The 72,089-nt window shown below is 41.1% G+C and overlaps 1 protein-coding gene across 1 annotated transcript; it reads left to right on the forward strand.

Annotated features, from left to right (window-relative positions):
* The first annotated feature begins 12,593 nt into the window (after positions 1-12,593).
* Positions 12,594-38,796, forward strand: Serpinb5 (serpin family B member 5). The gene is made up of 7 exons (XM_027417867.2): positions 12,594-12,709; positions 21,006-21,180; positions 23,237-23,374; positions 25,916-26,033; positions 28,142-28,284; positions 35,434-35,601; positions 36,921-38,796. The coding sequence occupies exons 2-7, from the start codon at positions 21,010-21,012 to the stop codon at positions 37,311-37,313; spliced, it is 1,131 nt and encodes a 376-aa protein (XP_027273668.1). The 5' UTR covers positions 12,594-12,709; positions 21,006-21,009; the 3' UTR covers positions 37,314-38,796.
* The last annotated feature ends 33,293 nt before the right edge of the window (positions 38,797-72,089 follow it).

Genomic DNA, 72,089 nt, shown 5'->3' on the forward strand with positions numbered 1-72,089 from the left:
GAAAAAGCATTGGAGGGTCCAGTCAAGAATCTGTTGGCCTATTGCTTTTAGGCCTTGGTGAGTTAATACAACATGGCATAGAAGTCAAGGAGAGGAATGGACCTGTTGATGGGATAGCCCCAGTGAGAGACTTCCCACTAGGCCTCACTTCTTTAAGTCACACCACTTCCCCACAGTGCCAAGCTTGGAGCCAAGCCTACAACACAAGCTGTTGGGGGCCACTGAGGGTCCAGATTATCAGGGGCTGTGAGAATTCCTGCCTCATAAGAGGAGCACATGGGAGAGTTGATTGAGAGGGGCTCCATGGCTTCACTTTGGATGAATGACAGCAAGTCCCTGAGATGGGTGGAACTTGATGCTCCCTCCAGCATCAGTGTGGTTTGGCCTTGTATTGAGTCTACAAAATTTCCTTAGAAAACAGACAGAGAATTTCAAGGGGACTTCTCTCTCTCTCTCTCTCTCTCTCTCTCTCTCTCTCTCTCTCTCTCTCCCTCCCTCCCTCCCTCCCTCTCTCTCTCTCTCTCTCTCTCTCTCTCTCTTTCTCTCTCTCCCTCACACTCTCCTCTCTTTCTTTGTTTTTTTTTTTATTTTTGAGACAATGTCTTTCTATTAGGTAACATTCACTGTCCTGGAACTCACTATATATACTAGGCTGGCCTCACAGATATACCTACCTGTCTTCTGAGCGCTGGGATTTAAGCCATCCAAGGGAACTATTTTTGATTGTTTCATTCTTGAGCAGTTAGGACTCCAGATAAAATCCCACCTTCTCTACTGCAGAAAGAGGATGTAGGGATTACATAGTTTTACTGAGTTCCGGGTGTGCGCTCAGATTCCTCCACTCACCTGAGTTCTGAGTGTGAGCTTAATTACTCTGCTCAGCTGAGTTCTGAGTGTGGAGTCCTCCTCTCAGCTGCTATTTAATTTCTAATATCACTTTTCTTTTGGTGTTGAGGATAGAACCTAGAGCCTTGAACACAGAGCAAATGATCTGCCACTGAGTTGCACCCCAACCTCTAATATCACTTTTCTTTTTTGTAAAATGGCTCCATAATTATAACTGAATGGTTACTGAGAGATTTGAGAAAGCTAATACATTTTTATATTACAGCTTTGGGCAAAAGGGCAGGTACATAGTAACAACTTACAGATTGCAGAGGCCCATAATTATGATAAGTTACTATAATGACAGTGATAATAATATTCATCATTTGAATATTATTATAATATGAAATATTAAATATGGTATTCTCCTTCAATTTTTTCTTTTTTATATATGTAACACAATTCTTTGTTGATTCTTTGGGAATTTCACATCATGCACCCCAATCCTGCTTACCTCCTAGTCCCTCTATATCTGCCCCTCATACCTGCAACATCGCTCCACAAAACAGACCCCCCAAATAATGAAGAACAAACAAAAACCCACCTTGATCTTCTTTCCCATTTCTCTAACACCTCTTCATTCATCCTAGTGGTGTTGGGAGCTGCCATGTGTCACACAGTATACCCTTTTGTCCAATCAGCCCCACCCACAAATGTTCATTATAATGAGTCATTGGTTTGGTTCAAGGCCTCTGGCCTCTGGCCTCTGGCACACCATCAACACTGGATCCTCACTGAAACTCCTCTTGGATATCCTTCTGTTGCCCAAGCCATAGGGTTCCTGTGGCCGTGTTTTGTAGGAGCAGTCTCTTCATGTTCTCCAGCATGTCTCAGAAAGGGTAGATGTTAGGGTGGAAAACCCAAGACTCACAATGCAGGTCTGGGTGATAGCTGAGCTGTTCAGTCCAGGCCACTGGGATTGCCCACCTCAAGTGAGGACATGGCCAGATATCCCAGGACCAGTGAAGGGTGGGGCCAACTCAGCATGGCCCTCAGATTTTAGCACACATGGTTCTTACGGCCCCTTGTGGTGACACAGACCCCAGCTGCAGTGGGATCACAGAACCAGCCATGGCACTGGGCAGCAGGCCTGGGCATCATCATGGCTCCATGTGGCAGTGCAGGCCACTAAGACTGGCATGGCCCTGGTGGTGGCATGACCCTGGGATGGCCACAGGTTGTAGCCTGACCGAAGGCATCTGTGTGACATTTGGTTGCAACATGGACCATGGACATCAACACAGACCCAGCTGTAGTAGGACCACAGACCCTGACATGGTCCTTGGCCACAATCTGAGCCCAGATATCACCATGGCCCCAGGTGGCAGCACAAGCCACTCAAATCAGTATGGCCCCAGCAGTATTGTGGCCCTCGGACACCACTGTGGCCCAGGTGCTGACCTCTCCTTAACTGGACTTTGTAAGTATGCACATATTTTCTTTTATTCTCACTTATTTTGTTTATAAGACACTATGACCTAAAGGAAGAAAGTGAAACCGTCACATAAATGTGTGTGTGTGTGTGTGTGTGTGTGTGTGTGTGTGTGTGTGTGTGTGTGTGTGGATGTGTACGGTTGTGTGCATTTGTGATATAGTCAATCAAATCCACTCACTTTGTTTTAGGTGAAAGTAATTGACCTTTTCCTCTCTATTCCTTCTAAAGAAGTGAGACGAGTCTCTCTGAGGCTCATAACTCCACTACAGCTTTAGCGAGAGGAACTATAGCATCTGTCTGTTGCACTTTTACTCAGAGTGGGTTCTAAGCACTTTTTATGTTCCTCATTCTTGCCCTGTGAGGAGTTGCTAATGTAACTCCCTGTTTCACAGATGTAGGAGATGAGGCAAAGTGAGTTCGTTTATTGAGCACAGAGTAAATAAGATATTGGGAACCACGAAGTCTCATGCCATAATTAACAAAAATCATGGGTAACCTGGGGCAATGCTGAGCACTCTGGTGGCCCCTGTCTCTAAATGTGAAAGTCTGTAAACAACCGATTTTATGTCACTTGGACTAATCGTGATTCCTGGGCTTGACACAAGACCTCTGCAATTGCAGTCTCTGGGAGTTTGTGTCTAGGACTAACAGTTTGTGTGTGCTTCTTCTGTCTCCCACCCTCCCCCATCTTCCCTTGTGATCCAGATGCTAGGGCATGGTGAGGAGCTGGTAAACAAGCATTCCCACTTAGCTGGAGCAAAAAGCTTTGATTTCCTTACTCTAATTCTTTCTGACTTTTGCTTCAGAATAGTAAAATAGAGGCTGGGGAATGGATCAGTGGGCAAGTGTTTGCTGAGCAAGCACAAGGGCCTGAGTTTAAATCCCAAGTACCCATGTAAAAAAGCCAGGCATAACACCATATGCAGATACAGGCAGATCTCAGAATAGCTGGCCAGCCCACCCAGCCAAAAGGGAAGTTCTAGGTTGAGCCAGAGACCTCTTTCAGGGGTATATGCAGAGAGGGTAGAGCAGGACACCCAGTGTCCTCTTTTGGCTTCCATGGGTGGGTTCCCATGTGCATACTCACACACAACTAAAATAGCACTTTCTCTTTGGGCACCTACTTCCTTTCATAAAATCATTGCCTCCACCATGCCATTGCTACACAATTTACTGGTTCTAATCTAGGCTAAGCACCACAAACCTGAAAACCCCAAAACTGAAACTTTTTGAGTGTTGACATAAATGGAAATGGGGCAAAGTTAAAAGGCATGCACTAAAATATTACATAAAATCACCTTCAGGCTGGGTCTTTAAGTAGTGCACAAAATATGTAAATGGAGTTCTTAATTGGTCTAGATAATAAAAATCCAAAGTCAGATATAGAGGAACATGCTAAGAGATCAGAGAGAAGAAAGAACAACCCACCACCACACCTTACCTCCTTAGCATCTCAGAAGACAAGAGAGCAAGTTCCTGTTTCTCCCTGCTTATATACTGTTTCTGCCCAGCTATCTCACTTCCTGTGTGTTGTACAGACCTCCAGACCTCTACGGTTAGCCAGTGGCAAGCTCCATTCTCTGACCTTCAGACAGGCTTTATTTCTATAAGCAAGATACCACCACAAAATATATGAATTATGTGTTTAAGCTTGGGTCCCAGTCCCAAGATATCTATTCTTTATACAGGAATAAAAAATTAGGGGGAAAACATGAAATACAAAAGACGTTGGTTCCAAGAATTTTGGATAAAGGATACTCAGTCTGTCCTAGGAATCCCTTCCTGTGGCCCTTTAGAGGTCAAGAAGTTTAATAACTTTATTTAAAGTTTACTGTGTGAGTTCTAGGAAAGGAAGTATGGATACGCATGTGTTGATAAGCTTTTCATTCCTGTGACTACACACTTGAAACAATGTAAGAATTAATTTTAATTCTTTGAGAGTTTTGTGCAATGTGTTTATGTTCACTCTCTGCCCCAGCTCTTCCTAGATCTCCCCTCTCTTCCCTACCCACCCGACTTTGTATCCTTAAACAAAACAACAACAAAAACCCACAAACAAAAATAAAACAAACAAAAAACATCAATACCAATTTGTGCTGCCCAAATATTATTGGGTGTATGATTTCCCACCCAAGTGTGGTTAGTTCTTGGAGAAAACATTCTTTCCTTTCTTTGGTAGCTAACGGTTGCCTCTAGCTCCATAGCTAGGGGTGAGATTTTGTACTCAAGACCCATCTTCATGCTGAGATTTGGTCTGGCTTGGACTTGCAAAGGCCTTGCGAATGCTTTTGAAACCAATGTGAATTCATATGTGCAACTGCCCTGCTGTGTCCAGAACATTTCCTTATATTCATTCACTGTCTCTGTCTCTTACATCCTTTCTATCTCCTCTTCATCATGATCTTTGAACTTGAGAAAGGTATGTGATATAGATGTCTCATTTATGACTGGACATTCTACCATGTGTAATTCTCTGCACCTTGGCCAGCTTTGAGCCTTTGTGTTCATGACCATCTATTGCAAATAGAGTCTTCTCAGATTGGGGGATGCATGCATTGATCTATGGGTGTAATGATAGGTCATTGATTAATGGTCTGTCCATTTAGCAGAATAACAGTAAAAGGTTCTCCCCTAGGGCTTATGACCTGTCTAGCCGCAAGTTCTTGGCTTGGTAATGGTGTCAGGTATGTGTTTCCTTGTGTAGAATGGGACTTGAATCCTATCAGAAAATGGTTGTAAGTCCCATGACATTTGTGCCACTATTGTTTCAGTGGGTATGCTTTGCCAGGCAAGTCATTATTGTATCGTGAAGGTTTCATAGCCAGCTATAATTGATTACTTTTCTCCTCAAATAGTTTGCACACCACCACTAGCACCATGAAAGTGAACCAGTCAGTGCGAAGCTTGCAGGTCAGTATCAACTTGATTTTACCATGTTGTATGACTCATGTATGTGGTGTCTTCAACCATAGGGGCTTAGCATCAACTCCTGGAGGGTAAAAAAGAGCAAAGAGAAGTGACAGTCATCTGTGATGTTTGGGAGTCTTTGGCACCTCTCTGGCCAGTGACTCCAAAATGAGTAACCCATTCTTGGCACTGGGCTTTTTGGTTAGCCTCTGGTGTCTAGCAGGGACACAGTTGTCCCCACTGTAACTTCATTTTAACTTTATGAGATATATATATTATATATATATATATATAATATATATAATATATATGTCTTGAACTCACAGAGATCCATCTGTCTCTGCCTCCCGAGTGCTGGGACTAAGGGCGTATGCCACCAACACCCGGCTCTTTATTTATTCTTTTAAAATGTTATATTATGTGCATGAATGCTTTGGTGTATACATGTCTGCGTGCCATGTGCATGCCTGGTACCCCTGGAGGCTAGGAGATATTGGATCCTTTGAAGCTGGAGTTACACATGCTTGTGAGCTGTCACGTTGGAGCTAGGAATCAAACCCAGGTCCTCTGGAAGATCAGTTTACTTAATCACTTGAACCATCTCTCCCACCAACAAAGATATATTTTTTGTCTTATGATTTCAGTATAGAATCATTTCACCCTATTGCTGTGGCCTATGGTGAGGTAGAACATCAGAGAAGGTGTGGAGAGAGTGAGAGTGAGAGAGAGAGAAAAGAGGAGGAGAGGGAAAAGAAGAGACATAAACTTTTAGTGCATGCCCCAGCACTCCATTGCCTCCAACCAGTTCCTGCCATCTCTCAGGAGTCTATTCAGCTGTGACTCTATCAGGAGATTCCTCCCCTTCAGGAGGAAGCAACATCAGAGCTGTGATGATCCTACCCCTTTCCTAGGCTCCATCTTTCAATAACTTATGAATCATTCTGAGGACACTATATAGCCAGGCCCTAAGAACACATTAACTATGGACCCTTCCCTTCATGTGGTTTGCAGTTCAGGAAGGGACTGAACTCAAATGCAAATAATATATGCACATGAATTACAGAGTAGAAGTATAGAACAGGGCTCAGCAAAGCGTCTGGCCTCAGTTCTCTAAATGGGAAGCAACTGTAGTTAGAGCAAGTGAAAAGAGCCCCCCTGGGATGGAAGAGATTGAGGCTACTGGACAGGAGGGAGAGCCCGGGTTTAGAGTTCTTACCTAAAAAGTCCCTCATAGAGACATGTATGAGATAAGTAGATTCACACATTCTGTTGATACAAATTCCTTTGTTGCCCTCCTAAAAATTCTCTTCTTTCCCAGCTGTTGAGGTCAGAGTTCTGAGATCTGTGAATTTCTATACTTTACATCTCATGGAACTGATCCTGTCATCACATGGTTATGAGTGGTCTTTAAAGTGTCTTTCTTTCAATCTATTCAGAAATAGACACCTTAAATCTAAGATCAATGACCAGAGAATTGAATAACATAGAACATTGTATTTGTTAGGAGCATGCCTGGTTTTAATATGTTTCTACCACTCACTACCTTGTGACATGGAAGAAGTTACTCAGGCACACTGCATACTTGTATTGTTTTCCTTTTCATCTAGATGGTTTTGTAAAAATAAACCTTATAAGCCTGGAGTGAGGGCTCACACCCTTAATCCCAGCACTTGGGAGGCACAGGGAGGTTAGCCTGGGCTACATAATGACTTCTAGGACATCCAGGGCTACATAGAGAGACTCTGTTTAAAAAAACAAAACAAAACAAAACAAAAACAAAACAAACCTTATGTAAGAAGCTCTCACAAGGCATGTATAAAAGGCCTTATTAATACATTCTCAAACAGGGCACTGGGCGAGGCCCTTTCATCACATAGAAGCAGCTTTTATATTGAACTTGATGATTTAATATTTCTTCTACTAGGAAAAACCTACAGCTTGTTAATAGAAACAGCATGGAACAGATTCTCACAATGGAGTAGATACATTGCGCAGCAAGGAGATCACTGCTCACAATGGAGTATAGCTTCATTATTCAAAGATCTAAGGCTTAGCCTGACAGAGCAGCATATGTTGGTAATCCCAGCAGCCAGTAGGTAGAGCCAGTAGATAATCAGGAGTTCAAAACCAACGTCCATTACACAGAAGATCACAGCCAGCCTGGATTTTATGAGATCTGTCTCAAAAAGTGTAACAATATAAGACAAAAGTAAAACCCAACTAGGAAGGTATGTATGTAGGTCTACAATTATATATGTATATACATTATAGATATTTTTCTGTCTTAGTCATAAACTTCAGGACAATTAATCTTTCCTTTTCTTGTTTGGCTCGGTTTCTTCACATGAGCAAAAGAGATAATAGTCCTCAATGAGTAGGTGTGAGACTTGTGGACTTCCCATGAACTGTTGGAAAAGTGCAAGATTAACATTATTCTTCTCTTTCCTGCTGGGGAAAGGTCATAGGAGTCAATGGGAATCATATTTCCCAGTGAAGCACAAACATCTGATGGTTTATAGATGTCTCAGGAGAATGCTCAAGAATGTATTACTGAAACTTGGAAAAGAGAGGAGAGGGGAGGGGAAGAAAGAGAAGAAGAAGAAGAGGAGAGGAGAGGAGAGGAGAGAGAGAGAGAGAGAGAGAGAGAGAGAGAGAGAGAGAGAGAGAGAGAGAGAGGAGAGATTACACTGAGGAGCGTGTCATAACAAAGCTCCTTTGAGTTGCTGCTGGGAGTGGCTGGGTGTGTCTAGTCATCCCTCAGCCAGAATGCTGCGTAATCCAGTCATAATGTTTGTAATGTTTAAACCCAAAGGCAAGAAAAACCACCAATAAAACAGTCACCTAGGTTATTAAATATTTGGTCCACAGACTACTTCTGTCGAACTAAAGGAAATTGTCATTTGATAAAAGTGCATTATGAAGTGCATTATAATTCATTCTTCAAGCTGTAGTTCTTCCCTTCACCCCAAAGCCCACACACTGTTTTGATGTGCATGGTCTATAAAATGGATTTTGTGTTTTACAACAAAGAGACCATAATGAGTTGTTTGGGGTGTTATAGAGCAAAGAAATTTTTCTACAAATTATATCCTTTCCCACCAAACTTTCCTTAAAGAAATGGAACATGGTTAGAGGAATAAGATGAAGTGGCCTTAAGAATATATAAAGAGGACTGACAAAGGTTGCTGTGTTTAAGGGAATACCTGATTTCAAAGTTATTGGTTGGCTTCCTCATTGTTTGAATTAGTTGCATCTATGCAAAATTCCCTCCCACAAAGAGGTCATTTCCCATTCATTCATCTCACATCTACTATGCCAGAGACCATTCATAGTTTTGGGAACAGTGAACCCTGCTTAGGTTTTAGTTGCAGGGGCAAATGACACTACACTTACTTTATCATATAGTGTAGTGTTATGCAGTATGGTATATGGAAATCATATAGTATAGTGTTGTGTAGTATGGCATGGTATATGGAAATCATATAGTATAGTGTTGTGTTCTATGGTAGGATATATGGAAAACTGTCAAAGTCGATTTTTGTTTTATTTGTTGTGTTTCCTACAGGTTCAAATTTTATTAAGAGCAAAGAATACAGAAAGTGTTCACAAATTGGATTTCTATGAGGTTGTATAGCAAGGGGTTGACCACTATAACAAGAACTGAATTACAACACTTTAATAAAATTGGTGTGCATCCCATAGTGTTGGGTTTCCTAAAGACAGTCTTCCAAGAATATATGTATTGGGGCCATCTTCACCTCTTACCACCTCTTCTTCCGATACGCTGCTAGTTTCTGAGTTTCTGCTCTATCTTCTGTTTTCATGTAAGTGGTTTTATGCTGATATTGAAATAATTTCTCTGTAACCCTAAAATCAGGCATTAGGGAAATGTCTGGAGATCTACAAAGATGACACCAGCTAACAATCTAAGCAACAAAGGAGAGGCTACCTTAAATGCACTCCCCTGACAATGAGATTGATGACTGACTTATATGCCACCTGATAGCCCTCATCCAGAAGCTGGTGGAAGTAGAAGCAGACACCCACAACTACTCACTGAACTGAACTGGAATCCAGTTGCAGAGAAGGACGAGTGATGAGTGAAGGGGTCCAGACCAGGCTGGTGTAACCCACAGAAACAGCTGACCTGAACATTGGGGAGCTCTTGGTCCCCAGAATGATAGCTGGGATACCAGCATGGGACTGATCCAGACCCCAGGAACATGGGTTTCAGTGAGGAAACCTCGGAAATCTATGGAACCTCCTGTAGTAGTTCAGTACTTATCCCTAGCATAGGTGTAGACTTTGGGAGCCCATTCCACATAGAGGGACACTCCCTGAGCCAAGACACATGGAGGTGGGCCTAGGCCCTATCCCAAAAGACACGATAGACTCTGATGACACCCTATGGAAGGCCTCACCCTCCAGGGGGAGCAGAAAGGATATGTGATAAGTAGGGTTTTAGTTGGGGGGGGTTGTACGGGAGGACAGGGGGGAGAGGGAACTGGGATTGACATGTAAAACAATCTTGTTTCTAATTTAAATAAAAAAAGAAAAACATATAGGACATGTTTTAACAGTCCAATACCCCTAACTGCCCATGCTAACACACCTGACAACATTGTCATTTCCAGAATTTCCCTCCAGGCTGTGTATTTTCACACTACAATAATGATCATAGCTGTCAGACTTGGCATTGGAAGCCAAGCTACAGTATCCTTGAGACCCATATATAGATCATCTTGGTGTCTCGATGTTCCGGGATTTGATCAGATCTGACACACTCAACAGAGGCTTAGTTTTGATTTACTGTATTTTATTTATTTATTTATTTTTCTCTTATATAATACATCCTGACCACAGTTTCCCACCACTCCTCCCAGTCCCCCACCCCCCAACATCCCCTCTTCCCCAGATCCGCTGCTCCTCTGTTTCCTTTCAGAAAAGAGCAGGTGTCCAAAGGATATCAACCAAACTCAACATAATAAGATGCAATAAGACTATATATCAAGGCTGGATGAGGCAATCCAGCAGAGGAAATAAGGTCTCATGAAGAGGCAAAAGATTAGAGGTACCCCCACTCCCACAGTTATGAGTCCCACAAAAACCCCAAGCTAAAGAATCACAGCATGTACGCAGAGGACCTGGTGCAGACCCATGCAGTCTCACAACCCAAAACAGAGGTGTATTTAATCAACCAAACACTCCTATCAAGAGGGCCCAGTTGGAAGACAGGGGACAGAGTAGGAACTGACATGCCAACAGCAGAAATTCTCTCCAGACGTTCTTTCCTACAGTTAATCTGTTGTGTTTTTCTACAGACTAGTTTGGAAATGTGTGAGTTTAGACATATGAGATACTGTAGAATTCCATTCTTTACAACCTCTCTCTTTTCTTGTGTCTTTTAATGTGGAATATAATAATATTTAAATTTATGGCCACTACAGAGAAAAATATTTCAGGGAAATTTCTTTCTGAATCAAATAGAATCAAAATTTTAATTTCCCTACCAATAAAGGGAATCACTTTTTCCTCAGTCAGTAATTGTGCTTGTCAGAATATTACTCTGAACATTGGCTTCAAATAGAAGGCACAAGCACTTGGGTACATTGTCCAGAGACACTTGGACAAGTGAGTGCTCTTGTCATGGAAAGCTCTATTTAACCATTTGCTGCCGTACCTGTCTGATATGTCTTCTGCAGTTCTAACTATTCATGTCTCATCAGAGGCCTGCCTGGTCCTGTGATGTCCAAGGACCCTGCTTCGATGCCCCTCCAACACTCTAAGTTAGGCTAAGAGAGTTGTACTCATCTGTGAACTACATTTATGCATGTAGTCCCATGCCAATCTTATTGTGTCTGTTAGTATGCACCATCAGGTCCTTTAATTCATTCATGTCTTCTCTTCCTATGTGTTATTTGTAAGCCCTTCAGGGAGAGGGAACACAATACATCCCTAAGAACATGGCACCTCTAACTTTCAAGCCATCAGACCCATACTGTACTTGGATTCCTCGGGAGTTGCTCAACTTCCATCTCTGGAAATGATTCTTTCCAGTATGGGCAAAGAGTTAACAAGCATGTAGCAGAGGGAATTAAAACATGAAAAGGGAGAGTCAACCAAGCACTAAGATTTAAGAAGATTTCTTGAGACCTTTGGATCACAGTAACAAGCAGGGAGCAGTCCAGTGCTGAACAAATAGTCGTGGTGAATTAGATGTTAATACCCTGTTCCAGCCTCTTGGTCACTGTGGTTATTCTCTGAATTTTTCTGAGGAGCAGTCAAAGTGGTAATAACAGTCTCCATATGTATGTGCATGTATATTTCACTTTACAACTGAAGAATCTGGGGCTAAAGAGAAGAAACATTTTGTTTAGGATTTCCCCCAAAGTCAGTGGTAGGCATAGTTAGGCAGACTTGAGGACTCTGCCTTCAAGCCTACATTTTCCCCTCTACAGCTAGATACCCTGATATTTTATTAGGTGCATTGCCCATATCCTCTCCTTATGATCTTGTTTTCCATGCTCCACTGATGCCTGGAATGGTCTTTTCACTGTTGAACTCATTTTCGTTTATGAGTTTGATTCTGGCTAAGAACAGGACTCAGGACAAGGGGAGGAGAAGCCATCAAGTCAGTTTTGTTCAGTCAGTCAACAATCTCTCATTGACTGCTGGTGGTAATTCCTGGGATGCTAAGGAGTGATGTTAAGAAATGAGCGAGGCTGGCCCTTATCTTTCAAATCCTAGTAGTCGGTATGGCGGATGCTGAAGGTTATGATGAAAAAGGTTATGATGAAACAAACTAGCATATAACAACAGGAGTATAGGCTATGGCTCCTGAAAAGCAGCTGCCTCACTCTTGGGTGCTTCTCGGGAAGCAGTGTAGGAAAAGAACAGATCCCAAGGGTCAAGGAGCTCCAGGAGATCTGGGATTCTCAAATCAGGCTTCCCCTTACCGTTTCAGAGCAAAGCTGTGTCCTCTGTTGGGACGTGCTCCCTCTGCAATTCTCTCACTTTATTTCTCCTAAACAATTTTGATAGTGCATGTTTTGCCTGTAATGTTGTGCATGTTATCAGAACGCAATGGCACTCTGCACTGAAAAGATGGAGGTCAGAGTTTCCTCCCGTTCACCTTCTGTGGCTGGCTTTGCAGGTAGGGTTGCCTTTATTTTACTCTAACACGCATGTGCTTAGCTCAGGGCAGGATCCGCCGACAGACTCTTCCTGCCCGTGCTTGTCACAGGCCATCCGAAGCTGTGCAGACGGCAGTAGCAAGTTCGGCCTGAATCACATCTTCCAATTTTGCCCAGGCTGCCAAGAGTTATGAGTAAGAGAGCAGCTGTGGGCGGGGCCAGGGTGGGAGGCGCGGGCGTGGCCACAGGTGAGCCAGCTCCCTAGGCCTGGAGCACAGCTTTCACTGCCCCTGAGCGTCTGCCTGCCTTTCTCTTTGCAGAGCTTTTCCCAGAATACCAGCAGCTCAAGGTAAGCAAAGTGGGGTCACAGGGCTGGTGAGTTCCCTCTTGACAACAAGTCATGGAATAGTTAGGGGACTGACTCCACATGATGAAGAAAGTGGATGGGATTTATCAAGGGTAGCCCGGCTTCAGTGTGATGGGCCACAGTCCCAGCTCCTAAGGCCTTTGTGAGGCCAGAGTGGCTCCGGGAAAACTATCACCATGCCACGGAGCCAACTACACTCAGAATATGAAGAAGGCAAAGGACACAGGACTCGAGGTTTGGGTGATGGTGATGTGGAGAGAGCTGTGATTTCGGGAACACTGAGATTGTTTTCTGTCCTACCATAGAATGCAGGACGGATTTGCGACTGATCTGAAAGGGTGTGGTGCTTACAGCCTTGGTGCTTGCCAGCCAGGGCTGACCTTCCTGGTGGGGATTGTGGGGTTGACATGTAGACTGCTCTTTTTGTCATTTTACACATTAGATCAGAGTTTCTTGTCTGATGCCTGTGTTTTAGACAGAAATCATGTATTTTAACACAAATTCCTAACCTTCTGAGATGTGTTGACTTATTGTCCCTTCCGAATGAGTATTATTATGTAATAATAATAATAATAACAACAGCATAAAACTGTTATGTCTTCACTGAAACATTTCATATTGAAGCTCCATTTAATACAAAGGTTGTTTCATTTGCCTAAACTGGATCTCAGAACTGGGAGACCTTGATCAATTTTTGCTCAACCACTCAGGTTGGAGAAAGGCTCAATGGTAATGTGGTATCTAAAGTCACAGGGATTGAAGGTAGGGTGGCTTAAATGGAAGAAGGCTTTAGACTGACAGCCAGGCATGTCTTCATGACACAATTTCTACTAATTTTCTTTATCTCTTCCATCTTAAGAGGATCTTTAACAAAATCGTGTTACAGACATCAGCCACCTTCAAGTAAGTCAAGTGCTGATAAGTTCCTGGATGGGCGGGGAGAAGGAAATTCAACAGAATGGGACTCTAGAAAGTGAGTCAGCATCTTTGTACTGTGCTTCCTAACGCTCCACGGGTGCCACTTCAGTCCCTCCGGGTTTGGGGATGACTTTGGAGCATGCAATCTCAGCAGTTTGGGCTACCCAGGTGTGGCCCGTCTGGCATAGTTTGGAAGCAATGTCATAGGGTCAGCAGTTATGCTCAGGATTCAAGGAGCCAGGTGAAGCCGTGCTGGGTGAGACTCTATGAGCAAGGTGGGCTCCTCCAAGTTGGAAGTGACAGATTGGCCTCATTATTAATGCCTGCATTGTGCTTTCCTGACAGATCCATTTACCCAGTCACTTCATTTACTTCTCATAGTATTGTCACAGAAGGAAGCTGGAGATTTTCATGTTTTTATACTTTGGAGACTGAGGCAGGAGAATAGCCAAGCTAAAGGCCCACGTGGGTGAGAGACGGACTTTAAGGCTAGCCTGGGCAATAAAGGAAAAACTCATTTTAAAACAAAAGGTTAAAAAAGTAGACTGGGGTCATAGCTCAGTGGTAGAGCATTTGCCTAATAAGCATAAGGCTCTAGGTTCAATCTTCATTTCAACAATGAATAAATAAATAAATAAATAAACCAACAAATACCTAAGAGAGATTTTTCATCATGTCCAGTCTATAAAATGAGGTAAATTAGGCTATAGGATAGTCATAGTACTCTGGTGCTGAAAATTTCATTTTTTGTTTCTTGAGACACGATCTCTCGGTGTAGCCCCCTAAGATACCCTAGCACATCTATGTAGGGCAGGCTGGCTCTCATGGCAATCTTCCTGGCTCAGCCTTCTTGGTATTAATATTGCAGTATGAACTATCAGGCCTGGCAAACGTTTAGGTTTTAAGAAATGAAGAAAAACCATGCACATAGTCCTGTGCATGTGAGTGTGTGTGTGTGTGTGTGTGTGTGTGTGTGAGTGTGTATATGTGAGAGTATGTATGAGTGTGTGTGTGTGTGACAGTGTGTGAGTGTGGGTGTGGATGTGAGTGTGTGTGCATGAATATGTGTGAGTGTGTGTGTGCATGTGTGAAAATGTGTGTGAGTTTGTGTGTGTGAGTGTGTAGGTGTGTGTTTGCTTATGTGTGAGAGTGTGTGTGTGTGTGTGTGTGTGTGTGTGCGCGTGTGTGTTAGTGTGTGTGACTGCGTAGGCATGTGTGAGTATGTGTGTGTGTGGATGTGAATGTATGTGTATGAATATGTGTGAGTGTGTATATGTGTGTGAGTTTGTGAAGGTGTGTGTTTGAGTATGTGTGAGAGTGTGTGTGAGTGTGTGTATGGTGTGTGAGTGTATATGAGTATGTGTGAGAGTGTGTGAGTGTGTATGAGTGTGTGTGATAGTGTGGGTATGTGTGTGATTATGTGGGTGTGTGTATGAGTGTGTGTGTGAGTTCACATGTCTATGTATCAAATGAGTGTGGCAGAAACACTGTAGATAGGATGGATCTATATCATTTAACTGTGAGCATACAGGACAACAGACATAAACAGGCAAAGAGGGGTGTATAATCACCTTCCCCAGGGAACTTTGAGAACACTTGAGGACCAATGGCTTGGATGCTTTACACACTTTGGAAATCTTTACATAAGGGGCATCACTACTCCAGAGAAGTGAGCTCTCCTCCCTCATCCCAGTGCATGCGGCTCCATTCATTTATTTTATTTTAATTCATTTCCTCCCCTTCCTCCCTCCAGCCCCTCCCAGTAACCTTCCCTTAAATCCCTGAACTTCCCCACTGAGTTGACAGCCTCTATTTCTTTGATTGTATTTGTTACACAAACACACTACATAGATTTGTGTGTATGTGTGTATTTGTGTGCATATGTTTGTGTGTGTATTTGTGTGTGTGTGTTGTGTGTGCATATTTGTGTGTGTATATGTGTGTATTTGTGTGCATATGTTTATGTGTGTATTTGTGTGTGTATGTTTATGTGTGTGTATATATGCATTTAATGTATTTATTAGTAGAACCTGCTGAATCTGGTTTTGTTGTTTTGTGTGTATGGTTTCAGTGCTGACCACTCTGCATTGGACAGCCAATAAGAGGCTCACCCCTGGGAGGGACTAATTCTCCTTCTCCCAGCAATCAGTAGGTTGCCTACAGTTCTTTGTCTAGGTGTTGGACCCCTCAAACTTTTCCCCTTTCCATGTTGATGTGTCCATTGATATTGTCATTGTTCTTGTCCTATTTATGCAGCCATTTCTAAGAAAGACTGTTTCACAACAGACTTCCTGGTACTTTGGATCTTATAATCTTTCCATCTCTACTTCCAAACGTTCCCTGAGTCATGGATGCAGAAACTGTAGTGTAGATGTCGGTTGGGGCTGGGATCCCCATGACCTGTTGATCTCCACATTGTGTCCGGTTGTGGTTTCCAGTGGTATGGTTTCCATTTGCTGTAAGAGAAGGTTTTTTGATGAGGGAAATTATGAGGAGGAGGCTCCAGTTGGGAGGGAGAGAGGGTGGTTAATATAGAAGAAAGAGGGACAAATAAGCAAGGTTATTTGATAGGCCTCAAGGAATTATATTATTTTATATTTACTTAAAGTTATATATGATGCATATAAGTGTACATACATATTTACATATCTATCTATCTATCTATCTATCTATCTATCTATCTATCTATCATCTACCTATCTTAAAGGAAGTTAAACCACTTGGACTGACAATGCTACCAAAAGAACTAACAATAAACAATAAACTAACAAAAAAGGACAAAACATCTTTCTCCAGACACAAGAAACCTTGCAAAGGGTTGGTCAGTATAGTCCAAGCAACTCCCAGAACAATATAGAAAATTGGTTTAGACCTTTTTTCCTAGGACGGCTGAGGATGGACCCTTATTGCTGAAGGCACTACACACTTAAGACACATGACTCAAAACTGGAGCTGGATCTGACCAGAAAGCTCTTTCCTGTGGTCTGGCTTCTAAGGCTCCAGAAAATACCATGAGAGTTGCCAAGGGAGTGAAGCTGTTAAACAGTCCTACCCAGTTGTAATACCAATGAACCATGACAAACACAGCATCACAAGGTGTGCAAAAGGTGCAGTCAGTGGCACTCATGTGTCAGTCACAACCAGCAGCTGTCTAATTGGACCTAAGGCCCACTCAGCAGGAGGGAAGTCATCCCTGGTCCTGGAAACCTAGCCAGCTTCCAGGGCTAGGGAGCTCATGGACCTTAGAAAATAATCTACTGTCTCATGTTGTTAGACTAGCATAATTCCTTATGACACTCTAAACCTTATCCTCACACCCATCCATAAGTGTGGTTCCCGCTCATCTGTTTCATTTCTCTGTCCTCCACTTTTGCCTGAGTAAGTCCTTCTTACCCTTTTAGTATGACTCACTTAGATGTTGGTGCTTCTCAGGAGGAGTCACTGAGATTTCCACTAGGGTGAGGTGTTCCTGAGAGTTCCTATGGTAAGCAGTACATTTTATCGTCACACTTATGCCACTAACTGACAGCTAGGTGGAGGCAGAACCTACGATGTGTGTGCCTTGGGATGCTCTTTTCCTCAATTGTTTTATTTATTTTTATTTTATGTATATGGTGTTTTGTCTGTGTGACACATGAATGCAGTGCCCACAGAGGGCATTAAATGCCCTGGAACTGGAGTTACAGATGGTTATGAGCCACCAAGTGGGTGCTGGGAGTCAAACCCTGTTTTTCTGGAAGAGCAGCCAGGCTCTTATAACCACTGAGCCATCTCTCTGTCCCCTGACCTTGGGATTCTTAATGCCTACTTCTCCCTGGCTTGAGTTAGGTGCTCACACTTTATAGAATGAAAGAATCAAAACATTGACAGCTTGGAACTTCAGAGGCAGAGGGAACCAGAACTCCTTCAAGGAGGAAAATCTTAGGGGAAAAGTTCTGTGTCATTAAAAGCACCCAACTGAACAAACAACCACAAAACCCAAACAAAAGCAATACCCCTCCTACACACCGAGGAAACCTGGGGATCATTGCAGGGCATCAGTAGGATACAAGGTTTTTGGAACTTGAGAAACTTCAGAAAAAAAAGAACAAATACCAGCAAAAACCCAATTATGTAGAAAGAAAGTGAAGAGGTGTGGTGGGGAAGGGCTGGGCTGGGCGCCAGAAGAAATGAATTCTAGGTTTGGCCTTGCTACTCTCACTCCCTGCGTGGGTGGCCTGGGAGAATCACTCCATCTTCACTCACTTGCAAAATGAAGAGGTGGGGCCAGGCTAGATCCTGCTGCAAGATTTTGTCCCACATTGAAGTTTTATGGTTATCCAATCTTCAGCAGAGAACTGCAAGAACAAGTTTCTTGACTTTTAATCCTCATTTTTTCTTTATAATTGAAAAAAATAATTAAATAACATCATTTTCCCTCTCCCTTTCCTCTATTCAACCCTTCTTATCCCCCTCCTATTTCCTCTCAAAGTTTTGCTTTCTTTTTCTGTGATTATAATTGTCACATATTTTTATAAACACATAATGATAACCCACTGAATCCTCTCAGTGTTGCTCGTATGCTTATGATTTTAGTGCTGACCATCTTGGTGTTGAGCAACCTGTTAGGTAGGGGGTTCATCCCCTAGTCAAAGAGCTCTAAGTCCTTGAGAGCTCATTTGCATTACTTTTTGAGGAGTCACCCAGTTTTCCTCCTGTCAAGATGAAAGTTACTCCTATGTGGGTTTGAAAGGTGTGGTTACTTTCTGTGTTAGGGTAAAATAGACTAATATCTTTTTGTACTTTGGTTGTGAGCCTAGCCTTTAACGGCCAAGCTATCTCTCTACCCTGAATAGTATCTTTAAGAAAAATTCTTGGATCATCATGAAAATGAAAGAAGATAAACTTGTACAAAGGTGATAATGAAATTGAACTAATTTTAGCATTTCCAGTGCAAATTTTTAGATATGTAAACTTACTGCATGGGCTTACTTATCCTAGATGTAGCACTTACAAGTTTTTTTTAATAGTTTTAGAATAGAATTTAGAATAGGATTTGCAAAATGACCTATATAGGAACTTCACACTGTTTTTCTGGGTGTTACTGTCCACATGTCTGAGATTTGCTTAAATTCATTGTCTTACAATGTAGGGAGGTGCCAGCTGGCTGTATTCAAAGTCTTCTCTCAAGCTTCCTCAGACAACACCAATGTTATAGTGTTTTTAGGTCACTTGGGACAAATCACAGAACCACTGATGTGATTTTCCATTTGATAATTGGTTGATTTCTTAATTGGTAGTGCTTGTCACTCATCTAGTTGTGACAAAATGCGTGAGACAAGCAACTTAAGGAAGGATGTGTTTTGTCTTTCAGTTGCAGAAGATACATCCTGGGAACATCAGCAGGGGTGGGGTGGGGTGGGGAGGCTGGTCACATTGTGAATCTATAGTCAGGAAACAATTTGACAGATGTTTATGCCCAACTCACTTTCCCTGTTTCATTCAGTCTGGGATCCTGGCCCCCTAGAATAGTGACACCTATAGTTAAGGTAGTCAGTCCTCTACCTTAATTAATCTAGACATTACCTCACAGGCATGCTCAGAGATTTGCTTCCATGTGATTTTAAACTGCATTAGTTTAGAGTGAAGATGAACTATCATACCACTACAACACTGTCCATATATGTGTGCAGATCCTACATTTGACACCTTTGGGCTGTATCAGGCAATTGCACTGTAGAGACCTCACACATCAAGGGCTGCTACCTTTCTTCACAGCTAAGGGGAACTTTCTGAACAAGAAACTAGTTGTCAGGCAGACAGGTGTGTTTGGACTTAAAGTGCTGAGGCCACCATGCAGAAGAAGATCCTCTGTGGAAGGGAAGGTCTGGTTGATAGGAACCATGCCGCCTGTCAAGTGTGCATTCATTTACAGTTTCCAACCAAAACCTGGATCCAAACCTCACCTTGCAATACAGCATTAATGTACTTTGCAATTAGCCTTACTAAAAGTTGAGTGAGTCTATGCACAGAGTCATTTAGGCTAAATGTATCTCAGCGTGCTGTAACTAATGAAGGGCAGACTTTCCTTACACTTTGATGTGCTTCCTGGATGAAGTATTGAGAACTTTGCAGGGATCTGAGTTTAGGTTTCTCTGTTTGATGAGGAAACAGTTCATCATTTCAGTCTCATCCACACTCATGTTGAGTTGTGGTTGTGGGTTAAATTGTCAGGGTTTAAATGTGTCCAAACCTACCTGTCTTCATTCCACATATGGCCCTCTAAAGAGAATTCTGAAAGCCAAGAATCTGCTTTTTGATTTTATTCTCTTGTCTTTGCATTTGTAATTTCTGTTTAGGTCTAAGATGATTGTAATCCTGTCCATGTACTTGACTCTAACACACTTGTGGGTCCTGGCTAAGGAAGCTTTTGACCTTGAGTACTAAAACTGTCTCTCTGATCTCTGCATACACATCCTGCTCAAGATATGTAACTGTTTGCTCTCTGTATGTATGTATACCTGTTATCTTTTCTTTTCTTTCTGTGTATCTGTATCTGTATTTTCTTTTCTATTCTTAGAAAGACACTTGTCACATTGGATTAGCCCCCATCTAACTCCAATATGATCCCATTTTAACTAATTAAAATGGAAGATACCTATGTTAAATTCATAGGTATTAAGAATTAGGAATTCAGTGTATCTTTTTTTGAGGGCAAATTTATATACTTAATAAATATTAAATAGAACAACACAAAACTGCTACAATCACTTTTGATATAAAAATAACTACTTTGTATGATTTAAGCAAAATAGTAACTGGAATATGTGATTATAAAACTGAGTTTTAAGCCAGGCAGTGGTGGTGCATGCCTTTAATCTCAGCACTCGGGGGGAGGCAGAGGCAGTCAGATCTCTGTGAGTTCAAGGGAGGCCAGCCTGGTCTACAAATCGAGTTCCAGAATAACCAGGGATGTTATACAGAGAAAACCTGTCTAGAAAAACCAAAAGCAAGCAAGCAAGCAAGCAAACAAACAACCCCCCCCAAACAAACAAAAACCCTCAAAAAACAAAAACAAAAAACAAACAAACACAAATGAACTGAGTTTTGCTAATGGTGTAAGCTGCTGTGATCACTTGCTGAGGAAGCTGTACCATGGCTGGGCACCTGATGCTGGTCATAGTGGCTAAGCAGAATGTGACATGTTGTGGAGAACAGCACACACGGCAGACACCGTGTGCCTCAAGACTTTTGCCCAGAGGTTTCTTCATGTCTGCCAGTCCAAGATCATTGCTTCCTTGAAGGTGAGTTCTTACTGCTGTTGGCAGGATGTAGCTGAGAAAACATTTTGTATTGAAATTAAGTTTGTGCTTCGTTCCAGGCCCATGATGGATGCCCTGAGACTGGCAAATTCAGCTTTTGCTGTTGACTTGTTCAAACAGCTATGTGAGAAGGAGCCAGTGGGAAACATCCTCTTCTCTCCAATATGTCTCTCCACTTCCCTGTCGCTTGCTCAAGTAGGTGCCAAAGGTGACACAGCAAATGAAATTGTTCAGGTAAGCTGCTCATGCCTTGTTTAGACTTTGAATGGGGATGGTTACTGGAATTCTTAGTTTAAGATAACAAATGTGTGGCTGGCATGGCTCTGGACTGAGAGCTATGCCATCCCCAGGCTTTTTTAGTCTACTCTAAATGTGAAGCTCACTTATGGGTAGCATGGTCTATATTTAGAATGGGTACCAGGTTAGGATGGAGAATATGGGGATCTGACAGGTGTTCCATCTTTTCTCCAGTGTCTGTCAGCAGGTCATACGACATCCCTCATTTGACATATTTGAAGATCAATCAATGACTTATTAATACTCTGCTGCACATACTCTTAGTAAATGGGAAAAAGATGTCCCCTGCTCCCTGCCCTACATTCAGAGAAGGAAGCACATACTTTATTTATAAAGAACACACACTTTATTTAGAACATCAAACTTAATATTAAGATCTAAGCTCAATTGCATTCTACCCTAGAGCATTTCCAATCTCAGAAGCAACATTTTAAATGATCTACTTTCAAACTGGAATAGATAAAATAAATAGCATGCACATATGTTTTAGAACCCTGGAGGCTTGATTATCTCATTCGAGAGGCATGGGCTAAAGCAAAGTTTCCCATACAAGCACATGCACATGCATATGGATATTTCAGAGTTTCTTTTGGGCTGTGCTCGACTAGTTTTGTAAAGTTCCTGGACCTTCAAATGAGCTGATCTCCTTGACTGCTGTTTGGAGACCTCACAAGCTCTTAGACAGTAGGTATACTTCTAATTCCATTCTATTATTTTTCCTTATGCAGATTGATGGAAGGTTAAAAAAAAAACTTTCTTTTCACAATTTCAGTGGTATTTAAAATCACCAGTATCCCTACAGTTAGGACTCATGAATGTTGACTAGGTCAGGATGAGAGTGGGTGAGGCAGAGGAGACTGCTTCAGTCCTGGGGAGAGGGGTTGCATTTTTCCTTGTGAGCTCATTTCCATATGCTGTGCACTCAGCTTCCTCTCTCCTCTTCTCACCTTTTTCCAGAGGCCTGCAAGGACTGGGGTGGGGGCGGGGCATCTATTCCTCAACCACAAGAAAGATATTTCAGTGCATGTGATATATGTTTTTACCAGCACATCTGGCCTTTTTAAAAAAAACATTAATTTTTCTTAATTCTTGAGAATTTTAATATAGGTATACAATGAAACATGATCATATCCATCCCTATTTGCCCTTCCTAACTCCCTTCAAATCCTCCCCCCACCTTAACACAGCCTTTTCCAAGCTTCATGTCTTTTTTGTTCTGATGATCTACTTTGTCCAGTTAGTGCTGCCTGTGTGTGTAGGTGAGAGGCCATCCACTGAGGCATGGGAAATATGCCGGTGGCTACGTATTCTCTCAGTTCTGAGAAGCCCCTTCTGCAGTGGCAGAAGTCAGTGCTGAGATGCATAGTGGGTCACAGTTTTGATGTAAGGGACTGAGTGAGTACTCAGTACAAATGGGACATCTTTCTTGACCTCTCTTCCCCTGGCTCAGGAAATGTGGAAGAGGAGGCAGAAAGAGTGTAAGAGATGGAGGATGTGGAGAAGTGTGTGAAATGCAAACTTCTGGGCTTGACATTGCTAGAGCACCCATGAACTCCCAGCAGCTGTGCTTACCTACACATGAACCTGAATAAGACTGATCCAGACCAAATGCTGGCTTAGATGGGGAGGAGCTACTGATTCATTTTCTGTCTTTCTTTCTTTCTTTCTTTCTTTCTTTCTTTCTTTCTTTCTTTCTTTCTTTTTCTTCTTTCCTTCCTTTCTTTTTCATTCTCTCTTTACTTCTTCCTTCCTTCCTTTCCCTTCCTTCCTTTCCCTTTCTACCTCTGTCCCTCCCTCCCTCCCCTCCTCCCTCCCTCCCTCCTCCCTCCCTCCCTCCCTCCCTTCCTTCCTCCCACCCACCCTTCTTTCCTTCTTATTTTAGAACATGGGATCTGGGGATCCAGTTCAGGTCAGCACTGTATCTCCTCAACCCCCAAAACAATGTTATGTTTTATTTAATTGTTTTGATAATGGAATATTTTTTTTCTAACAGGTTCTTCATTTTGAGAACATCAAAGATGTACCCTTTGGGTTTCAAACAGTCACTTCTGATGTTAATAAGCTCAGTTCCTTTTACTCCTTGAAACTCATCAAGCGACTCTACATAGACAAATCTCTGAACCCTTCTACAGTAAGTTGTTTATAGCAGCCTGGTTGTACTCTGTTCCAGAAGGCCCTTTTCCCCTGTAGGCCATAGCTTGTTCTAGGGCAGTTCCTCTCACAGTGTCAGCTATGGTTTGAGGCTTTTGAAAGGAAAGCAGCCCCACTGCAAATGCTGGATGCTGGGGGAATGAAGCAGGGTCACATCCAGCTAGGAATACAGAAAAGCTTGTCCCTTTCCTCTACAAACTTTAACAAACCCTCTGTTCCTTTGGAGAGAAAGGATAACAGAAGGGCCAACTATCTAGTGCATGAATCTCCATAAGGGGCTCAAAGTGATTTGCAATAAACTCCTTAAACAGTGGGGTACATGGCCTGAGGTTGTCTTAAACTTCCCAACTCATTTTTTTTTTTTTTTAGTGGTCCGATATCTTTTAGAATCAGTAAGAAAATAACCACCACAAATGACCAGTTTTCATTAGAAGTGAGCTGGTGTTGTTTTCCTAGGCTAGTTGGAAGGACATTGTACAAAGCTGCTGTAGTCATTTAAACCAAGACATTTTTTTGAAGCAGTCATGTAAAGAACACTGTGGTCCCCTTCTATTAGACCCCAGAGTGTAGCATAATATTTCTAAGATCTTTATTTTGACACACAACCGACATTCTTGATTGCAGGCCATTCCCTTATCTGTTAATGTAGAACAGCCCAACTCAGCTCCTGTTTCTGTGGTCACAATTTCAAGCTTCTAGATTGCTAAGCCAAATGTCCCCCCAAGGCATGACAGTGTTCTGCATTCCATATTTGTTTGTGTGAGAGATCTTTGACAACTAAGTTATTAGCTGTTGTTGTGAGTTTACCCTTGTGGTTTGAAGACACATATGCACAACTAATTTGGTTCCAGATGTCACCTGGGAAATGAAAGAAAATTGAGATGAGAGTTTCAGCTGGGCATGAAAACCTGTTAAAAGCTCCCCAAGTGATGCTTAAAGATGTGTCATTGGCGGTGACAGTGGAGGCTCTTCACTTGCAGTCTTTCTGATAGTCTTAGGTACTGACTTAGGCTGGCTGCCTCCATCAGTCCGTGGTTGGCTTTCAGTTAACTGGAGCTAAGTTAGTTGGCTTAGAGTATTGCTATGATGAAGAAATTCAGGGGCAGAGTGACATGGCATCCAAGCCATGTTAGCTTGGTTGGACTTCCATTCCACAGTTAGAATTACTTCTATGAAACTTTCCCTTTTTTTTTTCTCTCATGCCTTCCTTTCCTCTTTCCTCATTCCTCTCCCCCACCCTTCCCTTCCTTTCTTCCATTTCTTCTTTCCCTTCTCTCCCTCCCTCCCTTTCCTTTCCCTTCCTTCCTTTTCCTTCTCTTTTCTTCCCTTCTTTTCCCCCTTCCCCTTCTCTTCCTCTTTCTGTGTTTTTCATTGCTTCTCCTACTATGTAGTACCTGCAAATTTACTAGTTAATAGTACAAACAAATGTGCTCTGAGGAGCATCACCTGAATTTAAACCACTCAAGCTCTTGTTGAAAGCCTAAGCTCATAGCCTCACATCTCTTGTATCAAGATCAGTGTGGGTAGGATTTGCATTTTAAACACGAATTAGAGTTAGACACACTGCTGTTTCTTTACAGCCCTATGTTTCACACTCCAATGTGCAGACAAAACTCCTGGAAATCTTGCTACAATGCACAGTTTAAGTCAGTATATCTAGGGGCCTGGGAGTTAATTCTAACATGATCTTAGGTGATGCTTTAACTCCTGATCTTTGGACCATATTTTGGGCGTCAGGATGCTAAAGAATATTCATTTATTTTAGCGAAGATAAGAGATTTCTGCTCATTGATTTCATTTCTGTTTCTTTATTTTTTGATACATGTGTTCATCATTTGTTCTTGTTGCTGTGATAACATACCTTCTAGAAACAACTTAATGGAAGAAAGTCTTATTTTGGCTCTAAGTTTCAGAAGTCTGTGGCTGCCTGTTCTCATTCACTTGGGCAGATAGCATGTCAGTAGGAGCATATAGTGGAAGACAGATGTTCACATTAGGAAGGATCAGGAAGTACAGGGCAATGGGAAGTGGCAGTGATGTATTTATTAACTCCAAGGACCCCAGTGACCGTTGTTCTCCAGTTAGGCCCTATTTCCCAAAGTTTATAGAAAAATCTCAAAATAGTGCCACAAACTGAGGACTAAGTATTCAAACTGTAAGTGTTTTAGTTTAAAACCACAACTATATATTTATATCATGTATGTAATAATATAAATAAATATTTTTGAAATAATTAAGATTTACACTATAATTATATGTATTTGGTATAGTGTTTCTTTTGTTTTTGACAAAGCAGATAAACAATTCATAATTTAATTATTCATATGTCTTACAATAAAATAAATAAAACATCTAATCAAAGAAAATACTTATTTCTACATGAAGCTTTATATAGTGTCACCAATTTTTCAAAATGTATGCATAGTAATAACCATGTAATGAATTCATTTCTTAGTACTACATTAGCTCCATCTACAGATGCTGAGAGCTTTGTGATTTTTGTGAATTGGATGTTTTTCAGGAATTTATCAGTTCTACAAAAAGACCATATGCAAAAGAATTGGAAACTGTCGACTTCAAAGATAAACTGGAAGAAACGAGGGGTCAAATTAACAGCTCTGTTAAGGAGCTCACAGATGGTAAGTACCCTTTGGTGTTCTGTAAAGAGTCCTCCCTGCTCAAGAATCCTTGCTCCAAGCCTAAACACATTGAACATCTGGAAGATTCCTTGGGTAATTTTAGTACACAAGCTAAATTCTTTGCCCATCAAGCCATGTCAACAACTTAAGTTTCTGGGCATTTCTTGTATCAACTCATTACTTGGCAAATGTGTGCTTTGTTTTAGCATGCTCTGCCTTGCTCTCTGACAAGCTGCCACATGCCCTGGTAGGGGTCCAGCTGTTCCTTTTATACTGTGGCTTTGGCAAATCATGAAGCCATGTTTTAAGTCTGGAAATGGGAAGATGATCCTTGAATCTACTTCCAACTAAAAAAATTTTACAGCTTTATCAAAAATGAAAAAAAGTCTTAGGCAAATGTAAATCTAGAACAAAGTCAAACCTAGCAATCATAGTGGATGTTTGTCCCCAGTTTCACAACCTCTGTTTCCTTCTCAGCCTCCCCTTCACCCTTACTTCACCTCCCCCATTAAAAGTCCCTGTGAGTTGTCTTCCTTGCTGAGAAAGAATTGGAACCAAGATGGTTTGGATTGCAATCAGTGACTAGCTCTCCTTTCCTAGAGATGTGTTTATAGTGTTGATACAAGGGGAGCCTGCTGGGAAATAGAAAGTAATTATGAAGGACTGGCAGTCACTGCTGGCTGTGGAGAGGGATATGCTGCTGGGGTGAGGAGATACTCTTCTCTTGAGAATACACAGCAGGGCATCCCATTTGAATACTTCTTCATGAATGATGTCCACCTCTAACATCATGGAAAGAACAGGAACTTGGGAGTCACTTAGGGCCTAGATTCTACTCCATATACCACATGTGGATCATCAACATATTTAGTTATGGAGCTTCAAATTTCTGAATGGTCAAATGTGCCATGTGTTACTTAATTACATTTATACATGGTTGTTGTGGGAACTCCAAGTACATAGTTGTCTATACAATACATGGTAGTCATGAACATATATGCATGTATATAGGTATATATAGTGTATATGTATATGTATATCTATCTATCTATCTATCTATCTCTATATATGTTGCTAAAATAAAATTTCTTTGGCATTGCCGAGAAAGAAAAAGCTGATATAGACAGCACCAGGTTTAGTTAGATTTTGAACATTATTAGTAAAAAGAAGTTTCTGCTTAACATTGCTTTATAGTTTTGTTTATAAACTTTGTAAGTTTTCTCTCAAAGAGCTTTTTATCTTGGCATCTCAATAAGTTTAAGGTTTCTGACTTGAGGGGGTGGGGCTTAAGGAGAATGCTTCTGAATTTGTAGACAGAAGCAAGGTTTCAGCCTAAGCTCTGCCACTATTGGCACCCAGACTTTTTAGCTCTTCAGGTTTCTCTAACAAAGTCATCACAAATCTGACATAGGCGGCATTGTCAGGGCTGGACTATAGTTTGTAGAGCCTAGTGCAAGAACCAAAAGGCAGGCTCTATCTTAAAGATTCATTTAGTTATCCTCTTAAGGCATCGATGGCAGAACACTGACCCTGAACACGGGGCATTACATGAAAATTGGAGATTGGGTAAATAATAGCTCTTTGCAAAAATGCCAAGTGCTGTTCAAACTAGAGGAGTGTTTTTATTAAGTGGGTTTTGTGATCATACTTGTGGATGTTACAGTTGACCTTGAGTCCATCAGCTGTCTACTCTACAGGAGTGAGTTGGGGAAAGGAGTATAGAATTGTAGTTCAAAGATCTACTTCTCATCTGAGCACAGTAGGGCAGCCATTGACCCCTCTGTACCTCAGTTTCCTCAACTGTAAATGGAAAACAGTGAGGAGTATGTGTGGAAATGCTGAGCACAGCCAGGTGTGAAGCTTATGTCTACTCAATTTGCTCAGGAGTGCAGGCTGAGTGTCAGAAAGGGCTTGCTTCCAATCCTAGATCTCTCTGAGATGTCTGGTCTGGTGGGTTCAGGAGGACAGAAAAAAATACCCTAGATTGGACAACCTTGGCTCCCAGTCCTTCCAGGTGTGATGCTAATGCCCAGTAAGTGAAGAAGCCTGCAGCAGCAGGGAATTTCAATGAATGACCTCAATGTCTGGTTTTCTATAATCATTTGCAGGCCACTTTGAGAACATTTTATCAGAGAACAGTATAAGTGACCAGACCAAAGTCCTTGTGGTTAATGCTGCCTACTTTGTTGGAAAGTGGATGAAGAAATTTCCTGAATCAGAAACAAAAGAGTGTCCATTCAGAGTCAATAAGGTATGTGCAGTAGGAAGTAGGAAGTAGGTTTCAAAATTATGGTAGCAGAGCAGGGCACATGGATGCTTGTCAGCATAGACAAAGACTTCCAGCAATCAAAGGAAGGAAAAGGAAAGGAAGGAGGCAGAGAAACCACACTGGAGGCCTTTGAATTATCAGGAATGTTAGACCAGTTAGGAATTGTCTTCCGGACTCAGTCACTTCACTTTATTTTATTCTATTTTATTTTACACACTAAGCCCAGTTCTTCCTCCCTCCCTCCTCCCAGTCCCCCCTGCTTCTCCTCCTCCCACTCCACATTTACTCCTCAGAGAGGGTAAGGCCTCCCATGGGAAGTAAACAAAGTTGAGGCAGGACCTCAGGGTCTAAACTGAGCAAGGTATCTCTCTATACAGGAAATGGGCTCCAGAATACTGTACTAGGGATAGATCCTGGTCCCAGTGCCAGTGGCCTCACAAACTGCCCAAGCTTCCCACTGTCACCTCCATTCAGGAAGTTTAGTTCAGGTCTGTTGTTTTTATGGGTTTCCCCATCCTGGTCTTGACCCCTTTGTTCATATTATCGCTCCTCCCTCTCTTCTACTGGACTCCAGGAGCTTGGCCCAGTGTTTAGCTGTGGATCTCTGTATCTGCTTCCATCAGTTACAGGATGACGGTTTCATGATGACAATTTTGATAGTACTCAATCTGATTACAGGGGAAGGACAGTTCAGGCACCCTCTCCACTGTGGCTTAGAGTTTTGTCTGGGATCATCCTTGTGTATTCCTGGGAATTTCCCTAGTGCCAGGTTTCTCAGCAATCCTATAATGGCTCCCTCTATCAAGATATCTCCATGTTCTCCCTCTCTGTTCTTCCACCAACTCAACCATCCCATTCCCTCATGTTCTTCTCCCCACTTTCTTTCCTTCCTCCCCTCTCCTCTCCTACCATCCCCTCCCTCCCATACTCCAAATTTACTCAGGAGATCTTGTCCCTTTCTCCTTCTTGGGGTTCCATGTATGTCCCTGTTAGGGTCCTCCTTGTTTCCTAGCTTCTCTGGGGTTATGGACTGTAGGCTGGTTATACTGTGCTCTATGCCTAATACTCACTTAAGAGTGAGTACATACCATATTTGTCTTTCTGAGTTTGGGGTTGCTTCATTCAGGATGGCTTCTTTTAGTTCTATCCATTTGTCTGTGAATTTCAAGTTGTCATTTTTTTCCCACTGAGTAGTACTTCATTGTGTAAATGTACCACATTTTCCTTCTCCGTTCTTCACTTGAGGGACATCTAGGTTGTTTCCAGGTTCTGGCTATTAGGAATAATGCTGCTAAGGACATAGTTGAGCAAATATCCTTTTGGTATGAGTATGCATCCCTTGGGTATGTACCCAAAAATGGTATTGCTGCTTCTTGAGGTAGACTGATTCCCAGTTTTCTAAGAAACTGCCATACTGATTTCCAAAATGTCTGCACAAGTTTGTACTCCCACCAGCAATGGCGGAATGTTCCCTTTACTCCATATTCTCTCCAGCATAAGCTGTCATCAGTGTTTTTGATCTTGGCTATTCTGACAGGTGGAAGATGGTATCTCAGAGTTGTTTTGATTTGCATTTCCCTGATGGCTAAGGATGTTGAGCGATTCCTTAAGTGTCTTTCAGCCATTTGTGTTTCTTCTGTTGAGAATTCTTTGTTTTGATCTGTACCCCATGTTTTAATTGGATTATTTGGTATTTTGGTGTCTAGTTTCTTGAGTTCTTTGTATATTTTTGAGATCAACTTTCTGTCAGATGTGGGGTTGGTGAAGATCTTTTCCCATTCTGTAGGCTGCCATTTTGTTTTCTTGATCATGTCCTTTGCCTTACAGATACACTTCTCAGTTTCAGGAGGTCCCATTTATTAATCCTTGCTCTCAGCCTCTGTGCTACTGGTGTTATATTTAGGAAGTGGTCTCCTGTACCAATGTATTCTTGACTACTTCTTACCTTCTCTTCTATGAGGTTCAGTGTGGTTGGATTTATGTTGAGGTCTTTGATCTTGGGCTTGAGTTTTGTGCACAGCAATAGATATGGATCTGTTTGCATTTTCTACATGTTGACCTCCATTTATGCCAGCATTATTTGATGAAGATGCTTTCTGTTTCCCATTGTATAATTTTAGCTTCTTTTTGTCAAAATCAGGTGTTCATAGGTGTATGGATTAATATCAGGGTCCTTTATTTGATTCCATTGATCCACCTGTCTGTTTTTATGCCAATACCAAGGTGTTTTCATTACTATATCTCTATAATAGAGCTTGAAGTCAGGTATGGTGATGTCTCCAGTAGTTCCTTTATTGTACAGGATTATTTTGGCTATCCTGGAATTTTTTTCCATAGGAAGTTGAGTATTGTTCTTTTGAGATCTGTGAAGTATTGTGCTGAAATTTTGATGGATCTGTAGATTGAATTTTAGTAAGATTGCCATTTTTACTATGTTAATCCTACCTATCCAAGAGCATGGGAGATCTTTCCATTTTTTGGTATCTCTTCCATTTTGTTCTCCAAAGACTTAAAGTTCTTGTCATATAGGTCTTTCACTTGTTTGGCTAGAGTTATCCCCAGATATTTTATATTGTTTGTGGCTATTGTGAAGGGTGATGTTTCTGTGATTTCTTTCTCAGCCTGTTTATCATCTATATATAGGAGGAGTACTGATTTTTTCTTTTTTAGTTAATCTTGTATCCTGCCACATTACTGAAGGTGTTTATCATCTGTAGGAGTTCCCTGGTAGAGTTTTTCTGGTCACTTATGTATACTGTCATACCATCAGCAAATAGTGACAGTTTGACTTCTTTTCCAATTTGTATCCATTTGATCTCCTTTAGTTGTCTTATTGCTATATCTAGAACTTTGAGTACTATATTAAATAGATATGGAGAGTGTTGTCTTGTTTCTGATTTTAGTGGAACTGCTTTTAGTTTCTCTCCATTTAGTTTGATGTTGGCTGTTGTCTTGCTGTATATTGCCTTTATTATGTTTAGGTATGCTCTTTGTATCCCTGATCTTTCCAAGGCCCTTATCATGAAGGGGTGTTTGATTTTGTTGAAGGCTTTTTCAGCATCTAATGAGATGATCATACTTTTTTAATTTTAGTTTGTTTACAAAGTCACTTCACTTTTATCTCATTTCTTACTTAGAGCTACCTGTTGATAAAAACCATTGTTTAATGTTTGTCTCCCAGCCCTTCCTCCCTTCCCCCTTTGGTAGAGCTCAGCCCCAGCTCTACCCCTCCCTATTAACCCAGGCCCAGCCCAGCCCAGTCCCAGCTCAGCCCAGTCCTCCCTAGCTCAACCCCAGCCCTCCCCAGCCCAGTTCAGCCCAGCCCAGCCCCACCCCTCCCCAGTCCAGCCCCAGCCCTAGACTAGAGCATTTAAAATATGCTTTGAGGCACTGGTTGACTATGAAGAGAAAAGCTTGGTTTTACTCATCTACATTACTAGGAGTCATTATAGAAAGAATTAGAAGCCTGCTTTTGGGGGCAGTCTCATTTATGCTATTGAGGTGAATGTAAAAAAAATTAATATATATAAGTAAAGGACTTTTTAATATATGTATAAATTAAACCAAAGAACCAAGACTGGAAAAATCCTAAAAGAGTCTGGGGAAACTCAAGGATCTGTGTATGATTTGGTCTTATTTGTGGGACGTGATATGACTTGTGTGAATCTTTGGGCCATCAAGATGCCTCAGCAGGTAAAGGAGTTTACTTCTAACCCTCATGGCTTGTATTGGGCCTCCGAGACCCACAAGTTATAAAAAGAGAGAGGACTCTTGCTAGTTGTTCTGACTTCCACGTGTGTACATGTACCATAGTGCTTGCATATGTTTGAACACACATATATGAATAAATGTAATAATAATAAAAATGACTCAGGCATGAAGCAATAGACACTTTAGCCGAAACACTCAAGGTTTCGTGAGTATTTCTCAGTGTTTAATTTCTCTCAGATCCTTGATTGCCTGGTATCAGTCACTTGTTTTTTTTTTCCAAGTATCATCTTTAAAAATACATTTATTTTGATAATATTCTTTCCCCTCTCCCAATCCTCTCACTCACCATCTTCCTCCCCACCCAACACCATGCTATTCTCACTTTCTTTACAAACAAATAACAATCAATCAATCAAACAAACAAGAAAAACAACAAATAACAAAAATCAAAAGAGATAAAGTAAAAAAAGAAATAAGACAGGAAATAATAAACAAAAACTCTACACACAAAAGACATGGAGTTTCTGTTAGCCACCTGCTCCTGAGCATGGGCTGCCCTGGAGTGTGGTTGATGTACTCCACTGAAGAAAACAGACTTTCCCCTTCCCAGCAGGTATCAATTACAAATAGCCTTTTGTTTAGAGGTGAAACCTTATGTCTTGCTTGAACTTGTACAGGTCTTATGCATGCTGTCACAGCCTCTGTAAGTTCATATGTGCACCAGTCCTGTTGTGCCTGGAAGACACTATTTCCCTGTAGTCACCCACCACCTCTGGCTTTTATAATCTTTCTGCCTGTTCTACCTCCATCTCTGAGCCTTGAGGGGAGGGATTAGATAAAGTCATCCCATTTAAGTCTGAGTGCTCCCAAGTCTCTCACTCTCTGCATACTGTCCAGTTGTGTATTTCTTTGTTGATTACCATCTACTGAAAGAAGAAAGTTCTTTGATCTATGTGTATAGCAATATGTCATTAGGAGTCGTTTTATTGTTATGTTTCTTTAGCAGAATATTAGTAGTAGGTTTTCCCGACCCTATGACCTATCTACTCTCAGGTTCTTAATGCTAGAACCCAGGGGAAAATTGCTTTCAGGTACCAACATAGCCTTGGTTAGCTACAGTGGCTTCCATAATTCCCCCATTTCCCCCACGGAGTTTATGTTCATACCCCCCTCACTCCAAATGTATTTTTCTTAAGACAAATTTGCTTTCCTACTTCCTCCATTAGTGCCTGGACTTTGTAAGGGTAGGGCTGTGCCTTCTCACCTCAGTATCTACAGTGTCTAACAGCTAAACACTCTGCAAACTTTGGGGTGACTAATCAATGAATTTTCAAAGGCCAGCCCTGATTTTTTTTGAAACAGTCTCATATAGCCCAGGCTAGACTCTAACATCATACCCCCAAATGACTTTGACCTTCTGACTCTCCTCTCCAATGCTGGGGTTACAGGCATGCACCACTACACTTGGTTCATGTATTGCCAGGGATTCAAACCAGAGCTTTGTGCATGCTAGGCAAGCATTTGACACATTGAGCTGCACCCACAGCCCAAAAGATAAAACATGACAAACCATGATTGCATAGTTTCTCAGGGAGGGAGAAAGGCTGATATTGCTCCTAATGCATCATTTCCCAGGGTGCTGGCTGAGGGAGATGATTCTTCTTACATTTTCTCTCCCTGAGCTTTTGACTGCAGTGGACTTAACCAACAGCTAGGGATAGAACTGGCTGCCTACCAGATGTGTGTCAGTGACAGCTGTCACACTTTAGACACAGCAAGTCCACACACAGTCTTTTGGCATGGCTCTGGAATTCTTAGTTCCGTCTGTCATTGAGAGCTTAGGCAGCATGTACTTTGCAGTCTCTGCTGTCACAGGGGTAGGGATTACCCCAATACCAGTCATGTCAGGATGACATGGCTCATTTGATTGATGGTTGACGATCTTCTCTGGAAAGGGCTGGCAAACGGTCTCAGAGTATGAGGGAAATCTCGAGCATGTGGTTCATGGTGTCACTTGTGAATTCCCTAGGGTCACTTCATGAAATGCCTGTGGGTGGAACTTGGACTTGGGCTTTGATAATGCTAAGATTTGGAGTTTTTATATTTGAGAAAGTGCTAAAGCATGTACTCTGAAAGGAGAGGGAGAATGTGTGCTCTCCTTTTATTCATATAGTCAGGTGACATCAGAGCCTGGAAACCTAGACCCTGAGTAGAGCTATTGGGTTGATGTCATGGTGGTTCATTGTCTACCTAACATGCAGTTAAACTTGACCCTGGATGCATAAGAAAACACACTCCTTTTGAATACATCCTATTATTTCTCTCCTTTGAACCACATTTGCCAATCACTGAATGTTTTGAGTGATGGTACTAAACTATTTCTCATGTCCATTTGTGTCTCCTTTAAGGGCTAGACTACACTGATAAAGTTATAATAAGATCTTAATGAGACGTATATTCTAAATAATTATGTACAGATTTACAAGTTGTACACCTATTTTTTTTAAATGCTTGTGAGAAGAATTGGTTTTGGGTTTTAGATTTTTTCAAATTTTGTAATATTTCCATTTATTTAATGGATTATCTTGGGGTTGAACCCAAATCTAACTAAGAAATTTGTTTATGTTTCATATACATATTAGAAACATAGTTTGAAAATAATTTTATACATTTCCTCTCCCTCGTTCTGCCTCTCTTTTCCTTTGTGCGTGCGCGTAAGCGTGCGTGCGTGCGTGCGTGCGTGCGTGCGTGTGTGCGTGTGTGTGTGTGTGTGTGTGTGTGTGTGTGTGTGTGTGTGTGTGTGTTGCTAAAATGTTGAACCCAGAGTTTTGCACATGTTAGGCAAATGCTATACTACTGAGTTATGTTTTCAGCCCATGTGTTTTGAGACAAGGTATTTGTATGTAGCTCAAACTGGCTTTGAGTTTGCTATGTGGCCCAGGCTTGCCTTAAATTCGTGGTTCTTCTGCCTCTACCTGTAGAGTGCTGGGATTACATGTGCCTGTTGCCATATTCATATTAATTCCTTGTATTTTGATTATTGTTTGTCATATGAGATATGAAATCAAATCATCCAATTTTTCCTTTTTTATATGTAAATGTAGTAGATATAGTTTTTTATAATGTGGAACACATGGGATAATAAAGTACATGAATAACTTTCAAAGGAAGTCATAAGATCGTCACAGAATGCCTCCAGGTTGGATTCTCCCGCATGTACTTAAGCCATAGTACAAAAGCACAAGAGGAGTTTGTATATTCCGATCTCTGTTGTCATTTCTATCTTTATTTCTGTCTCTAATCTAAATCTGTATCTATGTTTGTATATATGTATTTGTATAGTTGTGTATATATGCATATATTTTGTGTATTTTTTTATAAATTGAAAATTAACCCTCTGAAAACTTTCTCTTCTAACAGACAGACACCAAACCGGTACAAATGATGAATCTAGAGGCCACGTTCTGTTTGGGCAACATCGATGATATCAACTCTAAGATCATAGAACTCCCCTTCCAGAATAAGCACCTCAGTATGCTCATTGTGCTACCCAAGGACGTGGAGGACGACTCCACTGGCCTAGAAAAGGTCAGGAGGCAGCTGGGCACTTAGACAAGAGAACCCCACATAGTGAAGAAGTGAGAGAATGGAGTCCCATGGGGCTCAGAGGAGTTAGCCATAGCTCTGTCTCACACCCCGCAGCCCAGTTATCTTCCAGGGCTTTCAGGTCCATGCTGTACCTTTACTTCTTTAAAGTGAAAACAACCAGCATTGGTTTGTCATTTACAATGGGTCAAGGTTGCCACTAAATTCTTCAAATAGTTTTCTCATTTAATTTGTATAACAAATTAGAATTAGAAACTGTTATTATACTCTCGCTTACCAATGAGGAAGGGAGTCACAGAGGTGAGTAGCCAGTTGATGGTCACATGATCAATCAATGACATGAAGACCAAGAGTCTGAGCTCAAGGGGAAAAAGAATTCTTGGCCTATACTCCATGCTTAAGTGGTGATTGGACAGAACAATAAGCCCATAGCTGGGAAACAAGTTAACTACAGTGACTTTTTTGTCCTAGTAATTTGTACCTAGTGAAAGTGAGAATATTAATTGAAAAATAATTATAGACCAATAAAAGAATAAATTGTTCCTTCCCTATTAACAAATGCATTTTTCACCAGCTTGTGACCTTGCCATGTCCTTGACTTTTACTTGTACCAGGAGAGTTAACACTGGTGCAGTATTGTTCCATGTTAGTAACAGGGTACTGTCATTCTTAGTGGCACTTATGGGAAGGTCAAGGAGCAATTTAACTTCATTTGCTCCATGAAGAATTTTATGACCAAGTTATTTTATGCTTCATTGCATATCTATCTTTTAAACCAGTTGAAATGGTTGCACTCATCACCTGAGATCTTAAAGAGCAGATTAGAGCTAGTCTGAGTTCCCATCATAAAAAAAAAAAGGCATAGCTTTTAATTAACTTGGCTGGTATGCCTAGGTCATGGATAATATGAGCTCTTTGTAAAGAAATTATAATAACAGTCAGAAGATTTATACAAAACTTTCTAATTTTATATTCATTTTACTGTGGCATATGTAACATCATAATCTATGTGTGTTTATGAAAAAATCTACTCTATAATTTAAGCAAATAAAAGCCAAGCTCTCATAAACATTGCTGAGAAGAGAACCTTCCTGGGTGGCTGGTGGGTCCTATCTGAGGAACTTGCTGGGCTATTTCCAAACCAAGGTTGATTTAAATTCTTTAAAACTGAACTTATAGTAACACTTTCTGTTTTTAATCAAGCTAGATTTTTCTTTCTTCTTCCTTTCTTTCTCTCTTTCTCCCTCTCTTTCATAATAAAAAGTAAATAAAATTAAGTTCTTTTCCATTTTGTCCTTCAGATTGAAAAACAACTCAACCCAGACACACTGTTGCAGTGGACCAACCCCAGCACCATGGCCAATGCCAAAGTCAAACTCTCCCTCCCAAAGTTTAAGGTGGAAAAGATGGTTGATCCCAAGGCTAGTCTGGAAAGCCTGGGACTGAAAAGTCTCTTCAATGAAAATACATCTGATTTCTCTGGAATGTCAGAGACCAAGGGAGTGGCCCTATCAAATGTGATTCACAGGGTATGCCTAGAAATAACCGAAGATGGTGGCGAGTCCATTGAGGTGCCAGGATCCCGAATCTTACAGCACAAGGATGAGTTCAATGCTGACCACCCATTTATCTATATCATTAGACACAACAAAACACGAAACATCATTTTCTTCGGCAAATTCTGTTCTCCTTAAGTGACAGGGCTCTGCCAAGTCTCAGATAGCTTGTCTGTAGTTGCAGATCTCTGTAAACTTTGTACTCAGACAAACATTTTCTATACAATAAATTGTTAATTTTGCTGAATCACGAGGCATCCAGTACTTGTCATGTGCAGCCTTCACACTAACAGATACTTCTTTTCCAGTTCCTCCTTATTTTCCTTTGTCAAAGAAAAATGGCACATGTTTGTAATGAAAGGGAATCAATCACCTTTGCAGAAAATGTGTGTTCTTCATTTGTCAAAGCATCTAGAGCTAGTAACAAAAATGCAGCATTCTACAAGAGAATTCCTGTAAGTATGATGTAGAGGCCATTATCCTCCGAACTTCACCTTTCTTCACTGAGATAAAGAATAACTTCTGCTCACATATTGTAGACATTTTCACGCTTTTAAAGCCTTAGGGAACTTTAGAGTATGGGGCCTACAAGAGTATCATTTTCCAGTGAAATTTTATAATGCTGTGGGTCTAGAAGTTTTCATGTTAAAACCCAAGAAACAGTTTTTTCAAGATCTTAATGGGAAATTTTAGAAAGATGACACATTTTAAATACTATAGATTATGGAACTCTACAAATAGGGTCTGGAATATCGCCCTGTAACTGCCCCCCTTTTTCTTTTTTGGGTTTTCTAGACAGGGGTTCTCTGTAGTTTTGGAGCCTGTCCTGGAACTTACTCTGTAGACAAAGCAGGCCTCAAACTCAAAAAGATCCACCATACTTTGCCTTCCGAATGCTGGGTTAAAGGCATGCACTACCACTTCCCAGCTCACCCTGTACACCAATACTTTAATATTTATGCCAAAATATAGACTACTCACACAATATAGCTACATATAGTTTACAAGTGATCACATTTTTCCAAAAAAAATGAGTAATTTGTCAGCTCATGGAAACACTTTGCAGAACATTCTAGATCTTGGGGTGTTGAATAAAGAATTCTGGGCCCATTTTAGCTAAAGACTAAGACCCAAGGGGGAAGCTCATTGACTTTTCTTTTTCCTAGCTGCCCTACCTGGTCATTTGGGTGGTGTGGTTGCTGGCAGGGCTTCTAGCCAGATCACAAGGTTCTTGACATCTTCAACCCCAGCAACTTAAAATCTACAGGGATTCTCTTGATAAGAGAGTTTTGTGGCTGTTGCAGGAAATTTCCTCTTTGTTTAATGAGGCAGTGGGAAAATGGAAGGGATCCCAAACCTTCAGAAAATATAAGTAAAACCAAGGACCCATGATGCTTTGGCAATTTTTTTTCAAATCTAACTATTTGATAGCAGTTTGTAATCTACACAAAAAAATTATAAAATGGTTCGGGTAAGTTAGTTGTGTTGCTACTTAACCCAGTGTTTTAACTCAACCCCAGAAGGAAGTATTTGCTGTGGTCTTTCTTATATGTCCCCCCTTTTAATTCGTTGCCATTTATTGTAAATAAGGTTCTTTTTCTTCTGAAGGCTAAATGGTGACTGCTTTTCTGTGATATTGACAATAAAATATTATTGAATTGTGTGCCTTGTTCTTTCTCAATTGGCTTAGAGTTACTATCTTGAAATAGTATCAAGGCACCCACTTATTGAAGCATTTATATATGTAAATACCTTCTGGGAGGTGGTTAATGTGGACTAAAATGAATACAATTAAGTTATGCTATTCTTCTTTCTCCCTGGCCATTGGCTGTTGAGATCTGTTTCTTTCAACAAAGACAATACCAGGAAGGCATCAGAATCATTCAAGCACTTACAAGTTATTTGAAATCACAACCTCCCAGAAGGATGTGCATCTTCTCCAGACCCCTTCTCTTTAGGTCCCTCCTCAAAACGTAACTTTGTCCTTATGCTTATGACGTTTTTGTAGTCACTGCATTTTTCTCAGTTGTTATATTAATCTCTTTTTAATTACTTATAATGTACTTGAACTTAATAGTCAACACCTTCACAGTGTGTGCAAAATGAACATGTCTTGCACCAAATACCCAAACATTTCCCTTGTAAAAGGGAAATGACTCCTTGTACAGGACTGCCACTGTTGTTCATTTCCCCCTTCCAACCTACAAATAAAATATGGATGATTCTGGGAAAGGTGAGTGTGAAGAGGAGGGAGAGGGTTGTGCCTCCTGGCCAGTGGCTCAGGGAGCTTCAGGTATCTCCAGGAATTTGGAAATCATCGACAGTTTTTCCCTGGGATAGTCTACATTGGTCCTTTCCAACCATGGGGAACTTCTGCCCTCTAGAGGAATTATTTGTTGTTGTTGTTCTCATTACTGGGAGATCTCTTGGTCTAGTTAATTCCTGCAGTGGACCTATCCTCCTTAAGGATGTTATCCAGCTCATCATGCCCATGTCGCAGATGACATACCTCTAGGGCACTTGCTACAGGACAGATGCAGTGAGAACATCCTGAGGCAGAGAAAAAACAAAGGGTTGGATCTATAGTAGACGATGAAGGATGTCTGCTTGCTGTCAGTTACAATGAGACCTACAATTTATTTGATTGGTTATTTTGGTGGATCCTACTTGGAGGAGGACATGTCTGGTGGGAGTGTGGGGCCCAGTCAGATAAAATGGTATTGAGAGCCCCATGAGAGTCCCCTGCCGATGAACTAACATTAGGCTCCTCTCGCTCCCAATAGCAGAACACAATGGCTCCAGTCAAGCAAGGTCTTTCTACCCTTTCTCTTCTCCGTGCTGTGTAGTTGCATGTGGAGTAGTGAGGAAGGGCGTGCGTGGTGGTGAAGAGTAGGAACAAAGCCTGCTCCTATTGCCTTCCCTCTTAGCAAGTCTCAGTCAGACCCAGCTGTGAAGGATGGTGACATTTTCTATCAGAAGGGACTCAGTCCTGATTTAAGTTTCTGAGCTTGTTCATTTCTGGAAATGTACATAAGACATATGACAGTGGCAGGGAGAACTTTAGCCCAAGATGGGGAGAGTTTCATCTAAGGAATGGGGAAGAAAATGGATAGGAATTGGGGTTGAAGAGGGAGTTGGCGCTTCTAAAGAACTAGGAGAGCTAGGATGTGTTTGCTAATATTCTGCCTGGCTCAGCTCAACAATAAGCCACTCACAGATAGTTTTTTTTATTTTTTTAAAACTTTTTTATTGATTCTTTGTGAATTTCATATCATGCACCCCAACCCCACTCATCTCTTCATCCCTCCATATCTGCCTCTGCCCTTGCAACTTCCCCCACAAAAGAAAACAAAAATAAAAATGATTAAAACATAAAAATGAAAATTAACAACAACAAAATATTCTCCATAGAATCTTCGGTAAGTCATGGTGTGTCACTTGGTCTGCCTTTTTGCTCAGGCAGATTTACTTGCCAGTGTTCATTGCAATGAGTCATTGGTCTGGTTCGAGGCCTCTGGCTTCTGTTACACTATCCACACTAAGCTCCCACAGGACTCCTCTTGGATATCCTGTCTTAGCCCTGTGTCATGGAGATCCTGTAGCTTTGGGTCTGCTGGACTGGCCTTTCACATGGTCCAGCAGATCATAGATGGGTAAAGATTTTTCGTGGGCCAACTCAAAGCCTTGGATCTGTGTCTGGGTGCTAGCTGAGTTGGTCAGCCTGCCAGCTCTCCTACACCCGTGCCACCAGGGCCAGCTTTCCTGCTTTGCCCAGGTCTTCTGCCTGTGGTAGCTTGTTAGGGGCGGGGCCAGCTCTCCTATGGGCCAGCTCTTCCACACCACCAAGGCCAGGTCTCCAACTCTGCCATGGTGAGGGAACAGGACCCGCTCTCCTTACTGGTGTAGTTGGCAAGGGGTGGGGCCAGCTCTCCTGCTCTCATGCTCTTGGGGCGGGCTCTCCCAAGCCCATACCATCAGGCCCAACTCTACCGTGTTGCCCAGGCGAGGTGCAGAGCATGCTCTCCTGAGTGCTCCAGTCATCGAGGAATAGGACTTTGCCTGGGCAACACACTAAAACTGGCACTGGTGGTGTGGGTATGGGTGAGCTGGCCACCCACTTAAGCCTGCAAGGGGGACCGCCATCATACACAAACTGAGAGGTAAGAGTACACAGGAGCCATTTAACCCTGCAAGGAGGATCCCGTGTCCTCATCATACACACACAAAGAGGTCAGTCTTCGTCACGAGTTACGACTCTTTTCTTTTGAATTTTTAGTTTCATTATATTAATATTAAGCATCCAAATGAGATTTTGGAAGCAGGGATTATCTTTTCTTCTCATTTCACTGACTGTGCACATGCATGATTCCACTACAATACTTCCAAACTCTTCTATTCTCAGTGAGTTTCCCCTCCAGCTAATGCTTAAAATCCACCGCACTTTATAGAAAAAGTGCAATTTTAACAACTTCCCATTTTTTCTCTTTTCTTGCTAACAACTGTCCCTTCTCTTGACTATGGAAACCACATGTGGCAGAACCTACCCTTCCCCTCACTTCCTTTGATCTCTCATACTTGTGGCTTTGAAGCTGTGCCAGTGAGAGAGCCAAAGGCTAGCTCATTGGCTAGGATTGTGTGTGAGAACTGGCTGTGACTTTAACAGGTAGGGCATCCCACAGTCAAAACCCCCAGTGACATTAAGGAATGAATATAACATTAAGGAATCTTCCACCACGATTCCACAGAAGTGGATGTATTCACAAACATTTGCTTTATGTAAGACCCTAAGAAACTGGTGACACATGACAGATCTCATGGAGGAAGCTGAGGCTCTAATACCTTGCAGCAATGCAACTACTTCGTGACTGCACATTCTTTCACAAACACCACCAACCTCTGTATGCTGTTCTTTCAAAATATGTTTTTCAAAGTAGAATACATTTGCAGAAAAGGACACCTATACAACTGGTTTCCACACGGCATGCACCCTTCAGGAGTATAACCAACAATTCTGGGTTTGCCTCTCCTGCTCCATGCCACACACCCACCCCTATCCAACGTGAGCTGTTATCAACCAACAACACAGAGACAGGGTCTGTCCTGTTTTTGTGCTTTGCACACATGGAGTTGTGGTTGTGCTCTCTTTCTAGTTGACTGTACAAACAGCTTCCACATTGCTGCATGCAGTTCTGGGTCTTCTTTCTCATTGCTGTACTGTTCCTCAAAATTGTGACTAAGTTAAGTTGTGTATAAATCCTGCAATTTATTTCTAGTCTATTATCAATGGGTACCTGGGGCTTTCCAGTATTTATGTAACTGGCATTATTATAAATATTTTGGTACTTTTGGGGAAATAATGTATGCAGTGTCGATGTCTATTTGTAGATTTAACATATAAAGCACATGAATAATACTTGTGACACATGAGAACCAGCTTACAGACAGCACAAAGATTTAGTTTTGGTAAGTGGACAGTTTTCCAGTGTTTTGTGTTTTTGTTTTTTTTTAACCAGCACTTACCTATCTTTTGTTATTGTTATTAGATTATTATTTTATAGACATTGCTTTTTTCCAACCATGACATCTACCATCACTGTTTATTCCTGGAGTAATTTTTAAGAAGTAGGCTCTTCAACAATTAATAAATGGCACCTCCTGAAACTAAGAAGCTTCTGTAAAGCAAAGAACACAGTCAACAAAACACAAAAGCTTCCTACAGAATGGGAAAAGATCTTCATCAACCCCACATCTGACAGAGGGCTGATCTCCAAAATATACAAGAACTCAATAAACCAGACATCAAACTACCAAATAATTTAATTAAAAATGGGGTACAGATCTAAACAGAGAATTCTCATCAGAACAATCTTAAATGGCTGAAAGACACTTAAGGAAATGCTCAACATCCTTAGTCATCAGGGAAATGCAAGTCAAAATCACTCTGAGATTCCATCTTACACTGATCAGAATGGCTAAGATAAAAAACACCAATGACAGCTTATGCTAGAGAGGATGTGGAGAAATTCATTGCTGGTGGGAATGCAAACTTGTACAGCCACTGTGGAAATCAGTATAGTGATTACTCAGAAAATTGGGTATCAACCTACTTCAAGACCTTGCAATACCGCTTTTGGGCATATACCCAAAGTAGGCACATTCACACCACAAGCACATTTGCTCAACTATATTCATAGCAACCTTATTCATAATATTCAGATCTTGGAAACAACCTAAATGAGCCTCAACTGAAGAATGGACAATGAAAATGTGGTATATTTACATAACAGCGGCAAGAAACAATGACATCATAAAATTTGCAGGCAAATGGACAGAACTAGAAAAAAAAATCATTCTAAGTGAGATAACCCCAAAACCAGAAAGACAAATATAGTATGTACTCACTAGTAAGTGGATAACAGACATAAAGCAAAAGATATCCAGCCTACAATCCACAACCCCAGAGAAGCTAGAACCCTCTTCCAGAAACAGATGGAAGCAGATGCAGAAATTCACAACCATTGAGCCAATCCCCTGGAGTACAATTGAAGTGAGGAAGGAGTGACAATATGAACAAAGGAGTCAAGACCATGATTCGGAAACCCACAGAGCTAGTGAGACATCACTGACTCAGGTCTGACAAATGGGGAACCAAATGCATAAGACCAAACTAGACTCCCTTAATATAGGTGACAATGGTGCTGCTGGGACAATATATGAGGCCACTGGCAGTGTGTCCAAGAGCTAACTCTAATATACAAACTGACTTTGTGGAACCCATTCTGTATGGAGAGATAGCTTGCTCAGCCTAGACACAGGGGTGTCTGTGTGTGTGTGTGTGTGTGTGTGTGTGTGTGTGTGTGTGTAGGTGGGTGGAGAAGTGCCTTGGTTCTGTCTCAATGCGATGATGGGACAGACTTAGTAGACTTCCTAGGGAAGGCCTTACTGTCTCTGAGGAACAGATGGGAGGGGGGAATGGAGGAAGTCGGGGGAGTGGGAAGAGAGGAGGGAGGCGGAACTGGGATTGGAATGTAAAAATAAATTTAAAAAAGCAAAAAAAAAAAAGGTAAGCTCTTTGCTGAGAGTGATGTATACTATAATCCAGACAACCTGCTTGAGATGAAAAGGACTGAAATGAAACAAAAAACCTACAAAGAACACCTGGAAAGCAAGTTTTTCCATCATCATTAAAACTCCAGGGCTCCCACTCCACACTCCATACTTTCAATCACTAGGACTTGATAATAAAACCATTTCTTGGTGAATAAACCTTCAAAGACAGATTTTTCTTCTGTGTTTATGTTTACACTCAATAGAAGATTGTTGAGTTCATATAAAAATAAACGTAAAATAATTACGTTTAAATGAACAGACTTTTCAAATATTTCAATGTAACACAGTTTTCAAAAGTTTTATGCTGCCCTATAGTATTCAGTCTTCTATATGTTAATTACAACTTATATCAGATTGAAGTTTTCCCTCTTTTAGTTTTAGCTCTTAGATCAGAAATCCTTCTATAACATTCTTATTATTGGGGTCACCCCACTGCTGTAGAGAATGTGGAGGTGGGTGTTTCACCACTCTGTGGTGTTTGTTTGTCATCACCCTCTGCCCTGACAGTGGTTGCCTGAGCTTCAGAGAGCATTTCACATGAGGAGATCAAAGCGTTTTACTAACACCAAGAGACTGCTCTTCTCTCAGGACCTGGACTTGTCCACTAACAATGAAAAGGTTACTCTGCTTGCTCTGCAACTTCCACTACTTCCAGGAGTCTTACAGATCCATCAGACACTCACCCTGTGGCTTCAGTAGGCCTGTTGTGCTTCCCACATCTTCTGGAACAAACTGTAACATTCTTCCTTGTCAATAGGAATATCCTTGGTATAAGATGAAGAAGCCTAGTTACTATACACTCTCCTTCTCACTTTAGAAAGAAGTTAGGAACGTCTGTGGTATGCCAGTTCTAGAACCCTACATTAATGATTAAATGACTTTTCTCCAGTAAGCCACAGACGGTAGCCAAGGAAAGGAGAAGTCAAGGAAATTCAGTTAGCTTTTGGCAGGTACCACACACTTGTTTTGTCTGCCTATTTATGACCACAGATCTGTTTCTTCACCTGCTGGCACTAGTCTTTCCCTCTTCCGTCAGGCTTTTTCCCATATGTGAGTCATTGCATACAATTGTTGAGGATTCTCCCTGTAAAACAATATTCTGTAGATAAGAAAGAGGCAGAAGGCAAGCTTGTGTCTAACTCACATGTGCTGAGCTGTATCTTTTTGAGAAAGATTCACCTCTTTTGAATTCACAGAAAGGCACTGTGTAGTCTGGCAACAACCTGTTTATTCTTCAGTAAAACTGGCTAAAGTACAGCACTATTTGTAATAGCCCTCAACTGAAGATAGAGAAAATGTGGTACATTTACACAATGGAGTACTACTCAGCAGAAAAAAACAAACAAAACAAAACAAAACAAAACAAAACAAAACAATGGAATCTTGAAATGTGCAGGAAAATGGATGGAACTAGAAGAAAACATTCTGAGAGAGGTAACCCAATCACAAAAAGACAAACATAGTATTACTCACTTATATGTAGATTTTAGACATAGTAAAGGATTACCAGCCTACAATCCATACTGCCAGAGAAGCTAGTAAACAAGGAGAACCCTAAGAGAGACATACACAGGTCCCCTGGAGAAGGGGAAACAGACAAGATTTCCTAAGCAAATTGGAGCATGGGAGGAGGGGGGAGGGAGCTAGGAGAATGAGAAGGGGAGAAGAAGAGGGGTGAGGACACAGGAGGGAGCAGAAAGGTTGAATCAGGGGAAGAATAGAAGAAAACAAGAAAGAAGATACCATAATAAAGGGAGACATTTTAGGTTTACAGAGAAATCAGGTACTAGGGAAATGTCTGGAGATCTACAAAGATGACACCAGCTAACAATCTAAGCAACAAAGGAGAGGCTACCTTAAATGCGCTCCCCTGATAATGAGATTGATGACTGACTTATATGCCACCTGATAGCCCTCATCCAGAAGCTGGTGGAAGTAGAAGCAGACACCCACAACTACTCACTGAACTGAACTGGAATCCAGTTGCAGAAAGGATGAGTGATGAGCAAAGGGGTCCAGACCAGGCTGGTGAAACTCACAGAAACAGCTGACTTGAACATTGGGGAGCTCTTAGTCCCCAGACTGATAGCTGGGATACCAGCATGGGACTGATCAAGACCCCAGGAACATGGGTTTCAGTGAGGAAACCTCGGAAATCTATGGGACCTGCAGTAGTAGTTCAGTACTCATCCCTAGCATAGGTGTAGACATCCCATTCTACATAGAGGGACACTCCCTGAGCCAAGACACACAGAGGTGGGCCTAGGCCCCATCTCAAAGGGTATGATAGACTCTGATGACACCCTATGGAAGGCCTCACCCTCCAGGGGGAGCAGAAAGGATATGTGATAGGTAGGGTTTTAGTTTGGGAGTGTGTTTGGGGAGGAGGAGGGGGAGGGGGAACTGGGATTGTCATGTAAAACAATCTTGTTTCTAATTCAAATAAAAAACATCTGCAAAAAAACTGGCTAAAGTAATAAAAGCATAATAAGATGATCAATGTCACCATTTACAATAGGAGGCATCAATGCTATCAGTTCAGTCATTTACTTTTTATAAAATAACAATCCTATGTAAAATGAGTCCAAGTAGAAGTAAGTATGTCTGGAGAGTAGTAGGTGGTGGGGACTAGTCCTTGCTTAGGGAGGCATACATCCCTTGAAGACAAAGGACTATGAAGAGCACAGGGTAGCTCTCTAACCTCACTGGGCACTAATAGCAGTAGAGACTTTTGCAATGAGCAACCTATTTGTTGTGAGACCTATTTAAAGGGCCTGGTTTTGATTCCTGCATCTAACTTAGTCAATCTCCATTGCTTTCTCTAACTCCATCACTCCTTAGGAAGGTCTTTTGCTTAAGAACCAAGAGTGTATTCCTAGAGTAGTGATCCTGTGCAAGGCACATGAATCAGCAGGCCTTTTTCTTTGCCACCAGCCTGTTGGTGATTGCCAAATTTGACCAGCCACTTGAGGTCAGGACATGGGAAGTTAGGATGAGCTATTTTCCCCTGCCCTTACTTCATCTTCTTTGCTGACTGCTAGGAAATCTAGAACTCAATGGGCAGGGTAACTGGGTCAGTGCTTTTCCATGTAGTGAACAGTTTTTCCCATCCTTGGGGAGGCATCATTGCAAAATCGCTGGCATGAAAGTCAGCACACTATTGTGAGTGTGCTATTCCTCTTCAAAACCCATCTTCATGGGCACCAATAGTTAGCAGGGTATGGGATTCACACTTCTATATCTAATAGTTTTAAGTACACTACATTCAATGATTCACACTTCTATATCTAAGAGTTTAAGCACACTACATTCAATGATAGTTTTGTCACTCAGTGAAGTTAAAGATCCAAGAGAGCATCTAATAGGAAGTTGTTTGACCACATATCAATGAAACCACCAAGTCAGACTGCCAAGGAAATTTTCATCAGCCTACTAATTCATTTTTCTATTAGATCACAGGATAAACGTTTATTATCCTATGAGTCAAAGTTGTGGTGAGACAGCAATAAGACATGGAGGTCAGAGTCCTGTCATGGAGGAGGATAGAACTCTGTTTAATTTGAGTCTTAGAGGACTCTGCTCAGTGTGGAGGGCCTTTTGAGAGTTGGACTGAGTCTGAGATGCCCATCAGGCACCAGGGATGGGAGGGAAGCAAGAGAAGGAAGAGCACATAGTCACGAGTTGACCATGGCAATTCTTATGGAAAGAAAGTATTTAATTGGGGCTTGCTTACAGCTTTAGAGATTTGGTTCATTACCCAAATGGGTGGGGAGCATGGTGGCATGCAGGCAGACATAGTAGCTAATAATTCTACATTTGGGTCTGAAGGCAACAGTGAGAGCCACTGGGCTTTGAATGGGCTCTTAGAAACCTCAGGGCCCACCCCTGGTGATACACTTCCTCTAACAAGGCCATACTCCCAATCCTTTCAAATAGTGCCATTCCATAGTGACCAGGCATTCAAATCTATGAGATTATGGGGCCCTCTCTTATTCAAACTACCACAGTAATTTTCATTTAACACGTTGAGGATAAACATGTAACTTATACAGAAGTTTCCCACCAAATGCAGTTCAATGATAGAGTATTTGACTAACATAAACAAGACCTAGCACTCCAAAGCTACACAAGAATACACCACACACAAAACAGACTGTACTGGAATAAGAGTCCAGGGCCTTGAGCTGGTCCAAATAGTTATTAAAGATGGTTCTGTGTGATTCATAAAGCTTTGGGAATGACTGGAAAATGGGACACATCTGACATCATTAGGAATCAACTGTGAATTTGTGTAAAAGTTCATTGTTGAAGATAAAATTACATGCTTCTATGGTTCCAGCATATACAGAGGTTTTGATAACTTTACCATTGGACTAGAAGAAGCTATATCTTCAACCTCTAAAAATACCTATAACCAACAGTGGACTTGGGGTTAGTTCTAGGGTTAGGAAACTCCAAATAAAATGCTATTCCACCAAAATAGCAGATGTAATTATAAAAATAGTTACAGAGTTTAAGTGAAGCCATCTTCCATAGGGTTTTAGGAATGTTTGAAGCTCTGCAGAACTATATTGTAAATTGATACTAAGGTTTTGTGTTTTCATTACGCAAATACTTTACATTTTGATTGCAATTGTTTAAAGTTTACTCATCCTCACTGCAAAAAAAAAAATGCATTGGGCTCCATTTGTAACCTGAGAACCACATGTTAGGTACCCCAAAGCGTTTATTACTCCATCCGTGTGCTTTTAGGTAATTGCAATTACCAAAAGCATAGCTGACCAGTGAGAAGACATTACAAATGGTTAATGAAGACTCAGTGAGGAATCTGAACAAATTTAGAAACAAAACAATATTGCTTTTAAATACTGTAGCTTTGTTTAAGAACTTAATTTGTGAGAAGACTATTGATGTAATAACCAGTCTTTAACTGAATAAATAAAAATTTCAAAGGAAAATAAGGCCCTAAAATTGGAGATATCTATCTATCTATCTATCTATCTATCTATCTATCTATCTATCTATCTATATCAGCATTCAGGAGGGAAAGGCAGGTACTTCCCCAGGAGTTTGAGGCCAGCTTGTTTTGCATAGGGAGTTCCTTGCTAGTCAGGGCTACACAGTGAGACCCTGCCTCCCAAAAGTTGATTTTCTGTGCATATGTGTGTGAGGTGGATGTGTGTGGTTTTTGTATGGGGATCTGTAGTGTGTGTGCTTGTGAGTGTGAGAAGATTAGAAGAGGAAGAGCGTGTCCTGTTCCACCACCTTCCACAATATTGGAGCAGACCTCTGCCTCCCCCTACACTGGAGTTACAGGTGTGTAAGCAGCTTCTTAGTGATGGTTGCTGGGACTTTGGCTTGCACAGTGCTTATACCCACTGGGCCACCTCCTCAGCTCCCCCCACCTACCATCGGTTCTCCCATCCACTCCTCCTCTGTTTCTATTAAGAAAAGGACAGGCTTCCCATGTGTAGCAAACAAATATGGTACATCAAATTACAATACAGCCAGGCACCTCCCCTTGTATTAAGACTGGGCAAGGCGACCCAGTATAAGGAATAAGCTTCTAAAAGCCAGTAAAAGTCTCAGAGACAGGCCCTGCTTCCACTGTTAGGACTCCCACAAGAGGACCAAGCTACACTACTGTCACGTATATGCAGCATGTCTAGGTCAGTCCCATGCAGGCTCCCTGGTTGTCGGTTCAGTCTCTGTGAGCCACTATGCGTCCAGGTTAGTTGATTCCGTGGGTTCCCTTGTGGTGTCCTTGATCCCTCTGGGTCCTGCAATCTTTCCTTCCCCTCTTCTGAAGGATTTATCGGCTTCTGCCTAATGTTTGACTGGGGGTCTGTTTCTGTCAGCTGCTGGCTGAAGCCTCTCTGATGACAATTGGGCTAGGCTATTTATTTATTTTTTATTTGAGAATTTCACACAGGGATGTAACGTATTCTGATTACTCCACCTATTCTCTTATCTCCGTCCCAACTCAATCAACCACACCCCATTCATCTCCTCCTTTAGCAGGTTCATGGCTTGGTTTTGTTTTGTGACCCATCCAGTTTAACCAGGGCTATCTGTGACCACTGGATTGGACTTGGGAGCTTTTAAATACTCCCCCTTGTGGACTCTTTGTTTTGGGCTGTCTCCTCAGCCCGGACACTACAGGAAAGGTTGTTTCCACATGTTCGTGTGGACGTCAGGGATGAATAAGGAAGGTCTCAGGCTAAGGCTGAGGAAGGAATCCACCGCTAGGACAGATGCCCAGGAACTCACAAAACGGGCGGGGAACTCGCCACCCCAGCCCACGTTCAGGCCGTACTCAGGCCTGTTCTGGCTGCTTCTGGTTTGCAGCCTCTTCGATGACCCGGTACTTGGAATCCAGGTATTAGTCAAGGTTTATCCCTTGAGAACCTGGGAACTTGTGAAATTGTCTCCGTGGCCTGTTTCCTCCATATAGCGTCAATCCCTATCTGCCAGCTTCTCATCTCATGTTCCACTAGATGGCGACATTCGTCACGCTATGGATGGGCTGTCTCAACCATTCTAATTCATTTAAGGTCTGTCAGCTCTGAAGTGTTTTATACTGTCTGCCCTACTTCTCTGAGGACAATTTTCAACTGAGAAACACACAGCGCAGCTCCTTCTCTTCAATGAAAATATGCCTTAAAGTTTTATCCTAGGCACCTGACGCCCCATTTTATTTTATTTTATTTTATTTTATTTTATTTTTATCATGATGAGAGTGTCTACATGAGCTCCGTCTTCAAGCATTGGAAAGTGTGCAGCAGTACAGTGTCGCCGGCTATAGAGGCAGCTACTCAGGGGACCTATGGATCAAATCCATCTTTCTGAACCGAACTTTCATGCCTGTTGATTGCTAGCTTAACATTTTCCTCCTCCATCTTACCCTGACAAGAGCCATCCAAGATTTCATGATGTGGTTATTGATATTAATTTTTTTATTCATGCATGAAAATTGCACATAGTTTTGAAGCACTGTGCAATATTTTCAAGCACATACATGGATACCTTAAATTTGAATGTTTTACATATTCTGCAAATGATGGGATCCTGCTGTATTTGTCTGTCTGGGCTGGTTTATGTCACTTATAGTTTGTCATTTGATCTGTGACATTGGCACTGTAGAATTTCCTTTAAAAAATCTTGAGAGGGTCTTAAAATATTTTATTTTTAATCTTTGAGAATTTAATACAATTATTTTGTTCATATTAATCTCCCACTTCTCCCCCATTTCCTTCCATATCCATGCCCACATTTCCTCCCTCCCTCCCTTCCTTCCGTTTCCTCTCCAAGAGTAACTATCTATTGCCAACAGCCTTTCAAATAGGGGTGGGAATTTGTGATCACCTGCCTCCCTTGCATGTTGGGATCTTGTTTGGCTTGATCTTGTACAGGTTTTGTCCATGCTGTCTCAACCACTGTGTGTTCCTATGTGTCACTACCATACTGTGTTCAGAAAATACTGTTTCCTTGTAATTATCCACAACATCTAGCCCTTACAATCTTTCTGCGCCATCTCCCACAATGATCCTTAAGCCCTGGGAGTAGAGGTGTGATACTGATGTCATATTTTGGGCTGAAGATTTAACAGAGATTTTTTTTTGTTGTTTGTTTGTTTTTGTTTTTCGAGACAGGGTTTCTCTGTGTAGCTTTTGAGCCTGTACTGGAACTCAATCTGTAGATCATGCTGGCCTGGAGATCTGCCTGTCTCTGCCTCCCAAGTACTGGGATTAAAGGTGTGTGTCTCCACAGCAGGCCCTGATTCAGCAGTTTCTTATTCCCTGAACCTTGATCATTTGTAGGCATCACCATCTGCTGAAAGCTTCACTAATGAGAGATGAGAGATGTACTTATCTGGGCATAGAGATAAGTCATTAGAAGCTGATTTTCAACTATGTTCATTTAGCAGAAAAAAAGAAGTGCTACTTCTCCTCTGGGGTCCATAATCTATCTAACCACAGATTCTTGGCCCTAACCACAGTACTAGCCATGGATTCCTTCCATAGAGGGCCTTTAAATCAGACTAGAATGTGGTTGGCTATCCCCACTAAACACATTTTTTTTTCATTGTGTGGCTGTATGGAACCTCTTTTTGCCCACCAGCTTTTAAGTTGTCCCCACTTTTTGGCTATTGTGAATAGGGCTGCAATGAACACTGGGGTTGCAAAAACCTTTCTGTTATTTCAGATCTATACCCAGGAGTGGGGTTGCTAGGTCATACTGCAGTTCTGTTTTTAACCTTTGAGATGCCTTTACACAGTTCCCATGGGATGACACCATCTTACATTCTCAACAACCATGCACACAGCTTTCAATTTCCCTACTTCTTTGCACCTGCTTGTTGTCTTTTGAACTTTGTCACTGAAAGGGTTAGAAATCAAATAAACCTCAGCAACTTTTTCAGAGTAGAGCAACTCCACCTTGACCTCTGAGTTACCCAGTTCCACCCCGTTCCAAGGAATTTAGAAAAAAAACCCAGACCACTTTTGGGAAAGGTGAAAAGGTCATGGTGTAACCCGGAAACCATAGAATGTTCCCTCCCCACGACAACCAATGAAAATATGTAAGATAACAGGTTGTACTGCCAAAAATATGAATTCCCCTAGCCCCCAAGTCAATGAATCCAAAGGTCACCTACTCTTATCCAATCCGAACAGCCAAGGCAAGTACCACCCTGCTTGTGGTTTTTTCCTTTAAAAAACCCTTTGCAATTGAGGCTCGGCACCCTTTTCCTGCAGGTGCTCTGACAGTTTGCTGGACAGTGTCCCTGCCAAGGCTTGTAACTTAACATTAAATCTTATGCAATTGCATTAGTGAGTCAGCTCCTTGGTGGTTTCTTTTGGGGTCTCACAAACTTGGTATAACTGTCACAACAACCATCCAAGCAGGTGTGCAACTCTCTCTCTCTCTCTCTCTCTCTCTCTCTCTCTCTCTCTCTCTCTCTCTCTCTCTCTCTGTCTGTCTCTGTCTCTGATTGGCATTTCCTGGTGATTACTGATGTCAGACACTTTTCATGTACCTGTTGGCATCTATGTGTCTAATTTGGAGAAATGTCTATTCAAGTCATTAACATACATTAAAATCAGGTTGTTATTATTATTGAGTTGCAGGAGATTCTTGTATATTTTGGTGATTAAATCACTGGGACCTTTTCTGATGATCTAACTCTCTGATTTGTATTACTAGCTCTCTGTTGATCACGCTCTGGTATTTATCACCAGGGGTCCCGGTTGTGGGATTTTGATCCATTTAGCCAACGACTTTTGGGGCAGTAAGCCCTAGGGCATGGCTTTGTCTGCATATGTGACCACTTAAAAGCTGAGGCAGAGGGGTCTCTGGCTCTCTTGCTCTCTATTTCTCGGGTGGTTGGAGCCAGAGCAAGGGCAGTTGGTCCCCATCTCTCCTGAGCAGAACGGGAGAACACAGCAGCTGGATCAAAGTGGAATCTCATATGTTCTGAATCAGTGAATGTTTATCCCCATTTCATAATAAATAAATAAATAAATAAATAAATAAATAAATAAATAAAATCCTAAATAAACCTAAATAAAATCCTGGGACCCTTTAACAGACTCTCATGGGCTCATGTAACAGGTCCCTCTGGAGCTTCAACTATGCTCTGCATCTCTGTGGACACCTGTATGACCCACATTGAATTCACACTCTCCCACAAGATTGCTCCTCTTCCTCACTTCCCTTTATGGAAATAGGACAATATCAGCTACCTGGAGGCCTGTTCTCTACTCATCATTTTCTTTAATAGTTTTTACTCTCAAGATGCACAAGCATATTTTCTCATAGTAGTCTTCTCCCTCTGTGTGTGTGTGTACACCTGTAGTCTCCCCTCAGTATGTGTGTATGCTGGCAGTCTTCTCCTCTGCATATGTGTATGCTGGTAGTCTCCCCTTTGCATGTGTGTATACCTGTAGTCTTCCCTCTTCTGCAGGTGTGTGCACATGTAGTCTTCCTTCTGCATGTCTGTATGACGTAGTCTTTTCCCTCTCTTCATGTGTTATACCTGTAGTCTTCCCTCCTCTGCATGCATGTACACCAAGTCATATCACGCCTGTCTCTACCTCCCTAGTGCTAGGATTAAAGGCATGTGACTGGGTGGGGTCTGGGACATAGCAGTAGTAGGTTTTATCTCTTTGATGATGGGCAATCATTCTCCTTAATTCTGCTCTTGCTATCCCTTTCAGCCAATCGACGAACTGCTTTCTTCCTTGCTTTGTTTCCAGTCCTCTTGATGCCTTGCCACAATGAAGTGATGAAATAAAAAGTCTTTTTCTGAAGTTAGGATGAGGTCTTCTGGTGGGAACTTGGAGCTGGAAGCTGGGCGCCCCGTAGCCTTGCTTTGTTTTCCTTGCTATCAAGATATTACTCAGTTCCATTTCAGAGTCCAGAAAATTTCATCTGCATCAGAAGCCCTTGAGATTTGGTTGAAATGTATATTTCAGATGTATTGTCCAAAGAAACAACATAAAGAAAATGAGGAGGTCACAGAATAAGCCAAGCTCTTGGCCAAGAAAATGAAGGAAGCCAAAGAAAAATGCCCAGATACAGATTGCTGAGAGACACTGGCTGTCCTCACTGCCAGCTTCTACTTCTAAGTCTGAGTCTAGTCAAAATTCATCTTAAGGCTGGAGAGATGGCTCAGCAGTTAAGGGTATCTGCTGCTCTTGCAGAGAAACCAAGTTCAGTTCCCAACACCCACATGGTGACTCATCACTGTAATTCAAGTTCCAGGGGGATCCAGTGCCTCTTTTGACCTTCGTGAGCATGCACACATACACATAAAGTAAATAATTTTTAAAATATTTAAGAGTAACAAATAAATGATTGAACCTTGAAAAAAATGCATATCCCAAAGTCCCGTGCAGGTCAGTCCTGAGAATAAATATTCTGAAGCAAGCACTATCTGTGATTCTGAAACAGTTTCCAAGGACCCCAGATTAAGAAATTCATGACCCACAGGGCAGCTGCACCTCCATGGACACTTTGCCTATACCCCTGTGGGTGTCTGTGCCTTCCTCTGCACACAAACTGACCAATCAGAGGGATTCTCTGAGCCCTGGGACACAGAGGCACAGGACTTCTTGGCCCTCAGCTTTCCTTTCCAGTGTGAAGATCTCGTTTTCTCCTGGAGACTGATGTCATGTAAACACAATTCTGCTCACAGAGCCTCCACCTACAGTGAGCCCTGTTCCCTTGAGCAGGGTGTGACCCCATGTTCAATGTAGGCTCTGACTGATCTAATGCCTTAATTGTGGAGCACACTCAGTACCAGAGTTTCCAGGATGGGACAATAGTGGCAGAAGTCATGCTCCCGCCTCACCCTGGAGGAGGATAAGGAGTTTTCAAGCAGGGTAAGGGTGGGGTGACAGCTATTTCTGGGAGAGGAAGGTAATAAGAGTGAAAAGGTAGTGTGTTTGGTAGCACAGAAGAGGCCTGTGTGGCCAAAGTGAAGACATTGGCAAGAGTAAGGGGTGCGGCCCGAGTGATGATTCTGGAGAACCACTCCAAGAAGCAGTTTTCCACACTGCAAGAGATGTGTTTGTGAATGGATATGCCAAGGGAATCAGCAGAACAGAGGGAAACAAGCCTCAGTTGGAAATAGAAATACTATGGGACGTTATAGTTCAGAACCAAGATCACAAAGGCTTTACCAAGCAGAGCAGGGAGAGGGCCTGACACCAGAGGGAAGCACACAGAAATCAGGCAAAAGCCCAGTGCCTGATACTCAGTGGAAGGAGAGAGCAGGCAAGTAGAAGGGAAACTCAGTGCCACCTCAGAATACAAAAGTCATCTTACTCTGTCACAACTATTACTCTCCCTTAGAAACACAAGCACCCGGGTGCATCCCTTCACCCATTGCTGGGAGATCTGAGTGCCTTGGGCATGTAAGATCCCAGCTAGGCTGCTTTGCAGGGGTCAGTGTCACATGCACTGTAGCAAAGCCTCAGTGAGTGGTATGTTTGTAACCCTTTACTATACTCACTTTGGAAAGTTAGCCGTCACAGGTCAGGGTTCTGCACTGGCTTTGCTCTTCATTGGCATTAGCTTTATTACACAGTACCCTCACAGCCATTCTCCCCTTCTCTCCTTCCTCCTGTCCTGTCCTGTCCTGTCCTGTCCTGTCCTCTCCTTTCCTTTCCTCTCCTCTCCTTTGGCTTTCCTCCCTCTATCTTTCAAATGTTGGTATTACAGGCATACAATGCTATGTCTGGTTTCACTGCTATGAATGGTGCTTCTCTTCTCTGCTGTCAGCCATCAGCCAAAGCAATGTGGACCAAACTCACAAGTTTCTGTTACTGCTGCCTTTGGAACATTTCTTACTTTAAAAGACTGGCCTTTTGGTGAATCCCACAGAAACATCTGGCCTGAACAAGCGGAAGCACATGGACCCCACACTGCTGTCTGGGAGGCCATCATGGGACTGATCATGACCCCTGAAAGTGGATGTCAATGAGGAGGCCTCGGCACTCTATGGGGCCTCTGGTAGTGGATCAGTATTTTTCCCTGGTGTTAGAAGGGACTTTAAGAGCCCATCCCACGTGAAGGGATGCTCTCTTGGCCTGGACACATGGGGGAGGGCTAGGCCTTGCCCAGGATGATATTGTGGAATTTGGGGAGCCCCCATGGAGGGCCATACCCTCCATGGGAGTGGAGAGGGAGGGGGCTGGTGAGAGGTTGGGGGGAGGAGAGGGAGAAGGAGGGAGAGAAGGGATTGACATGTGAAGCAAGCTTGTTCCTAATTTGAACTAATAAAAAAAAGACTGGCCTTTAAAACTTATCAAACAAATATAATCAGTTAGCAGGCACTTATCAAATGCTCAGGTTATGTTAACACAGGCACTCACAGATTTTGGTCTTCCTTCGAGGATGTACAGTAGACAAGCATATAATTATGTGAAGTATGTTACAAAAGGCAATAATTAGAACAGTGAATTTGAAATGGGAGCTGTGAAAGCTTTATGGAGGCAATAGGTTTGCTCAGTGTGGTAACTCAGATTACTATTTAACAATATTTACTGATAAGATACCAAATCATAGACATGTTCATGTATATTGTCTTTGTCACCGAGAAAGAGAATTTATACTTAGATATACTATACCTGGCAAGGAAGAACAATTCCTTAAAAGCCAAAGATTCCCCAAACACTATGGACCTAAACTTTCTTTTATAACACACTGTGGTCAGAAGCTTGGCATAATTGCTTGTTCATCAAGGGGTGCAATTGTGTTTTGCCAAATCCCAGATCCTCTGGAGAGCCCCTTTTGCCTTCCTGATTAAGAGGTCTCAGACAGACCATTGGGCTTTTAATTTTCCCTCTGTACTCTTCCTGGGGTCTTTGGCTTGAATTGGTGAAGATTTTCTTAAATTCTAGCCAACTTATGGGCTAGCCATTTACACCAATTACATAAGGAAGGAGGAGAAACTGTCAGACATAGGGCAAGTCTGTACTTGTAAAGGTGTATCACAATATGGGCTTCACAATGAAATGCAAGAATTTTGTTAAATGTAAATCACAGGTGACCCATTCTTGAGGCAGCACAGACTTCAAGTAACTGGATGTTTGAATCTTATATTCTCAAATTCAGCGACTTTGGGCTAATTACTTAACATCTTGAGTTTCCACTTGCTAGTCTGCAAAACTGGGATAATACTCTCTGCCTACTGATAAACATTAAGTGAGGCCAATGGATACAGTACAGTTTAGTGCCTGACTTAGTGGACTTTCAACAAATGCTTGCTTTCCCCCCAATATGCTTCAAACCTGCACACTGTATTACCTCTGTTCCTGATACAGATAACTTGCAGTAAATACCAAGGATTCAAGAGATTACTTAATGAAACAATTGCATCTATTCGGATTTCATTCCAGGGGAGAGGTTGTTTTATAGTTATAGAGCATAAAATTTTGCTCAAATTGTGGTACTCAGAGCATTGAGAAAGGACAGCTTGACAAATGATAAAATGTTGACTGCTGCTCTGTACCACGCAGCAGCCATGTACTCACAGTGCTTCCTATTAGTTTAAAGGTTATTTCTGAGATCTGGGCAATAATAACACTTCAATCAACACAGATTCATCAGCTGGTTCTCAAGGCCCTTAGGACTGAAGCCTATACTTCTGCCTGTTCCATATGTTCTATTGTGAATGGCTAAAAGACATCTATTAGTGTCTTTATAGTCACACAGATATAGAAAATACTGCATATTTTAACTCAAAATGCTCAGAGCTGCTCACCTCTAACTTTCTACTTACAAGTTTGCCAAGATCCTGTTCTCTTCTTGCACATGACTGAAAATACTTTAGTATTTTCATACAGTCATATAAAGGTCATGGAGAAGGTACAAATACTATAGGAAATTTCTATTGCACATATCTTATCAGGCCAGCTATTTGGTATTTCCCACTGTCATGGCAATGACAGAAAGACCAAGCTCTCATTGAGCCTGAATTTTCGGGCTTTGGCAGACATCGAGAGAATGCTGATTAGGGGATTGGTATCATATGATGTTCTAGGCTTTGTGTTCATAGGAGTGGTGGGAGTGTTGCATGCAGAGGTGTAAACTTCAGTAACTTTTCTCCGACTCAACAATTCTGTCTTTCATCCACCCTGTGCTCATTATTAAGAGCAGGGTTGTTAGAGATGAAAGAGATTGTCTCCATGGCAGGTACAAATGGTTCTTGAAATTCAGTTGGAAAGTTTGCTGAAGAGTTGCTGCCTTTAGGAGAGAATCTGCAAAGAGTCATGAAAATTCTGTCATCTGGATGCTTCCTGAAATGAAAGTAGAATTAAAAACTGGGGAAAAGGAGACAGTGGCATGGGAAGGAATGTTTGTAGGGAACTTTTTCAAACTTTCCTAAGCTTGAAAAAACTGATCTTGGGTGTGACAGATTCTCCCTGTTACATAAATCTTTGACATATAGTAAGCACTCAGCCCATGTTTGTGAATCAAAAGTTAAGTTCTAATCTGGGGAGTGTATAAGATTGAATATGAGGACAGTATTTAAGAATGCCATTTACTTTGTCATCTTCATACAGTCACTGGGTAATCCAGCCATTGTCCATCCCTTCAATTTTAGTGTGACCAGATACAGCATTTCTTCCACTCCCCCAGTCAGGAATGACATAATGTCACAGCTGGAAGGAATCAAAATTCCCTTTATCTAAACCCTTAATGCTGTCGATAAAGAGACAGAAGGCTAGTAAGCCCTTTGAAAACATGTTAATCCAGACTCCCTGCTGGCTATTGTGGTGATCAGGCTTCCCAACTTTGTCTTTGCTGATCTAGACATGGGGCTTTGGATATTAGTTTGCATAACTCTATCCATTATGACATGGTTGCAATATCTTTCCTCTCTCATAGTAAACCTTCCTAACTCTTGTATTGTCATGCTCCAAATAAAACATACGAAGATGTAATTGTAGAAATCTGTTAAGGAAGGAGGGAGACACATATTTGGACTAGGGGATGTATGTTCTCTTTTCTCTTATGTCTTTGCCAGATTTTTAGTATTAAACTTTTATGGCCTGTGGATTTAGGTGGCTGTGCTCTACACTTCGATGAAGGAGGTTAGCCTGAACTTGTCAATGATGTTTTTAACCTCCAGAGAAAAGATTTGCAAGGTGAGGTGGTATTGAAATGCAGAGACTTCTGTATTTAAAACCAGGAAGCACACTGGCTTGTTGTCCCATGCCTTTTCATCTTTGATTCTAGCCCACTAGACTCACATAACCAGTGGAGAAATTCTTCATCAATACTGCCTTACTAACATCACTTCACCAGTAGGCTCAACATTTAAATAAGAACATAATTGAACAATGTAGCCCAACTGTGTTATCAGTAACAATTGTTAAGTCAATATTTTTTTTAGTTTTTACTTGAAGACTCACATGTAGATAGCTGTTCAGACTTATTATTATATTAAAGTTAGAGGGACATGAGTTTATCATAGTATGGTCTTGTCATATTGCCTTCTAAGATATTTCCTAACATGTGCACACACACACACACACACGCACACGCACACGCACACGCACACGCACACGCACACGCACACGCACACGCACACGCACACGCACACACACGCACACGCACACGCACACGCACACACACACTATCCAATGAACTTTATACAAACAAGTGTGATATTGGGTTGCACAGAAGTTAGGCTCTGCTGATTGTGACTCTATACTTTGTTCTGAAGTGTCAATCTAGTGGAATTTGAGAAGAACAAGAAATTCACAAAACATTTCTTTTTCTCTTTCTTTCTTAAAAAAACATTTTTTATTTATTTTAGAAGCACTCTTATTTACATATCCATCCCCCCATTTCCTCACCCTGCCATCCTCCCATGCTCCCCACTGACCTCCCAACCCATCCCCCACACACTCCCCAGGGATAGTGAGGCCTTCCATGGGGGATCATCAATGTCTCTTACATCATTTGGGGGAGGGCTCTCACCCTCCTTTCCATATCTGGGCTGCAATAGTATCCCTCCATAGGGAATGGGCTCCCAAAGGCCATTTGTGCTCTAGGGGTAAACACTGGCTTCACTGTTAGAGGTCCCATAGACCGCCTTGGCCTTGTTTTTCTCTTTCTGACAGCAGAACGAGTCAATATCTAGGAGAAACCCACCAACTAGAGTGCCCAGGGACTTGTACCCATTTGTATTCTAATATGATGAGTCTATTCATTAGTCATCATGACTTGACTTACAAGTTGCTTTTTTGGTCTCAGTAAGTTTGCAACAATGCTTTTGTCTTCATTGCTTCTGGCATAATGACTAGGTAGTGAGGAAGGTGTGTGCCTGGGATCCAATGTATTTGGAAATCAAAGTTGCCTAACCCATTCAGAGCACATGATGACCAACAAATTGGTCTCATATGGGACACCTTCAGATTTTCCTGGAGTAGAGTCCTTGTCTCAGAGAAATAAAGCAACTTTTCTTAAACCATTTTAGGATGAGTTTCAAAGTTAATTTTAAGAATGATATTCAAGATCACCAATTAATAAATATAAAACAGGATGATGTATTAAAAAGTAACAAATTTGCAACCGTTATTGTTATAATTTAAATGAGAATCATTAAAGGGTACTAAACTTCAGAAATGCTTTAAGGATATTTATTTGAGATGTTTCCTTATAATTTATACAATAAAAGGAACAATAAGTACTTAAAGAGGACATCATCAGTTAAATGACCTACGACAAGAAGACTAGTCATAGAGGTGTATGACATAGTACAGTCAGTGATTTGTAAGGGCACAAAGCTCTACAAATGCCATTTTTGTCATATATATATATATGTCATATGTCATATATATATAATATATAATCATTTAGAAATTTTAAAAATTCAACTCATGGCTGTTTTACATAATACCTGGCTATACCCTGCTAAAAGTCTTGAGTCAAGACACATTGGGATATTTTCCCCCTAGATCAGAAGACAAAAGAGAAATGGCTTTAAATGCAGCCCACAATCCTGGAATATATAATGGACTGAGAAAGATGGATTTAAACAGCATTTGGGGAGACTGAGGAAACCGGTATATATACTGTGAACTCTATTAACTTTCCAGATTTCAATAATTGCTCAATGTTTATATATGGAATTTCATTTTTTCTTAGGAAATGTACAACATGTCTAGAGGTAAAGGTGCAATGTGTTAACCTAACTCACTACCAATTTTCATACACATGCATGTGTACCCATGTGTATTAGAGAGACAATTATAAAACAAATGAGATAAAATGTCAATAACTGGTAAGTCTGGATAAAGGTTACATAGTAGTTTTTTTGTAATACTCTTTCAACATTTGAAATTAGATCTTGGTATATATTTTAAAAATGAAGTAAAAGTTCTCTCAGAAAAGTCCTAAGGAAAAATGGATCATTGATTTAACAAAAATAAAAGGTGTAGATGTGGAAATAAATAACAATAAATTTGAAGTCCAAATGATAGTAATAAGAGAACAGTCAAAGCATGATCCACAGTTAAAATATATGTCATCAAAAGCATGTGTACACCAATAATACAGTACAAGATAATTCAATTATTAAAAGTGGCAATGGATTAAAAACATTAGGACATAAAACCCAATGTTAAAGAATATGAAATGATGTTAATCAATCAAGGAAACACAAATTAAAGGGAGTTTATTCTTTACTACTTCAGTCAATGTTAGCAGAACTGAGATTGGGGAAATTGTCTTTTACTCCCAAGAAGGAAGCAAGGATGGGCTAACACTTTTGCCTCTCTCTACTCTCTGCCTGCCCCACCCAGAGAGGACTGTTTAGTTCGGCAGAAGCTGAAGTCCACTGGACTGAGCTAATCACTGTCATTCTTGGGAAGATTTCATGTGCTTTATCATAATGCATAAATAGTATTTTACACCCTCAAAATGATGCTATTTTCATACTAGTCACATTTCATTAGTGTAGACTCTCAGAAGCAATGGCAATGACAGGAAAAACGTGACAATTCCCCACTTAGTTATGGGAACATTGGCTAGACATTTAGACAAAAACATAGCTTAAAATCCCTACCTCGTGTCATAGACCAAAAGAAATACTTTAGCTGGGTGTTGGTGGCGCATGCCTGAGTGAATCCCAGCACTCGGGAGGCAGAGGCAGGCAGATCTCTGTGAGTTCAGGGCCAGCCTGGTCTCCAGAGCAAGTGCCAGGATAAGCTCCAAAGATACACTGAGAAACCCTGTCTTGAAAAACAAAACAAAACAAAACAAAACAAAACAAAACAAAACAAAACAAGGCAAAGAAAAGAAGGAAAGAAACTAAACTAAAACTGATTGTTTTAGTCAGGGCCTTACTACCTTGTTCAAACTAGCCTGAAACATATCATATAGTCCAAGTTTGGCTTCAAGGTTATGATCCTTCCACCTCTGCCTCTGCCTCTGACGTATTCACCATGTCTGATTCCAAAATGAATTCTTGGTAGACTTAAAAGAGAGTGAAAATAGTCTAGTAGATATAGATGAACAAGAATCTGCTCTTTCAATGGAAGAAACATTGTCAGTATAAAATAATGAAAGAAATAACCAAAGAAATATTGAATTTACTATGGTGAATATATGTTTGTCAGAATCACTGAGCATGTATGCACATCACAGACTCATCACCAGATGAGTTTTTGGCTCTGGTGGGACACTTAAAGAACTGGTGTGCAGAGGTTGGCAGGTTCATAACTATGTCCTCTGTCTTTCCCAATAAACCACATGTTCCTCCAGGGAAGAAGTATGATCTTAGCATCTTGCATCTGTTAACACTTGATGAATTCTGCTTTCTGTTTTGATTGATTGGGTAAATAGAAGAATAGTGTGCAGGTGTGACCAAAGGAAAATAATAGAAAGGCACAGCAGGCAGCTACTCATCTGCCAAAACCATGTAGTTTTAATGATAGAGCTGCGGCATGTAATACTTGAAAGACAATTTGATTGCCTGACATCTACACCCACATTTCTAAATTGACCAGGAATGTGGATGCATTCTACCAGTGTGTCCAGAAAATTGTTACTTGCAGGCTGTTATTTGGGAGATTAAAGCAAACCAAAGAGTTTTGATTTTCCTAAGGGGTCAATTACAAATGACCCAATTCTAAGATTTAAAGTAAATATCATATAGGAAGCTTCTTGGCATGGTTAAAACTCATACAGAGTGGTCACATTATCAATTTACACTTAATAAATGACAGTTGCTGTTTAAATGGAAAGTGTCTTTTCATGTAGATATGAAACTGAGAGCATGACAGAGCAATTTGGGTGAGTGGGAAGTGAATGAGAACATGAGGACACTGTGATGAATTGGGGAAGTCATTGACATTTTTCCATTATAAATTAAATTTCCGTGAATTTTAAACTTTGGGTCTGTCTTCTTAACTTCCAGAATCAACACGTGAGCATATACTCAATGATTACTTGTTTGCTCATAACTGAAGATAAAAGTGACATGAAGTCAGACATGGTGTTGCTTGCCAATAATCCCAGCTATGGGAGGCTGAGTTAAAAAAAAAAAAGAAATGGAAATATAATGTTCACATGGATGATCTTCAGGCATCTGGACATCTACTAGAAATTTGGACCTGCTTCAAGCAACATGTCTGAAATTTTTGAAAGAAACCAGTTTATTAAGATATAATTCTCATAGGAGAAAATTCACTTTGATGTGCATAGTGCATTTCTAGAGTTGTGTGAACACTACCATAGTTATATTTAGAACTTTCATCATCCTCCAAAATACTCAGTAAGCACTCACAGTCCCCATTTTACTGCTTCAATCCTGGAACTATTAAGTTGTCATGTTTTAAACCTATGCTGGACATTCATGCCAGTGGAATAATAAAATATATGCCTCCATTTTGTGACTTGCTTCTTTCACTTAGCACTGTGTTTTCATGGTTCATAATTCATCCTAATATTCTATTGTATGGGTGGAACACATTTTTCTATTTGTCAACTGATGGGCATTTTATCTATGTCTAATTTTTGGCTTTGAACACTCATATGTAAGATATTTTTTATAGTTGACATACTTTCATTTCTCTTGAGTATGTACCTAGGAAAAAAAAAGAAACTCCTGATCACCTAACACCAAGGTCACCTTAATGTTCACAGACTTTCTGTTTGAACATGGCAAAGTTTCATGAAAAGCATAATAGTTGTGAATAGAGTTAATTCCACTTACAAACAAACTTTAAAATACTTTAGATGGGTATTTGTATTAATTTGTATTTAGTATAATTCTAAATTTATGTTTTAAATAAAATAATCATGTATTAAATTATATTTGATATAAATAAATTAATATACAAACTATAATTAAATTATGTATTAAATAAATAAATACATTACCAAAAGCATTGATTTGTATACTCTTTAATAAATAAATAAATAAATAAATAAATAAAAGAATTGCATGTGTAAATTTAGCTCTCAAAATTCTAGGGTTTTATAATCTGATATAAGATAGCAACCTGGTAAGATAATTCATTGTGAATAAAAGTAGGATCTTTGTTCCCATGAGTAGCCTAGCTCACATAAGCTGTGTCACATCTGTCTCTACTCACACACATCACACTTAATGACAATGTGGCTCCAGAAGCCCCACATCTCTGCCAACACAGGTTACTACTTTTCCTTTTGATTATTACCATGTCAGTGGGTATAAAGTGATATCTCATTGTGGTTTTGATTTGTACTCCCCAACAACGAGTGATTCTGGACATTTTAAATGCAGCCATTAGTCATTTCCATGTTTCCTTTGGAAAGATTTTTACTGAAATTATTTTCCCCATTTTTGTATTGGGTTGCTGTAGGAGGTATTTCTATACTCTGGACACAAGTTTTTAATTGAAGATAAACTCATATGTATCTTTGCCTTTTGTGGGCTGTCTTTTCAATTTTTTGATGGTGTCTTCTATAAAACAAAAATCTTAAATTTTGATGAATTCCAGTTATCTTTCAATTTCATGTGATATTTAACAAACCACACCATTCAACCCAGAACCATAAAGACTTACCTTTATGGTCAGTTGTTTTTAATGAGAGTGGTCAGACAATTACCTGCGGGGAAAGAACAGATTATCAACAAAAGGCTTTGGGAAAATAGTTATGGATTCTATTAGTCTTTAAGATGAATAAATTATTTTTTAGGTTCAACTTTTTCATTTTTTAATTGGAAAAATGTCACACAATATATTACACAATATTATGATCAAGCTTTTCCCTTCCTCCAATTCCTTCCAGACCCTCTTCACATCCCTACCCACTTAACTCCATGTCTTTGTGTTTCCTCTCTCTTTAAACAAAACAAACAAGCAAACAAACAAAAACAACCAACCAAATAAGAAAAACCCACAAGAAACTCCTGTCTGTCTGTCTGTCTCTGTCTCTGTCTCTGTCTCTGCCTCTCTCTCTCTCTCTCTCTCTCTCTCTCTCTCTCTCTCTCTCTCTTTCTCTCTCACACACACACACACACACACACACACACACACACACCCAACAAAGCTACAAAATTAGAAACCATAATATATATGAAAACACCAATTAAGACAAAAAATGTCCAAACAAAGCAATATGAGACCAAAACTCCACAAAAAAACCATTGAATTTGTTTTCTGTAGCCATATACTGTTGGACATTGGAGAACACTAATTTTGCCTTTGTGAGTAGATGTCACTTGCAGATAGATCTTGATTAGGGGTGGGAGCCTGCATCCTCTTCTTCCCAGCTCTGAGACCCCATCTGGCTTGAACCCATATATGCCTAACATTCACATATAAGATAAAACATGTAATATTTGTCTCTTTGGGTCTGAGTTACCTCATTCAGGATTTTTTTCTAGATCCACCCAATTACCCGTAAACTACAACTTTTAAAAAAAGAAATAGTAACTTTATGTTACTGAGGCATAATAATAATATGATAATGTGACGAATAAGTGAACAAGAGGAGAATTAATAGTATGGTTTCATTTTGACTAAGAAGTAAAAGTCTAATTGTTATGATGGGGCCCTAGGAGTGTGAGGACAAAGCTTGAGAGCAGCAATGGACAGAACCAGGACTGTTGAAGTACATGAAATGCATCATTAATACGTTAGCACCTCTGATAAACTAAACACAGTGGGCCAAGCAGGAAGAAGACAGAAAAGCAGGCTGGGAACTCCAAGTGGGAGGAGCATGAGAAAAGGGGACGAGGTAGAGCAGATGGGGTGAGCACGACTAAAATTCATTATGTAAATGTATGAAACTAGCAAATAATAAAAATGATCTTTTTCTCTGAGACATTTAAAATGAATTATAACTAAAGGAGACTAAAATTAAAATTCTATTATAGTAATATAATAGTAATCACAGGAAATCTAAGGAAAAGAAACTCCAAGTTTCAAAAGTGGGGATTCTACAAGAGTTTGTGCTGGCTGTCTGGTCCCTGTACACAGCAGAACAGGCAATTTCTAGAATCCAGAAAATGACAAGAAACAAGTAAGAAAAGTTCCAGAATGTCTTAAGTCAGAATGGAATTTGAAAGGAGGAAGAGTCAGGCTGTTACATGCTTGGAACATATGCTGAAACATGATTAGGTAGAAGAGTTAGATTGAAGGGGACTCCCTTCCAGACCTTAGGCAAAAACCACACCAAACACCTGTTTTTAGAGAGATCCTTTACTAAAGGGGAAGAAAAGTTAAAGTGGCTGTTTTCTGACCAAGGCAGAAAAACAGCAGCAACTGACTTTGCAGGTGTCATCCTTAAGAAGAGAAAGGATGAGGGGTCAAGACAGAGCTGGTGAAACCCACAGAAACAGCTGACCTGAACAAGGGGGAACTCATGGACCCCAGACCAATGGCTGGGAGACCCACATAGGACTGATCCAGACCCTCCTGAACGTGGGTGTCAGTGAGGAGGCTTTGGCAATCTATGGGACCTCTGGTAGTAGACCAGTATTTATCCCTGGTGTATGAATGATGGGGGAAGTGCTTCTGAGTGTTTGTCTTACTGGATGATAAATAAAGTTCTGTTTGGCCAATGAAACAGCAAGTTAGACATGACTGGGAATCAAAGAGGATTCTGGGAAATGTAGTAGAGAAGTGATGTTCCAGGCAGGAAGTGACATAGCAAGGAGACTCATATTTAAGCATTTTTCCCCTCCACTCTTCCTCCAGCGGAGCAATGTGATCCGCTGGCAAGAGAGGGTGCCAGCTGATGGCATCCTCTGTAAGTCTTATAAAATATATAGATTTATGATAATTAAGACTGAGCTAACAGATGAGAAATCCTAGTCATTGGCCAAGCTGCATTTGAACGTAATACAAGTCTCTCTGTGTATTAATTGGGGCCCTAACTCGAGCTGGCATAAAGCGCTCACGTGGTGGTGGGGCTCGGCGGCTTTTGGCGGAAAGAATTATCGTAACATATGAATGGACTTTGGAAGTCATTTCATGTGGAGGGATGCCTGGACTCATGGGGGAGGGCCTAGGCCCTGCCCTGGATGACATGGCATGATAGGACAGACTTTGGGGATCCCCCATGGAGGACCTCGATGTCCCTGGGTAGTGGAGGGGGGAATTGGGTGGGGGATTGGTGGGATGCAGGGGAGGAGGGGAGGGAGAGGGAGCTGGGATTGGCATGTGAAGCAGGACTGTTTCTAAATTTAAATAAAAACTTTAAAAGAAGAGAAGGGAGAGGTCTGTGTTGGATGGACTAGGATGTGGTGGTAAAGGAAACAGGAGATGAGGGGAGAAGGTGAAGGGGGCAGGGATGTTTGTCCCAGAGGGACAAAGGAGTGCCTCTGGATAGAGAGTGGCACATAGACAAATGATGGTTTATAAAGGTAAAAGGGGAAAATCCCGTGTTAGGAGGAGGTGTTTAATTTTAATTGGGCATGTTAGTCAGGTGAGCCAAAGGGGGATTCTGATTGCTGGACTTTGGAAGTCAGCTTCAGGAGGAGAAAGTGGCCAAAGGAATAGACCTTGGTGGCTGGCTTTAGGAATATAATCTAGCAATTTTTAGGCAGAGGGAATGGGGAGAAGGGCAAGAGCCACATGTTATCCTGGGCTAGTGTCCCCTCACAGGCTATTGCACATTCACAGACCACAGGTGGAAACATGATAAGGTTAAAGAGTCAGGTGATGTGGGATGCCCTTCTGTATTCTGCAAATATGTGTTGCTTTTATTGGTTAGTAAATAAAGCTGATTTTGTCAATGGGCAGGCAGAATAGAGCCAGGCAGGGAATTCAAACAAAGTTATTAAGAGAAGGTGGAGTCAGGGAGAAGCCATGCAGCTGCTCTAGAAGCAAAATGTAAGGTAACAAACCGTGAGCCTCGTGCTGAAATATACAATAATAAAATGGGCTAATTTAATTGTGAGAGCTAGTCAGTTACTGGCTAAACAATTATAATTAATATTAAATATATGAGTGTCATTTTGGGAATTGGCAACCAGGAGAGAAACCACCATTTACAGTTAGGCTGTTATACACTCACAGAACACATTTGGAAACATGACAAGGTCATCATTTGCCTTATGAAGGAAGTGGTGGCTCACTAACACTGAGAATTTGTGAAAGGCAAGCTAGAAAATGTGTGTGTGTGTGTGTGTGTGTGTGCTCACGAGTGTGCTTGTACATGTGTATGATTGAGCATGTGTGTGCCTTTATGTGTGCACAATGCCAGAGGACAACTTGTGAAGTCACCTTAACATGTTGGATCTGGCAATTGTTTGACTCATGTCAGAAGGCTTGGAGGCAAGTTCCTTCACCAGCAGAGTCATTTCAATGGTCCCTAAGTTAATTTTGTGTTTTTTTTGAATTTTTGAATAAATGAGATCCATCTTGACTCAGGCAAGGCAACTGACCATGGATTTCATTACAACATGGGGAACAGCATAGATGGATGTGGCTTTTCTTGATTGGCTTGTCACCAATTTCATTTGTGGCTGTTCTTGAGACATTCAATTCTGCTATTTGTCCCTTCTTCTGTAGTGCCAAAATCTGGAGACAATGTGTTTTGGGTGGCACTTTGTGTATTTCCTTTGTCCTATGGTTTGAAAAAGCTAGAGAGTCCATGAGTTTGCATGGAGTCACAAGTTCAGTGACAGTCTCAGTGACATAGAATGTCACATGTTCATAATGCCTCAGGATTTTCCTCTAGAAGTCCTGAAGCATCCTCTTTAGTTTAGGATAATTAACAGACTGAATAAGTTCACATGTGAACATTGTCTGTATTTTTATGTATAACCACAGAGCCTCAGCTTCACCGATGACTGCTTTGAGCTAAGCTTTCTTCAAAAGGCCACGTTCACTGACTCAGTTTTGTAGGACTGAATTGTTCCAGCCATGATTTCAACTGGCCACATGCCTGGTTCTCTATGAGACTAGGGGACCCAAGCTCGTCAGTCTCTAGGGACATTTCTTCTGCCCAGGCACTGCTTCTACTCTATGATCCTGAACCTTCTCTAGGCTCCAATGATCCTCAGCCACAGACACATTTCCTCCAAAGCCTCAGTCAGGGCAGATGAAGGGCCATATAATAAAAAGCAAGAGTTCTTGCTGTGTTCCTTTGTAGTTTCCAGTAAGCCTGAAAATGATCTTAAAAATAAAGCCATGCCCAACTTGAAAAATGAAAAGCTTGTCTTATGGAGTTATATCTGTAAGCTATATATTTGTAATTCTTCATCTTTTTTCCTTTTGAATAACTAAGAAAAGTAAATAATCTCTGTTAAAAAAGAAAAGTATTTTTAACACTGAAAAATAGAAAAAAAAAGTTTAGTTAAAACACAGAATAGAACAACTGTATGCACAAAAGTGTCAGCCTTCACATCCTAGGATGTGCAATGTGCCACTATTGCCTTGGTGACTCTTGCCTCCAGAAGGAATGAAAGGAAGGCTCATGGACATGGGAGAGCAGAGGGCAATGGGAGAGATCTATGTCAGGAAATATTTCCAGCATTTCCCCTCTATAGCCCAGAATCTTCCACTGTCTACTCTCCACCATCAAAATCCTGTCATTCCACTTGGGTCCTTACATTGATGTCTGGATTAGAGTTTTTCTAGAATGAATTACATTCTTAAGCACCCAAGGAGACTGGGACTGTAGGGTGACCACCCTCCCAGAAGCCCTCAGGTTGGGCGGGATAGCCAGCATGAGAGAAATGACATGCTGTGTTGACCATGTTGACCAACTCTGTGGGTGTTGGGTCTTTTCAGCTCCCAATTAGTGCACTGCTAGAATCAGGTATTGCACATTTGATGAATCTTCTTCAGGGGTGTTTAAAATAGTCCCCTTCCAGAAGCCAGGGCTTATGCCCCAGAGCAGCTCAGCACAAGGACATGGGGAATTGCAATCCTATGAGAGTCACAGGGAGGCTCTGAAGTGTCTTTGTTCCCTTAAGAATACTCAGGAAATTAGGTGGTTACACCCTGTCCCCACCCCACGGTGACAGACTAGTTGGAAGGATTCATACACCCTGACTTGAAAGAACCATAGGCTTTCTAAGTAGTTTCTTGTCTATTTGTATAGAGCAATAACTTACATTACAGGAGACACAAGGGCCATTTTCCTTCCTCTGTTGGGGATTTCCCTTAGGAGACTAATGGTCAAGTTAAGGCTGCTTAAACAATGTTGGGGGAACAGCAAACTTTCCATACACTAATGGAAGCATTCTGGTTTACAAATGCTCCTGAGCCGTGCTCGGTAATTCACTATCCACACATCTATGCAGAACAAGGAGAGTATTTGAGTTTCAGATCAGAAGGTTAATAATAAAAGATTTAAATGACACCATTCATGTAAATTGGGAAGCCACCTTAATGTTAAATCAAAAGATGGATGAGTAATTTGTAAGTAGTTCTTCTAAATAAAATTTCAAGATAAGGGGAAATGTATAAAGAGGATATAGTGAAGAGAAAATGATTAATTTTCTGGACTTGTAAATTTTCTTTATTATTAAATTTTTATCAAATGACACCATTATTCAAAATTCATTGATATTCTACTATTCCCTATTATTTTTAGTCTCCTTATTCAAAGTTTTATGGCTTTTCCAGCTCTCTTACTGGTTATATTATTATTCTATGGGTTACACCTGTTTAATGGCAGCTTGGTTTTAATTTACAACTGATGCATTAGTTGAAGTTCTTTCAGATCTTATGTTCTTTGTCTACAGGCACCTACAGGGATTCATCATGTCTAAGAGAGCACATAATGATGAGCTGGACTATGCTGGTCTCAGTTTGGACAAAGAGCCTTTTTGTTGAAATC

Source organism: Cricetulus griseus, chromosome 5 (assembly GCF_003668045.3).
Source record: "Cricetulus griseus strain 17A/GY chromosome 5, alternate assembly CriGri-PICRH-1.0, whole genome shotgun sequence".
Classification (NCBI taxonomy): domain Eukaryota; kingdom Metazoa; phylum Chordata; class Mammalia; order Rodentia; family Cricetidae; genus Cricetulus; species Cricetulus griseus.

Coding starts and splice junctions, on each gene's coding strand:
- Serpinb5 (XM_027417867.2), top strand. CDS start 21,010: ATGATGGATGCCCTGAGACTGGCAAATTCAGCTTTTGCTGTTGACTTG. Junction 21,181..23,236: donor CAGCAAATGAAATTGTTCAG/GTAAGCTGCTCA, acceptor TTTTTCTAACAG/GTTCTTCATTTTGAGAACAT. Junction 28,285..35,433: donor GTCCATTCAGAGTCAATAAG/GTATGTGCAGTA, acceptor CTCTTCTAACAG/ACAGACACCAAACCGGTACA.